This window comes from Trachypithecus francoisi, unplaced genomic scaffold (assembly GCF_009764315.1).
Source record: "Trachypithecus francoisi isolate TF-2019V2 unplaced genomic scaffold, Tfra_2.0 Contig01440, whole genome shotgun sequence".
NCBI lineage: Eukaryota > Metazoa > Chordata > Mammalia > Primates > Cercopithecidae > Trachypithecus > Trachypithecus francoisi.
This window is the reverse complement of record NW_022681431.1, coordinates 213,208-282,500: the sequence shown is the minus strand read 5'-3', so window position 1 is coordinate 282,500 and position 69,293 is coordinate 213,208. Positions and strand designations below refer to the sequence as shown.

General features: G+C 43.8%; 2 long non-coding RNA genes across 3 annotated transcripts; one reads left to right on the top strand and one right to left on the bottom strand.

Moving 5' to 3' along the window:
• Positions 1-22,556: 22,556 nt before the first annotated feature.
• On the bottom strand, positions 22,557-44,124 carry LOC117092367. The gene is made up of 3 exons (XR_004440766.1): positions 44,050-44,124; positions 41,685-41,691; positions 22,557-22,569 (listed from the first exon to the last, which is right to left on the bottom strand). It is a non-coding gene; the product is annotated as an uncharacterized LOC117092367 (long non-coding RNA).
• Positions 37,324-49,606, top strand: LOC117092361. 2 transcript variants are annotated; one of them, XR_004440763.1, is made up of 4 exons: positions 37,324-37,352; positions 37,873-37,958; positions 44,046-44,256; positions 48,610-49,606. It is a non-coding gene; the product is annotated as an uncharacterized LOC117092361 (long non-coding RNA). The 2 variants fall into 2 exon arrangements; XR_004440765.1 differs by having other exon boundaries at positions 44,043-44,256.
• Positions 49,607-69,293: the final 19,687 nt, after the last annotated feature.

The window sequence follows — 69,293 nt, the reverse complement described above, 5'->3', positions numbered from 1 at the left end:
ACCTGAGGTCAGGAGCTCGAGACCAGCCTGGCCAACATGGTGAAACCCTGTCTCTACTAAAGGTACAAAAATTAGCCAGGTGTGGTGGCATGCACCTGTAATCCCAGCTGCTGAGGAGGTCAAGTCACGAAAATCACTTGAACCTGGGAGGCAGAGGTTGCAGTGAGCCAAGATTGTGCCACTGCGCTCCAGCCTGGGAGCCAGAACAAAGACTGTGTCTCAAAAAAAGAAAAAAATATTTTTAGTTTCTTATAATTTCTTAGGCTCCCATTAATTTGCAAGTAAGAAAAATCACCTTATGTTTCTATTAATTTAAAAGTATTCATAATCCCAGCACTGTGGGAGGCCAAGGTGATTGGATCAGGAGTTCAAGACCAGCCTGGATAAAGATGGTGAAACCCCATCTCTACTAAAAATATAAAAATTAGCCAGGCTTGGTGGTGAGTACCTGTAGTCCCAGCTACTCAGGAGGCTGAGGCACGAGAATCGCTTGAACCTGGGAGGTGGAGGTTGCAGGGAACCAAGATTGCGCCACTGCACTCCAGCCTGGGCGACAGAGTGAGACTCATCTCAAAGTAAATAAATATACAAATAAATACAAGTACTCACACTATCTCTGCTAGATAGGCTAAGGAATTATTTATCTTTTGTTCCCTTTGAAAAGGGAGAACTGGCAGGGTGCAATGTTTCATGTCTGTAATCCTAGTGCTTTTGGAGGCTGAGACAGGAGGATTGCTTGAGAAGAGGAGCTGGAGACCACCCTGGGCAACATAGTGAGATCCCTTCTCTACAAAATATTGTTTAAAAGTTAGACAGGAGTGGTGGCATGCAGCTGTAATCCCAGCGACTCAGGAGACTGAGGCAGGAGGATCACTTGAGCCCAGGAGTTTAAGGCTGTACTGAGCTATGACTGCACCACTGCACTTCAGCCTGGGCGACAGAGCAAGATCCCATCTTTTAAGAAATGAAAATAAAATAAAACAAAAGTATTCAGACTATCTCTGCTAGGTAGGCTGAGAAACTCTTTATCCTTTGTCCCCTTTAGGAAGAGAGAGTTATATGAAGTCATTACAAAGGGAATACTGCAGGAGGCAGTCAAGTGATGGGTATAGAGCCAATGGGCCTTAATAAATTAGACAGATGAAAACACAGCTACAGGGTGGTGGTTAGAGAAAGTAGATTTGAGCAACATTTTCTTTATTATTATTATTATTACTATACTTTAAGTTCTAGGGTACATGTGTACAATGTGCAGGTTTGTTACATATGTATACATGTGCCATGTTGGTGTGCTGCACCCATTAACTCATCATTTACATTAGGTATATCTCCTAATGCTATCCCTTCCCCCTGCCCCCTCCCCACAACAGGCCCCGGTGTGTGATGTTCCCCTTCCTGTATCCAAGTGATCTCATTTGAGCAACACTTTCTTAAGTTCAGGAGCTCATATGCAGAATTTTGGAGACAAAGGACATTTGCCAATGGAGAGGGAAATAGCAAAGGTGCCATGAGGAAAGAAAAACACAGAGCATCCAAGTCAGGGAACGCGCCTTCCTTTGGAACAGCAGGGAAAGACAGGGTAAGAAAGCTCTTCCTATGCAAGAGACTTGGGAGCCATGGAATCAGAGAATGTTGACTTGGATGGCACTTTCAAGATGGACAAATCTAAGCATCTAATTTTCTAGAAGTAGAAGCAGGCTCAGAGAGGCTGAGATTTTATTTATCTTTGTTACTTTGTTTTATTGTTTTTAGAGATGGGATCTGGTTATGCTGTCCAGCCTAGAATGCAGTGGTTGTTCACAGGCACAGTCACAACACGCTGCAGCCTAGAGCTCTTAGCCTCAAGCAATCCTCCCACCACAGCCTTCAGAGTAGCCGAGACTACAGGCAGGAGCCACCACACTGCCTTGCCCAAAGAATGTTTTTGGTTTTTTGGTGGGGGGGGATGAAGTCTTGCTCTCTTGCCCAGGCTGGAATGCAGTGGCACAATCCCAGCTCACTGCAACCTCCCCCCGCCAAGTTCAAGCAATTCTCCTGCCTCAGCCTCCTGAGTAGCTGGGATTACAGGCAGGCGCCACCTCGCCTGGCTAATTTTTGTATTTTTAGTAGAGATGGGGTTTCACCCTGTTAGCCAGGCTGGTCTCGAACTCCTGACCTCAGGTGATCCGCCCACCTCAGCCTCCCAAAGTGCTGGGATTGCAGGTGTGAAACACCGCGCCCAGACCCCTTGCCTGAAGGTTTTAAATGACAGCAATAAATAGGCTAGAAGTCAGGTTTGGATGGCAGCAGTTATTCTGGAGGAACTTTAGGTTGGTTCCCCACTGCCCAGCAACATAGTAGATGAGCACTTCCGTTGTAGTCATTTCTTTCAGGGTTTACCTCCACCAAGGTGCCCTGGTCTGACTTTCATTCGAAACTCAGATTCTCCTAGGGCAGGGCCCTAGTTCCTACCAGCCATCGATGTGTCCTCTTTCTCTACTTTTACTCCCCTAAAGCTATGACTATCTATTGGGAGGCATGGATAATGTTCATTTCAGCAGGTGGGTCTGCACAATTCTAATTTTTCCATGCATTATCTTATTTAACCCTCACCACAAAAGAAACAATGAGATTGGAGGTCATATTATTCTGTGTTACAGATGGAGAAAGCAAAGTACAGCTAGGCTAAGTTTTCCAGGGTTCCCTGTGAAATTAATCACATAAAGACTTAGGAACAGCCCCTGGCACACGCTAAGCCCCAGTATCTGTTAGATATTATATTTATTGTTTTACTAGAGGCTATGTCATGTAGCAGGTAGGAGCTCGGACTCTGGAGCCAGATTCTCTGGGGTCAAACCACCATTTATACTAGCTGTGCGCTCTCGAGGAAATAGAGGTAATAACAGTAAAGAAATTAGTACTCAGCCAGGCACGGTGGCTCATCCCTCTAATCCCAGCACTTTGGGAGGCCAAGGTGGGCGGATCACGAGGTCAAGAGATCGAGATCATCTTGGCCAACATGGTGAAACCCTGTCTGTACTTAAAATACAAACAATTAGCTGGGTGTGGTGGCAGGCGCCTGTAGTCCCAGCTACTCCAGAGGCTGAGAATGATTTGAACCCGGGAGGCAGAGATTGCAGTGAGCCAAGATTGCACCACTGCACTCCAGCCTGGCGACAGAGTGAGACCCCATCTCAAAAAAAAAAAAAGAAATTAGTACTCATGGTAACTAACACATAATGATCACGATGTATTATCATTTCTAAATGTGTTTCTTATTCTTTCTTAGTTTAAGCACATGCCTAAAACAAACTATACACACCCATAAGATTCATATGAATCAAGATTATTACCAGTCAAGCTTGCGTGGCTCTCCCTGTGGGTGAGGTGGGAAAGGCCGGACAGCTTCCTCCCCTTATGGAGTCTCTGGAATTTAGCAGCACTGGGTTTCTAGATTTTTTACTGACTTAGTCATTCAACAACAAGTATCTGCTATGAGCCAACAGAGGAAAGCCACAGAAATGTAAGTCAACCCTCCCGACTTGGAGGCGCTGATAGCCTTTCCAAGGAGACAGAGAGAGAAATAATTTCAATGCCATGTGTTTTAGTGGAGACTCCACCCAGTGGCCCAGAGAAAGAGAGGACACCTAAATGAGATGTTGAAGGATGATGGAGGAAGGGGCAGGAGGCATTCCAAGCAGGGGCAAGCTGGGGGCATAGGTAGCCTGAAGGAGTCTAGGCTGGCAACAAAGCAGGGAGGGTCCTGCGTGGCTGGAGGAGGCAGTTCTGGAGGCTCAGGAGGAGAAGCGCCTGCAGAAGTAGGCAGGGGAGATGGGAAGATTGAGAAGAGCCTTGCATACCATTCTAAGGAATTTGATTGTCACGAGCCAGGCAAACAGGAAGCTTTGAGAAGCTTTGAAGGAGGGAAGTATAGAGTTAGAGCTATATTATGAACCCATGACGATTAAAAATTTTAAAATTAAACTGCAAAGAGGGCGGGTACAGTGGCTCACTCCTGTAGTCCCAGCATTTTGGGAGGCCAAGGCGGGAGGATTACCTGAGGTCAGGAGTTCAAGACCAGCCTGGCCAACATAGTGAAACCCCATCTCCACTAAAATACAAAAATTAGCTGAGTGTGGTGGTGGATGCCTGGAATCCCGGCTACTCAAGAGGCTGAGGCAGGAAAATCGCTTAAACCTGGAAGGTGGAGGTTGCAATCAGGCAAGGTGGCGCCACTACACTCCAGCCTGGGCAACAGAGCGAGACTCTATCTCAAAAAACAGGCAGACAAACAAATGAACAAACAACAAAAAAACTGCAATGAAAAAAAGTCAAACAAAAAAATTCACGTTAAAATGAGGTCACACTGGATGGGGTAGGCTCTAAACCCAATCACTGGTCTCCATCTAAGAAGTGACACAGACGCATGGAGTCATAGGTACGTGGAGAAGTCCATGTGATGAGGAAGGAGAGATTCGAAGGATGCGTCTGCAAACCAAGGAGTGCTCACAATTGCCAGCAACAACCAGCAGCTACAAGAGCAACGAAGGATTCTCCCAGAGCCTTTGGAGGGAGAATGCTCAGGTGGCATCTCTTTTTTTGAGACGGGGCCTTGCTCTGGCTCTGTCGTCCAGGCTCAGGGCAGTGGTGCAATCTTGGATCACTGCAGCCTCCACCTCCTGGGTTCAAATCATTCTTTTGCCTCAGCTTCCCAAATAGCTGGGATTACAGGTGACCGTCTCCATGCCTAGCTAATTTTTATATTTTTAGTACAGATGTGGTTTTGCCATGTTGGCCAGGTTGATCTCCAACTCCTCACCTCAAGTGATCCGCCCGCCTTGGCCTCCCAAAGTGCCGGGATTACAGGTGTGAACCACTGAGGCCGGGTGCAATGGCTCACTCCTGTAATCCCAGCCCTTTGGGAGGCCACAGCCCAGCCCCAGATGACATCTTAATTTTGGACTCTAGCCTCTAGACTGTGAGAATAAATTTTTATTGTTTTAAGTCCAACCACAGAGAATTGGATCTGAGTTTTTAAAAGAAAATTCTGGCCAAGTCATGCTTGCAATCCCAGAACTTGGGATGGCTGAGGCGTGCAGATTCTTTGAGGCCAGGAGTTCAAGATCCGGATAGGTAATCCAGTGAGACCCTATCTCTACAAAGAAAATTAGCAAGGAATGATGGCACACACCTGTAAGTCCCAGCTGCTCCAGCTACTCAGGAGGCTGAGGTAGGAAGCAGTTTGATCATGCCACTACACTCCAGCCTGGGCAGCAGAGTAAGATCCTGCCTCTAAAAAAATAAAGAAAATAAAAATAAAAGAAAAGCCTGCAAGGGGTGTGGAGGCTGGATTCACTGGAAAGGATTTAGGCAAGGAGAGCCTTACCTAATACCCACAAAAGATGGTAAGTGCCCAAACCGAGAGAGTGCTGTGGGGAAGAAACAGCAGGAGGCGAGGAACAGAGAGAATGAGGAGGGAGAATCCCTGGCATGCAGCAGCAGCCCTTTTACAATGAGAGATGGGAGGTAAGGATTGCACTCCAGATCATAGTTGAACCCCCCATGTGAAGGGGGATGCTGCTGTCTGAGATAAGCAGTGCAGGAGGAGAAACAGGTTTGAGATGAAGGAAAAAGGTGATGAGTTAAAGTGGGAGTCTACTGAGGCTTCTGCAGGAGGTCTAAGTGGGTTCTGACCCAGGCCATGGAAACAGGGTACAGGAGCTCCTGGGAGCAGATGCCTGGCCAAGGCAAGTGTTTGGAAGAGTAAAGGGTAGCTGGAGCCCTGGACGATGCGGAGATGTCCTGGTCTAGGGGGAGAACAGAGAGGTCACTACCAGGCTACCTGGGATCAGAGTGTTGGCTACCTGCCTGGAAGTCATCTCATAAAAGATTCCAGGGTCACAAGACAGGGACATGAGTTTCTTGGTAATTATCAGGAACCTAAGTTTGCTTGTTTTTTCTTAGCTTGATGTTTTAGGTTCCTGAATTCCCTGGCTTATTGGAGACAATGAATGCCATTTGGATCTCTTCCATGAAGAAGCTGGAGGCATCATGGAGAAGTGGAATGGCTCACGCTTGTAATCCTAGCACTTTGGGAGGCCACGGCCGGAGGATTGCTTGAGCCCAGGAGTTTATGACCAGCCGGGACAACACAGCAAGGCCTTATCTCTATAGAAAATTTAAAAATTAACAGGGTATGGTGGTGCATGCCTGTAGCCCCAGCTACTTGGAAGGCTGAGGTGGGAGGGTCACTTGAGTCCAGGAGTTTGAGCCTGCGGTGAGCTGTGATCACGCCATTGAACTCCAGCCTAGACAACAAAGGGAAACCCTGTCTTCAAAAAAGAAAAGAAAAAGAAAAACAAGAGAACAGAGAATGACTGGTGTCAACCAAATAACTTAATCAAATGGAGTAAGTGTTCTCGCTCATGAATAAAAAGTCACAAATTATCCTAGGCTGTCTAATATTCAGGCACAGACCCTGATAAGTGAAGTTAGAGTCGACCAGCGTGAAAGAGCTGGTTGCTTTCTTCAGTATCTTTAAAATACCAAAAACAAAAACAAGAAAGACAAGAGCAGGCTTGTGCAAATCTTGTCCTAGCACAAAAGGGCTGCGTGCAGTAATTAGAACATTTTGTTGATTTCATAAGGCACCGCATTCTCCCTTGGGTATCCTATAATAGTCAAAAGCTTTGATTGGCAGTTATATGTGTTCTTTATAAACTCTGAGAAAGCAAATTAGGTTGGTTTAGTCAATGCACTTTAATTGACAGACATCAATGTTCAAATCCTGAAGTTTCTAGAGATTAAAATATAAAACAAAATTAAATGTTATCCAGAGAGGTGACAAGTTTGGGACCCCACAACAAGAGCTCAGCCCTTACTCACTGTCCTTGTGAGTGAGTGCAGCATCACCAGAAGCCCCGCCAGCAGCCTCTGTGGTGAGAAAGAGTCCTGCCGGCTGAAACTTCCAAACACTTCTGTCAAAGAGGTGAGTGGAAAAATTGAAACCTCCCTAGCTAATTCCAAGGGACTCTTCAAGTGATGGTTCTTCTAAGAAACCCCCCAGGGTAGGGACTAAGTGTCCTTCCTCTGGGCTCGCTCTGTTTGGCTGCATTATTTTTTATTGTCTGGGTCTGCCTTTTGTTTTGTGTTACTTTGTTTTGGTTTGGGTCTGGGTCTGCTCCTAGACAATAGCCTCTTTGAAGGCAAACATCGCCTTCTTCCTCTCTCTGTCCCCAACACCTAGAATAGTACTTGGCATATTTCCAGGGCTCCAAAATCATATGGACCAGAAGACAATCTGCTTTACAATCAGACGTGCCTCCGAAGACAGAGGATGAAGAGAAAGCAGTGGGGAAGGAGAGGCACCCCATGGTCTGAGGCAACTTGAATAAGGAAACCTCTTTCTTGCCTTGAAGGGCCATCCTGCAGCACCCAGCAAACACAGACACCTACTACCTTCAAGGCTCTAGGGTGACACACGGCCTTTGGTGATTTGAAACCTCCATCTAGTTAGAAAACAAAATCCAGCAACCCATAGAATAAATATTTTTTTATTTCAATAGGTTTTGAGGGAGCAGGTGATGTTCGGTTATGTTCTGTAGTAATTTCTGAGATTCTGATGCACCCATCACCCAACCAGCGTACAGTGTACCCAATCTGTAGTCTTTTATCCCTCACCCTCTTCCCACCCTTTCACCTGATCCCCAAAGTACATTATATCATTCTTACGACTTTGCATCCTCATAGCTTAGCTCCCACTTATGAGTGGGAACAAATAATGTTTGGTTTTCCATTCCTGAGTTACTTCACTTAGAATAATAGTCTCCAGTTCTATCCAGGTTGCTGCAAATGCTATTATTTCATGTTTTTATTTTTTTAATGGCTGAGTAGTATTCCATGATATATATACATCACATTTTCTTTCTTTCTTTTTTTTTTTTTGAGACAGAGTCTCGCTCTGTCGCCCAGACTGGAGTGCAGTGGCACAATCTCGGCTCACTGCAAACTCCACGTCCCGAGTTCACGCCATTCTCCTGCCTCAGCCTCCCAAGTAGCTGGGATTACAGGCGCCCGCCACCATGCCAGGCTAATTTTTGTATTTTTAGTAGAGACGGGGTTTCACCGTGTTAGTCAGGATGGTCTTGATCTCCTGACCTCGTGATCTGCCCGCCTCGACCTCCCAAAGTGCTGGGATTGTAGACGTGAGCCACTGCGCCCGGTCACATTTTCTTTATCCATTCATTCGTTGATGGCCATTTGAGTTGGTTCCATTATTTTTGCAATTGCAAATTGTGCTACTATAAACATGCGTGTGCCACTAACTTTTTCATATAATGATTTCTTTTCCTCTGTGTAGATAGCCAGTAGTGGGATTGCTGGATGAAATGGTAGTTCTACTTTTAGTTCTTTAAGGAACCTCCACACTTTTTTCCATAGTGGTTGCACAAGTTTACATTCCCGCCAGCAGTGTAAAAGTGTTCCCTTTTCACCGCATCCATGTCAACATCTATTATTTTTTGATTTTTTTATTACAGCCATACCATGAGAGTGAATCTTGAGAGGCCAACAAGTTCTTCCTTAATGAGAGATGCAGTAAGTGGAGAAGGAACCGGACTCTGAGTATCTTTCTTCTCCTTTTCTGCTTAGACCCTGTGAGACAATTGATCTAAATACGCATTTTTCTCAGAGCTAAGTCTAGGGGGTCCTGGAGGAAATTTAAATTAGGACAGGTGTGGACAAAAGTGTTTGCTGTCTCTTCTTCTTACTTTTACTTTTTTTCTTTTTCCTCTTGGCAAAGGGCAAGAGGAAGATTCAACTCCAAATGCTCACAAAGTATATTTCTCCTTCATTGTAATTAAGGTTTTAGTCACCCATGCACTAGAACTGTATGTAATTGCATTCCTGGTCTCCTCTTCAAACTACTCCAGCAGTCTTCCTCGGGGACTCTGCTTTAGGTATGTCTTAGTAGGTGCAAGAACTGACTTCTCCAATCATTTATCTACTTACTTGACCAAGCTCTCCTCCTTTAAAAAATAACAAGTAACAGAGTCTTAAGATATTTATTTCACCTAGCGCTAACAGCTCACAAATAGAAATCCAGACTTTGAGGGGGTGATTTCAAAAGGTAACCTTTAATCTGTTTTAACTGTCAGCCATCAGTCGGTAAGAACAGGAAATGTGCTCTATGTAACTGAATCACCACCCTGTTTTCCATCCTCCATTTCTCTTCCCCGATAAAGGGCGTCTCCTCACACTCCCTTATCTTCACCTAATGCCTCACCTCTGAGAGAAGGAGCCAGGAGCAGTGAAGAGAATTAATTTGATTGCAACAATCTGAGGGAGAAAAGCATGCAAATGAGGTTGAAGGCAGGAGGTTTTACTTTCAGAATCCAGTTGCTATTCACACCTCCTTGTGCTTTTGTAAGTGCTTCCAAATGTCAACCTTCAGGGTCAAGGGAGGCAGCTGCATCTGGGTTCAAAAATGTGGTTTCACACTTGGATTCTCCAGTCTACTCCACAGGGGAATCTGGGGTTCCACCAAGCCAGGATGAGACCTCCAGACTTGACAAACCCCTTCAAATGAATCCTGGGCGTGGATGTGCTGACAGTCTACTGTCTGGTCATTTTCAGCCTTATCTTTTAGCATGTGGTTTATCACAGGCGTACCATGCTGCTGAGAAATCTGCAGAGGATTCCTGCGGAGTGTCAGGATGCGAGGGAGAGAGGGGAGGACTGCATTTCTTGGTAGACATACCCAATTCAGTGATTTGTTTTATGACACTCCTCAGGTGAAATCCACATCGTGAGATCAAAGACTAAGTAGGAACCTTAGCTCTCTGGGGTCACCCCAGGCTCTAACCCTCTGCACTGATAGTCACGGCCACACGGCAGAGCTTGAGAGTTTCCATTTCTGTGGAGGCCGAGCTCACAGTTCTGCAGCTTGTGCTTTTTGTAAGGTGGACGGGGAACAGCGTGATACTGCTGTTACCCAGTTAATATTCCACATATGGCTATACTTTTGATATCACTAAGCATGGGGAGTTGAGAGTACCAGGACATGATTAATAGAAACATGAAGTGGAATCAGAATTCTTGGATTCTAGTGCTTCAAACTATCTGAACCTCTGTCTCCATGTCAGGAAAAAGGAAGGACAAATGTCACCTAAACCAAGAGTCAGGTCAGCATAAAAGGCCTTCAGGCACACCAGTCTCCACAAGGGGCTTAGGAGACACATGCCTTTTTGTCCATACAAATGTGGGCATTGATGGAATTTTTTCATGGGGTGGTGGACGCGAGTTTTGAAAATCTTCCAGGATGAAATCACCTCTAGCCCTCTCTGGAGAATAAAGCTCTGACTTGTTCATGGGGTAGGGTGGACCCCAAACTGTTTCCTGAGAAATTCCTGGCTTTGCCTTCAGGTCCTCCCCGCCTTCCAATGCAACATAATAAGGTTTCAAGTCTACAGATCATTCTTCAAATACGGACACAAAATAACGTCTCTCTAAGCCCTTGAACTGATGCCCACCAACTCTTATCCAAAAGCTGCGTGAGAGGAAGTTCCCTCGGAAGGACTATTTAAAAATTATTTAGTTCATTCTCTCTTCTTAGTACTTGAGGATTTTTCTTTGGATACAGCTGGACATCAGTAAAGTAAACACCTAGGTACTTAATACTTAGGTTCTAAGCAAAAACGACAGAGTTACATTTTCATCAGGGAAGCTCCAAGAGCCAGGGTAGAAAGCATGAAGCATTTGGTTTGGACCTGCTTAAGTTGTGGAGCTGGGGCACCTGCACCTCCTGCGTCTATTCTGAGAAACCTCACATTCAAGGTCAGATGCCGTGGCTCATTCTTTGGCCTTTGGGAGGTCAAAGTGGGTGGATCGCTGGAGCCCAGGAATTCGAGACCAGCCTGAGCAACATAATGAGACCATGTCTCAGCATAAAATACAAAAAAAAAAAAAAAAAAATTAGCCGGGCTTGGTGGTGCACACCTGTGGTCCCAGCTACTCAGGAGGCTGAGGTAGGAGAATGACTTGACCCCAGGAGGTGGAGGTTGCAGTGAGCCAAGATCGCACCACTGCACTCCAACTTGGGTGACAGAGTAAGACCCCGTCTCAAAAAAAAAAGAAAGAAAGAAAAGAAAAGAAAAAACTTCTCATCCAAAAAGCCTTTTATTTGTAACAGCTTTAGAAAGCTTTCTCCCCCCTGAGTTTACTCTCATTACCGATTTTATCTTCCCTACCCTACCACCCTGCCCCCACCCTGGGATTTTTTTGAGATGGGAGTCGTAGTATCCAAATAGAAATGCAATAAAATGCCGGGCGCGGTGGCTCAAGCCTGTAATCCCAGCACTTTGGGAGGCCGAGACGGGTGGATCACGAGGTCAGGAGATCGAGACCATCCTGGCTAACACCGTGAAACCCCATCTCTACTAAAAAATACAAAAAACTAGCCGGGCGAGGTGGCGGGCGCCTGTAGTCCCAGCTACTCGGGAGGCTGAGGCAGGAGAATGGCGTAAACCCGGGAGGCGGAGCTTGCAGTGAGCTGAGATCCGGCCACTGCACTCCAGACTGGGCGACAGAGCGACACTCCGTCTCAAAAAAAAAAAAAAAAAAGAAATGCAATAAAATAATTCCATGGCCCCTTGTGTGTCCTGCCTGCTTGTGCCACATTACTTTTCAGACCTTGTTGTCTATCCTGCTTGCCTCCCTCCTGAGTTTTGCTTATGCGTTGGTTTGTCTCAAGTCCTTTTTGAAAATTAAGTCATCACAAGCAAACATTTTTGTATTGGTCTGTTCTCATGCTGCTAATAAAGACATGCCCAAGATTGGGTAATTTATAAAAGAAAGAGGTTTAATTGACTCACAGTTCAGCATGGCTGGGGAGGCCTCAGGAAACTTACAATCATGGTGGATGGGGAAGCAAACGTCCTTCTTCACAGGACAGCAGCAGGGAGAAATGCAGAGTGAAAGGGGGCCGAGGGAAAGCCCCTGATAAAACCATCAGCTCTCCTGAGAACTTACACACTACCAGGAGAACAGCATGGAGGTCCCTCCCATGACACATGGGGATTATGGAAACTATAACACAATTCAAGATGAGATTTGGGTGGGGACACAGCCAAATCATATCATTGTTTAAAATATGTTTAGCAAAACACCTGCTTAAAATAATCAGTTTCACATTGTATACATGTTATAAAATCTCTCATGCACTCCATAAATTTGCACTAATAAAAACTTTTTTAAATTAAAATAATCAGTTCGAGAGACTGATGATCCCAGTAATAAATTGGCCAATCTGTTTTTGTCTTCTTTCCTCCCAACTATCCTTCCTCTAAACAACTTCAGTTCTCAATAACACTGATCAAGTAACAATGTTACGGTTTAAAGTAGTAACTCTGAAAGACTTACAACACTCAGCACAGAGTCATGCCAATTAGAGGGTATTGGATAAATGTTTGTGAATGAACAACAGAAAATCTGCCAAGAGCAGAAACTCGATTTTGCTCTAGAGCTTGAAAATTCTTTCCACGTTAATTACTTGAGTTTCTACCCTACAATTGAAGTGGTTTTGCTTTTCCTTAGGAGCTCCCTCTGGGTTGGACATTGTTCATTACTTCCAGTGCCCGTTTCATTCTCCTTGGAGGTTCGTGACTTCCAGTGCCTGTTTCATTCTCCGTGGAGGAAAGGTTGGACAGACTGGAGAGAGCAGGGGCTGGCAAACTTTTTTTTAAAGGGGCACAAGCAAATACTTTAGACTTTGTGATCTGTATAGTCTCTGCTGCAACTACAGCCAATCCTCATTATTCGTGGATTCTGTATTTCCGAATTCACCTACTCACTAAAATTTATTTGCAACCTCAAAATGAATACTCATGGTGCCTTTGCACTCATTCCTGGAAAAACGTATGTCACCTGACACCCACGTTTCCAGCTGATGCTGAACAGGGCAATGTTATGTCTTTTTGTTTCAACTGTTGCACTGTAAATAAGTAGCGTGTTCAGAATCTACTTAGTCCCATGTGTTTTGCATTTTTGTGCTTTCTGTTAGTGATTTTGCATTTCAGTGACTCCCAAGTATAGTGCTGAGGTCCTGCCTAGAGTTCCTAAGCACAAGAATCTGTGAGGTGCCTCAAGGAGAAAACCCGTGTGTTGGATGAGCTTCATTCAGGCATGAGTTCTAGTGCTGTTTCTGTGAATTTCATATTAACAAGTCAGCAATATATATTAAACAAAGTCCCTTTAAACAGAAGTACATATAAAATATAATTACGTATTGATCAGTAGACAAAAATGTGACCGGAGGCCTACAGGAAACTAACCCTGTATTTCCCCTAGGAGAAATAGTACAGTATTCATTAATGCAGTATTAACGGTGACTTTATGGAACATAAATGCTGCGAATAACAAGAATAGATTGTATTCAATTCCCCAGATGCCGTGTGAAAGCAGCCACAGACAATAGTTAAACAATGGGCCTATGTTCCAATAAAATGTTATTTATGGACACTCAAACTTGAAATTCATGTAACTTGTATATGTAACAAAAGACTGTGCTTCTTTTGAGCTTTCTCCCAACCATTTAAAAATATAAAAGTAGTTTAAACCCACTGGCCATACACAAACTGGTGGTGGGCTGGATTTGACCCATGGGCTTCTGTTTGTCAGCTCCTGTTTTAAAACCTTGTTTTCAATGAATCTCACTGCTTTGGAGTCAGATCATCGTCAATTTGGGAGACCCATGATCTTATTCCCCTGTGATATGGTTTGGCTCTGTGTCCCCACCTAAATCTCATCACAAAGTGTAATCCCCATGTGTTGAGGGAGGTGATTGGATCATGAGTGCCGTTTTCTCCATGCTGTTCTCATGACAGTGAGTGAATTCTCATGAGATCTGATGGTTTTATAAGGGGCTCTTCCCTTTCTCTTGCCTGCCACCATGTAAGATGTGCCTGCTTCGCCTTCTACCATGATTGTGAGTTTCCTGAGGCTATCTAGTCATGTGGAACTGTGAGTTAGTTAAACCTATTTCTCTTATAAATTACCCAGTCTTGAGTATTTCTTTGTAGCAGTGTGAAAACGGACTAATACACTCTGGAAGTCTCTGCCACTTCAGTGTCATCACTCTGATGGGGCCTAAGAACATTCATGATGTTTGGGTCTGTGTAACAGAAGGAAAGGCTACTGAAGTTGGACTCCAGATAGCTGGTTTTGAAAGCCAGGGGTCTCATTCTGTCACCCAGCTGGAGTGCAGTGGCACGATCATAGCTCACTACAGCCTCAGATTCCTGGGGTCAAGGGATCCATCCTCCCACCTCAGCTTTCTGAGTAGCTGGGACTACATGCACAGCTAATTTAAATTTAAACAAACTGATCACACCTGACTAATCTGTTTAAACTTTTTTTTTTTTTTTTTTTTTGGTAGCTACAGGATCTCTCTATGTTGCCTAGGCTAGTCTTGAACCGGCCACAAGTGATCCTCCCACCTCAGCGTTCCAAAATGCTGGGATTACAGGTGTGAGGCACCTTGCAGAGCCAGGTGTCACTTCTTAAATGTTTGACTTGAGACAACTTTACTGAGCCTCCTACAGAAGACAGAAAGAAACCTGCGAATCTCCCAGGGCTATAATGCAGGTTAAACCACACAGCAAGAGTAGGCTTTGCAGATGGGACTCCTGATTGCGCCTTCGCCAGTCCCACCCCTTTCCAGTTAAGAAATTTGACCCCTGAGGTTCCTTGGAAATCATCCAACTCTCATAGAAAGCAAGCAGATACTGACAAATCTCATCCTTTTCTACCCTTCTCAACATTTTCAGGGGTCAGGGATACCATGCAATGTCATCAAAAAAAATGAGCAGGAAGATTTTTCCCTAAAAACTGTAGCCTTCATTTCCATCTATTCCCAACATGCTGTTTAGAGTACCAGGGAGGTGTTCTCAGATTGTCCCTAGCCTTGTTTAGGCTCATGTCAGTCAGATAATTTTCAGGCTTGGGCAGAAACCTGCTGGTGAGAAAATTCTCAAGTGTCACTGCTTACAAAAGAGGGAAGAAAACAGAAAAGTCTGTTTATTTTTCTGACCTGAAAGATAACATTGCTTTGCCCTTTCCTTTTGTTTAAGGTTAGATCTGGAGCATTCCTTGAAAGTCGCCCAAGAAGAGATTCTCTCAGTCATTTTTTTCCTAGCAATTTGTGTTTTGATTCAAAACGGATTACTTTCAGTAATAAGGAGGATCCATAATATAAGAAACAATGCTAATTTCCTCATCCGTGAAATTGAAACAATGACTCAGATCCCTGCCTATCCGATCACTTAAAGTGATCTGTCAACTATAGGAATTTTTTAAATTAATTAATTTATTAATTTATTTATTTTTAGACAGAGTCTTGTCCTGTGGGCCAGGCTGCCATTTAGTGGTGCAATATCAGGGCTTACTGCAGCCTCGATGTCCCAGGCTCAAGCAAGCCTCCAGCGTCAGCCTCCTGAATAACTGGGACTACCTGCCTCAGCTTCCTGAATAGCTGGGACTACAGACGTGTACCATTATGCCCAGCTAAGTTTTTAAATTTTTGCAGAGACGGGGTCTCACTATGTTGCCCGGGCTAGAGTACAGTGATGCAGTCATAGCTCACTGCAGCCTCGAACTCAAGAAGTCTGCCTGCCTCTGTCTCCCAAAATACTGGGACTACAGGCATGAGCCACCAAGCCCAGCCTGAGTATTGCCATTTTATTGGATTACAGAAACTGTGGGCAACAAAAATAACTCATCAGTTCTATCCCAAGTAATTCATGGTACTTTTCAGACATGGTATCATTAATTTTTTTTTTTTTTTTGCAGAGTAGAAATGCAATATTCATAAAGCCATAGCCTCAGACCTGAGAGCTGGAGGGGACCTCAGAGGGTTCATCCAAGTCCTTTGTCTATGATGGGGAACCTGAGGCTCTTAGGTGCTTGAGGGGCACTGGAGGCGGGGGAGTCGCGCTGCCCGGTAGCTGGGCCAATCCAGCCCAGCAGGGGCACATCCCAGGGCAGCAAGGGGCATCACAAGCGGGCAGTTACATAGCCGCAAGTCTCCACAAGCCAGGCCAGGTCATTCTGCTCCACCTAAGGACTGCATGACTCCTGAGGTCAGCATTTTACTACCCAGGTATGACCCAGGTTTCTCATAACCTTTCTAGAAATTGATAGAAAATGGGAATCTGGCACACTTGTATGCGTTACACTTTTCAAAGATAAAGAAATGTCACCGTGAGAGGTAACAGGGCACCCAGAGAGCATGAGTTTCTCTCTTGTTTTGCAGATAAGAAAATAGATTTGGCCAAAATCCAGTGGTCTAGGAGTTCTCCATGACCTTCCCTGCCTCATGGCCCGCCCTGCCCTCTCCTCTTACCCCTCTACCCAGGTTCCAGGTTCTCTACCCTTGCTTCTGCAGTTCCACATTTTTTGTTTGTTTGTTTTGAGACAGCATCTCATTCTGTTGCCCAGGTTGGAGTGCAGTGGCATGATCATGGCTCACTGCAATCTCGAACTCCTGGGTTCAAATGATCCTCCCACCTCAGCCTCACTTCCACTATTTTCATCTTAGTGGATTTTTTAGGACTTTAAACAACCCACCAAAAACGTCAGAGTTGGAAAGCTGACGTCACCTGTTCTGCTAAGTGAGTGTGTGTTTTTAGTGAATTGCTTTATCTCTTGGGACGCAGGGATTGCAGCAGGAGCTGATCTCAAGTGTGCTGCCGGGAAGGGTGACTTGCTGTCATGTGGAAGGCAGCACTGTTCTCTCTTGCTGAGCCTTGACAAGGTTTGAGCCCCCCGCAAAGCCCAAGGTTGGTTTCTACACCCGTTGCAATTCAATCTTTTCCAGAAAACCTACACACTTTTACAGGTTGTAAAAGGGTCCTGCCCTCCTGTGAGAAGAAAGGAGATTCCATTGCTCTTTTTTTTTTTTTTTTTTTTGAGACAGGTTCTCACACTGTTACCCAGGCTGGAGTGTAGGGTACAATTATGGTTCACTGCAGCCTTGATCTCCTGGCATCAAGTGACCCTCCCACTTCAGCCTCCCTAGCTGGGGTTGTAGGCACTAACCGCTATATCAGGCTAATTCTGTTTATTTTATAGAGACAAGGTCTCACTATGTTTCCCCGGCTGGTCTCAAACTTCTGGCTTCAAATGATCCTCCCACCTCAGCCTCCCAAAGTGCTGGCCTTGGTCATTCTATAAGGCAGCAGCTTTCATTGCCAGCAGAGATGGTTTTCAAAATTCCAGCCATGGAGCACGGCCTTCCACGGAAGGACCCACCAGAAGCACAGTGTGTAAGCCAGCTCGTGCTGGGCTGCCCCGTCTCAAACAGGGGTGTGCTGGAGTGGAGATTAGAGTCCAATTGAATCTTCTTCTACACTTTGCCATCATCAGGTGGCCTGGCAGTGGTGAAGCCCTAGGGGACAGTTTGATTGTGACAGGTTGAAATTTAACCTGAATGTTACAAGTTACAATTAAGACTCTTCCAGGAATTTGAGGCTGCAGTGAGCTATGATCACACCATTGCATTCCAGCCTGGATGACAGAGACAGACCCTGTCTCCAAAAAAAAAAAAAAAAAAACCTGAAGCTCTGTCATGTGCCCCTCAATACTCAACACTATTTACAATCTGACCCCAACCATTCCCCACCCTCCACCCCAGCCCATGGTCCACATACATCAGAACGTGCCCCTGTGGGGTTACTGCCTCTCTCCTGTTCCCAGATTCTCCCATCAGGGCTCCGCTCACATGTCACGTCCTCTGTCATTGCTTCCTCGATGCTTTCTCCAGCGTGTTGTGAATATCTGGGAATATAGCATCATTCACTCTGTTGTCTGAGGTCGGTTTCCCCCAGTGGATCATGAATTCCTTCAAAACAGGAACTGGGTCTTACTGTTGGAATGTTTAAGGGATACTTGAAGAATACTTGAGTGCTGGGGGATGGGAATGGAGTTGAAAGAGGAAGCCTGACCCTCATGGAGCTGACATCCTGGAGAGGAGGAAGACAGACAATAAACACGATAAACAAGAATAGGGGGGTAGCTTGTTATAGAATGATCAGTGCTGTGGAGAATAAGCAGAGATAGTGACAGCAAGTGTGTGTTGGGTGGGAGGAGGGCATTTCAGTTGCAACAGGTGGTCAGGGAAGGCCACCCATGATGACCACAGGTATCGGCCTGAAGGTAGCAAGGGGGAGAGCAGTGTAGCTATCTGGGGCGGGGGGCATAGCAAGGTAGATTATAAAGAGTGGTCAGATTCTGGATGTATTTGACCTAGCATTTCCGTTCTAGGAATTTATTCTAAGGAAATAGTTGCACAATTGGCAAAGCTGTAGCTTGCAGCAATGTTCATCGCAGCCTGTTTGTGATATTAGCTTTGTAGAAAATATAAATTTACAAAAATGGCAACCTCATTGAATAAGTTATGCAATCATGAAATAGAACATTATGTGTCCACTAAAATAATAATGCAGAAATATATTCATTGGTGTGAAAACATGGCCACCTGATATTAAAAATGAAAATATAAAATATTCTTAATTTTTATTTTTAATTGTGGTAAAATACACATAATATCAAATTTGCTGTCTAAATCACTTTTAAGTGCAAAGTTCAGTAGCGTCAGGTACATTCAGACTTTTTTTTTTTTTTTTTTTTTTTGAGACGGAGTCTTGCTCTGCCGCCCAGGCTGGAGTGCAGTGGCCGGCTCTCAGCTCACTGCAAGCTCCGCCTCCCGGTTCACGCCATTCTCCTGTCTCAGCCTCCCGAGTAGCTGGGACTACAGGCGCCCGCCTCGTCGCCCGGCTAGTTTTTTGTATTTTTAGTAGAGACGGGGTTTCACCATATTAGCCAGGATGGTCTCGATCTCCTGACCTCGTGATCCGCCCGTCTCGGCCTCCCAAAGTGCTGGGATTACAGGCTTGAGCCACCGCGCCCGGCCTTTTTTTTTTTTTTTTTTTTTTGAGACAGAGTCTTGCTCTTTCGCCCGGGCTGGAGTGCAGTGGCCGGATCTCAGCTCACTGCAAGCTCCGCCTCCCGGGTTGACGCCATTCTCCTGCCTCAGCCTCCGGAGTAGCTGGGACTACAGGCGCCCGCCACCTCGCCCGGCTAGTTTTTTGTATTTTTAGTAGAGACGGGGTTTCACCGTGTTAGCCAGGATGGTCTCGATCTCCTGACCTCGTGATCCACCCGTCTCGGCCTCCCAAAGTGCTGGGATTACAGGCTTGAGCCACCGCGCCCGGCCACATTCAGACTTTTGAGCAACAAGTCTCTAGAACTCTTTTCATCTTGCAAAACTAACAGTCTGTACCTTTTAAAAACTCCCCATTTCTCCCTCCCCACTTCTCTGGGGACCACTATTCTGCTTTTGTCTCTGTAAGTTACTCTACACTAGGTATCTCATATAAAGAGGATTATGCCATATTTGCCTTTTTGTGACTAGCACATTTTACGTAGCATAATGTCCTCAAGGTTCATTTATGTTGTATCATGTGTCTGAAGCTCCTTCCTTTTTAAGACTGAATCCTATTCCATTGTATGGATATACCACATTGTGTTTATCCATTCATCCATTAACAGACATGTAGGTTGTTTCTTCCTTCTAGCTATTGTGAATAATATTTCTGTGAACAGGGGTATACAAATATCTCTTTGCAACTGTTGTTTCAATTCCTTTGGATGCATACCCAAAGGTGGAATTGCTGGATGGTATGGTAATTCTATTTTTAATTTTGTTTTTTAAGACAGAGTCTTGCTCTGTCACCAGGCTGGAGTACAATGGCGCAATCTCAGCTCACTGCAACCTCTGCCTTCCCAGGTTCAAGTGATTCTCCTGCCTCAGCCTCCCGAGTAGTTGGGACTATAGGTGTGCATCACCACGCCCAGCTAGTTTTTGTATTTTTAGTAAAGACGGGGTTTCACCATGTTGGCCAGGATGGTCTCAATCTCTTGACTTCATGATCCACCCGCCTCAGCCTCCCAAAGTGCTGGGATTACAGGTGTAAGCCACCATGCCCAGCCTATCTTTAATTTTTTGATTAACCATCAACCTGTTTTCTAGAAAAGCTGCATTGTTTTACATTGCTATCAGTAGTGCACAAGTGTCCCTGTTTCTCCTCATCATCACCAACACTTGTTATTTTCTGGGTTTTGATAGTAGCCATCCTAATGGGTGTGAGGTGGTATCCCATTGTAGGTTTGATTTGGTAGAAATGCATTTTTATTGTAGAAATTGTTGGCATTCAGTATACGTGGACTGGCTAAAATATTTTACAGAGACATTCCCGAAGATAAATATAATATTCAACGATTCCATTAAAAGTAAGCAAAGGACACAGAGACATTCCTCCAAAGAAGATATTCAAATGGGTGATAAACACAAGAAAAGATGCTTAACATCACTAATTATTAGGTAATGCAAATCAAAACCACAACGAGATACCACTTCATACTCATTAGGATGGCCGTTATAAAAAGTTTTAAAAAAACAAAACAACAAGTGTTTGTGAGGATGTGGAGAAATCAGAACACTTGTGTACTGCTGATGGTAATGTAAAGTGTTGCAGTCGTGGAAAACAGTATGCTGGTTTCTCAAAACATTAAACATAGAATTACCATATGATCCGGCCATTGTACTTCTGGGCATCTAGTCCAAAGAAGTGAAAGCAGAGACTCCAACAGATATTTGTGTACTCAATTTATAACCTCTTTATTCTCAATAACCAAACAACCCAATTGAATTGAACTGAATTACTCTAAATATGAAACAACGTAAATGTCCACTGACAGATGAATGAACAAAAAAAGTGGTATGTACATACAATGGTATATTATTCAGGCTTAGAAATGAATGAAATTCAGACACATGTAACAACATAGATGAATTTTGAAGGCATTATGTTAAATGAAATATGAAGGATGTGAAATGACAAATACTGTATGATTCTGCTTATATGAGCTACCTAGTAGTCAAATTCATAGAGTCAGAAAGTAGAATGGTCGTTGCCAAGGCTAAGGAAAAGGGAGGATGGAGAGTTACTGTTTAATGATTTCAGAGTCGGTTTGGCTTGGGACGTTGAAAAAGTTCTGGAGATAGATCGTGGTGATGGTTGCACAACAATGTAAATGTACTTAATGTCACTGAACTGTATGGTTAAAATGTTACATTATATGTTATGCATATTTTACCACTATTTTAAGAAAATCTGTTTATAAAAGGAACCTCTTCAACTCACCTGAGGAGACCAGAAGTTGCAGCTTCTCTCATATTCTCAAGACAAATTTTGCCCTTGGACTATCAGAGTTAGAATAATAAAGTCTAATATCTACTTTGTTCAGCTGAAGACATAATGACTCAGAAATATATCTGTCTTGGGATATCAAATCACGTCAATTTCTTGAGCACTTACTATGTGTGATGGTTAATTTTATGTGTCAATGTGGCCAGGTTATAGTACACAGTTGTTTGGTCAAACATCAGTCTAGATGTTGCTGTAAAGATATTTTCAAAAAGATATGGTTGGCCGGGCGTGGTGGCTCACGCCTATAATCCCAGCACTTTGGGAGGCCAAGGTAGGTGGATCACAAGGTCAGGAGATTGGGACCATCCTGGGTAAGGCAGTGAAACCCCGTCTCTACTAAAATAACAAAAAAGTAGCCGGGCGTGGTGGCAGGCGCCTGTAGTCCCAGCTACTTGGGAGGATGGGGCAGGAGAATGGCGTGAACCCAGGAGGCAGAGTTTGCAGTGAGCCAAAGCCGAGATTGTGATACTGCATTCCAGTCTGGGCGACAGAGTGAGACTCCATCTCAAAAATAATAATAATAATAAAAAGATATGGTTAACATATAAACCAGTAGGCTTTGAATAAAGCAGACTACGCTTTGTAATGTTTGTGGGCCTTGTTCAATCAGTTGAGGGCTTTAAGAAAAATAACTGAGCTCCCCTAAAGAGAAAGGGATTCTGCCTACAGGCTGCATTCAGACTCAAGACTGCAATAGCAGCTTCTTCTGAAATTTCCATTCTGCTGGCCTGCCTTGCAGATTTTGGACTTGCCAACCCCCACAATCGCATGAGCAGATTCTTCAAAATAAATCTCTTTCATTGACTCTATTTATCTGGAGAGTCTTGACTAATCACCATAGAAAGGGCTGCGTGGGATGTACAAGTGGTTCAGACCTGGCTTTCAGGCTTTTTGACTGGTTTGGCATCCACTTACCAGACTTTAAACCAGAGCAATTGTTTGGTTCATAGCCATGTAATTCATAACATTGCTTGGGATTAAGTGGTTTTCTTGACACATTCAGCTTTTGGAGTGACGATTTTAAAGCACCATAAGCCAAAACCAAAATTAAATGCTTTGAATTTACTATTCTTCCCACTATGCCACACTGTTCCTCTTAGGAAATAGCCTCACGAAACGTAGGCAGTTTATTGCTGATACGTCCCATCTGTTGTCCTCACAGTATGAATGTCATGTGTTTGTCAAGTTCACTGGGATTTCTCCCACACACTCACACTCTGTATTCTGGGAATTAGGCTGAGGAAAGTATCCTCTTCCTCATCAGCAACTGCTAGAGTCAGCTTCCTTTAGTAAACAATGTCAATGCAGTGAATGTTCTCAGTAAAGCCCTCTGGATGCGTTCTTTGCCTGTGTAGAGCCAAAGAAAAATAGCTGAAATGTGCAATCTCAGGATTTTTTCTGTCTTATATTATCAGTGCTTAGTTTCTTCCGTGGAGATCCTGTGTGGATGGCTACAAAACAGGATAAATTTTTTGTCTTAAAAAATGAGCTGATATTACATAATGGAAATTATATATTGGTTAGGATTTCAGCTCCTTTTCCCTTCTCCATGAGCTCCATTATACCAAATCAAACAAAATAAAAAGGAAACATTGAAGGAAAATATTTGAACAATGAAGGTCTGGGACACACACAAAACTGTCATTGAATTCACTTAATGTTGCTTTTAAACCACAACAGCTTTTTGATTACATCTTTCTGATTGCAGTCTTCTTTCCCTCTTCAGTGATGACCACAGGCTCCTGGTTCAGCCATGGGTGATGGAGCCAGTGGCTTAACAGGGTTCTCAAAGGACGAAAGGAGACACTCAAACCACGGGGTTGAAAAGACTCGGTGAGACAAAAAGCGAGCTCTGTTTCAAGTAGCTAAGAGGTGAATCACATTTGTAGAAAGCAAAGAGAACTGGAAGTAGGAATTGAAAAACTGGGACACAAAGCTAGAATTTAGGATGAATCGGATAAAGTGACCAGCTAGAATGCACCCTCATTTTTCTAGCTTTACTTTGCAGTACGTGCATTTACTGTAGGGCTTTTCGAAGAATGAACAAAGGAAAACTATTCTGCTTTCCTCATCTTCTCTGTAATTTCCTGCTAGTGCCCCCACCCTTAGCTACTACCTGCCCCCATACTAATCCAATCAGTAGACTGGCAAGGCTCATTCTTCATGCATTATTTAGAGCGCATGCTGGTGGTGTTAGAACTAGGTTAGGCAGCTGTGAAAACCTAGAGGTTCCCTTGCGATTCTGATTTGCCTTTTTCTGATTCAACTGTGTTGTTCCCTTGTGATATTCCCCAGAGTCCAAAGTGAAGGCTTGGGATGATTCCTGTATTTTTTTTTTTTAAGGTGAAAAATGTCCCTGTGATAGAGATGCAGGACCAACTGTTAAAGTATATGTGAGAGTCTGTTTTTAGGAGACAAAATGTATCCAAGATACATGTAAAAGTTGAAGAGAGAAGACAAAACAACAATGATGAAGGTGTGGAAGACAGAACAAAAGGATATTGAAGCCGGGAAAAATACGATGAAGCCCTTCAGGCTTTTATTCCCAAGATACTTGTGATAAGATCCCATAGAGCTGCTATACGGGTATTATAAATTTGGCTTTAAACACTTTAGGAGCCAAGCTAAAATGGGACCATATAATAAGTTATGTGACTGGGAGAGGGGTGGTTAGAACAGAAGTACTATTAGTCTTGAAATAGAGATTAGAGAAAAATCCATTCTCCCACCACCCTTATCACCCACTCACAACTCTCTCTGGGGACAACATGAAGACCACTGAGGCTGACTGCAGTGGCTTATGCCTACAATCCCAGCACTTTGGGAGGCTGAGGCAGGAGGATTGCTTGAATCCCATTCTGGACAACAGAGGCAAATTATCCAGGGGTGGTGGTGCATGCCTGTAGTCCCAGCTACTTGGAAGGCTGAGGCAGGAGGATCACTTGAGCCCAAGAGGGCTGTGGTCATGCCACTGCACTCCAACCTGGCTAACAGTGCAAGCCTGTCTCTAAAAGTAAAAATAAACAAAAAACAAAACACACACAAAAAAATACAGTGCAGTAGTCTTTCTAATCAAATTTTCTAATGTTCTTATAATGTAAGCACCTTCTCCAAAGGCTGGGACTGTAGGGATGCAAGGAAAAACAACAGCCTTGCCTTCAATAATTTTCTGATTTAATGAGAAGGGGGAGTATCTTATTATCTAATTGATGGAGGAGATTGAATGGATGGCTTTGGGTGCGCATTTCTGCAGCAGGGAGATTTTTCCACATTTGAAGTAGGGTGCACGTGATCGGTCTACAGTGCAGTTCTGCAGAGACCTACAGCCACTCCAGGACATGTCTTCTGGAAAACATGAAATGGCTAAGAGAGAAATGACCTGCGAAAGGGATCAAATGTGCCTCTGTTGGGGTTACAATAATTCATACTTATGAGAAAAGCGTGAAACCCATGAAACCAGATCGTGGTTCCTCAGTGAAGCATGGAGAAGAGCATTAACTCCCAGGGAACAGATCACAGGGAAAGGCGGAGTGAAAGGCTGATAGCCCACGTCCCAGGACTGGGGAGAGCAGCTGCATCACAGAAAAACACCAGAAGCTTGCCTGGGAGATGCTGCCCTACTGCAGAAGACACATTCCTTCAGCATGAACAGCAGCAGCAACTTGCTGGGGTAAAGGAGAGAGGAAAACCAAAATAAAGGAATTAATTCCACCACAACTTTCTCGAGTGAGTAGCATCATATTTGTTTCTTCCATGGCAAAGTGCTTTTCAAATTAGCCACCACACACCTGGTTAATTTTTATTTATTTTATTTTATTTTTTTGAGACAGAGTCTCGCTCTGTCACCCAGGCTGGAGTGCAGTGGCCCACTCTCACCTCGCTGCAACCTCCGCTTCCTAGATTCAAGCAGTTCTCCTGTGTCAGCCTCCTGAGTAGCTGAGATTACAGATATGTGCCACCAGACTGAGCTATTTTTTTTTTTTTTTAAGAGACATAGTTTCATTCACCATATTGGCCAAGCTGGTCTTGAACTCCTGACCTCACGTAATCTGCCCACCTTGGCCTCTCAAAATGCTGGGATTACAGGCATGAGCCACTGCGCCTGGCCTTACCTGGCTAATTTTTAAAATGTTTTTAATAGAGACAAGGTCTCACTATATTTCCCAGGCTGGTCTCGAACTCCTGGCGTTAAGCGATCTTCCTGCCTTGGTCTCCTAAAGTGCTGGGATTACAGGCGTGAGCCACCATGCCCAGACTATTTTTTATTGTCATGTGTCTGGTTTTGCCCTAGATACCTGGGTTAGGTGAATACTGGTACAGATGAAAAGTATTAGTATGTTCTAGAAGCAGCTCTAGAATGCCCCAAAGTGGAAATAGTAGCCAGTTTCTGAGTATCAGTGTAAGTTGGGTATTTCCATCAGGGTAATGGAAACTTCACATTACAGACAGCCCCAGTTCCATCCTTGCCCCCTTCTGCCACCATCCTCAGACAGAACAAGTGGCAGCTAGGGACATCAGCATCCCATGTTGGCCCCCAGCAGGACAGAGTGGCTTCTTGTCCTGGCCTCAGTTTTTCTTAAGTGACTTTCTCTCAGTAACTTGCTATTCCCCCTGGAGACTGGCCAGGCTACATTCTACCCTGAGCCCTTTTTTCTTTTCTATTCTTTTCTTTTGTTTTCTTTTCTTTTCTTTCTTTCTTTTCTTTCTTTTCTTTCTTTCCTTTCTTTTCCTTTCCTTTCCTTTCCCTTCCTTCCTTCCTTTCTTTCTTTCTTTTTTCTCTTTCTTTCCCTTCCTTCCTTCCTTCCTTCCTTCCTTCCTTCCTTTCTTTCTTTTTTTCTTTCTTTCTTTCTTTCCCTTTCTTTCTTTCTTTCCTTCTTTTCTTCTTTCCTTCTTTCCTTCCTTCCTTCCTTCCTTCCTTCTTTCCTTCTCTCTCTCTCTCTCTCTCTCTCTCTCTTTTTTTTGATGGAATTTCTCACTGTTGCCCAGGCTGGAGTACAATGACACCGTCTCGGCTCACTGCAACCTCTGCCTCCTGGGTTCGAGCAATTCTCCTGCCTCAGCCTCCTGAGTAGCTGGGATTACAGGCATCTGCCACCATGCCTGGCTAATTTTTGTATTTTTAGTAGAGACAGGGTTTCACCATGTTGGCCAGGCTGGCCTCAAACTCCTGACCTCAAGTGATCCTCCCGCCTCAGCCTCCCAAAGTGCTGGGATTACAGGCATGAGCCACTGTGCCTGGCCAGGAGCACCACTTTCAAATACAAGCAACCCTGCTTTCTGTCCTCTTCCTCTTCCCCAGCTTTCCAGGGCTATTGCAATTCTATTGTAGCCAGATTCTCACTGGAATCTTCAGTCACCCCACTTTTGATGTACTGTTATGCATGCCGGATGCAGAAACATGACACCTGTTGGGTTGGGGCCGCCTGGCTACTGGCTCACCCCATCATGCTCGGTCGCATCGGTTTATTTTTATGGCTATCACAGCACTCAACATTGTTGGAAGTTATCAATTACCTTGTATGTTAATTCACTTACAAGTTTACTGTCTATTTTCTCCCTCTAGAATAGAAAGTCCACAAGACCAGTGACCTTGCTTATCTCGTTGACTTCTGTATTTTCAATGCTTTGAACAGTGTTTGGCACATATTAGGTATTCAATAAATTTTTTATTGTTGTGAATAGAGGATATAGTACATTCTGTTTTATTTTTTATTCACTTATTTATTTTTGAGACAAGATCTCACTCTGTCACCTAGACTGGAGTGCAGTGGCGCAATCATGGCTCACTTCGGCCTCCATCTCCTCGGCTCAGGTGATTCTCCCATCTCCCCGCCTGAGTTGCTGGGACGACAGTCTCACATCACCATGCCCGGCTATTTCTCATTTTTGTTTCTGTTTTGTAGAGACAGGGTCTTGCTATGTTTTCCAGGCTGGTCTCAAACTCCTGAGCTCATGCGATCCTCCCACCTCCGCCTTCCAAAGTGCTGGGATTACAGGTGTGAGCCACCACACCCTGCCAGGATATAGTACATTTTAAATCAGAGAACTTAAAGCAATACAACACTACTGAATGTTTCACTAGGGAAACTTTGAGTAGCCAAAGATCACCAGGAGCTGAACACTGAGTAAAGAGGCATGCAAAGGTATAAAAGGGAGCTGAGAGCAGTGGTTTTCAAACTGTGCCTCGGCTGACTATGAGGTGGTATCCCTGAGACCATTCCAGGGAGTTTGTAAGGTCAAAACTACTTTCATAATAATATTAGGATACTATTTGCCTTTTTCACTCTCTTTACATCTCCACGGATGGTGCAGAAGCAAAGACTGTACTTTTGGGGTAATTTCTGTAGTTCATTAATATAGTTTTCTGAGCATGTAGAGCATCAAAAAAAATAAAAATATACATATTTTACAAAGCAAAAAGGGGTAAAACTGCTGTCATTTTAGCATGGCACCAAATTATTACCACATACTTACAGTAAAATGAATGTCAGTTCCACTTAAGAATGTCCTTGACACATCAGTACAAATTAATTTCATTAAGCCCTGACCTTTATGTTCATATCCATGTAATATTCTGTGTGACCACAGGGGAAGGGCACAAAAGCACTTCTGCTGAACAGTGAAGTATGTTAGTTTTCTTGAGAAAAAAACACTTGGTAATTGAATTGTGAATTAACCTAACCATTTCTTTTTTCTTGGAACACTGTTTTTACTTTAAATTATGTAAGACAAACTATGGTTATTTTAGACTTAGATATTTCAAAAATTCTTTCTCAAAAATGAATAAAGTGAGATTGTCACCTCAAGTAAAATAACAAAGAGTATTTGTTGCCAAAGATAAAATCTGAACTCAAAAGAAAATAAGAACTATAGAAAACTTACGTCTATCACAGTGAGCTTGACAGTTTCCTTATAGAGACTATTCTCATGAGATTGGTGGTAATATTGTTAAAAAATGATTTTTGATGTTGTATAATAAAATTTGTTGAAATTGGAAGATCTATATAACTCAGTAAACCAATATCTTCCAAATGTTACAAAATCATACATAGATAAAATGTATTCAAAGTGCAAAATAAATCAGTGGAATTCCTGTAACAGAGGAAAAACTCCATTGTTAAAAGTTGCAGAAAACTCCATTGTTAAGGTTGCAGATTCAACACTGAAATTAACTTCTAAAAAACTAGTACTTACTGAACTTAGGTGTAGTATCATACCATAAGCACCAATACCTGGAAAAGCTGTTAAAATATTTCTCCCCTACATAGAGGCTGATTTTTCTTCACGAACTTCCACTAAAACAAGTTATTACAACAGGCTGAGTGTAGAAGCGGAGTTGGATATGAGAATCCAGCTGTTTTCTATTAAGCTAGACATTAAAGAGATCTGTAAACTATAAATGACATCACTATCCTCACTACCTTTTTGTTTTGTTTTGTAAAATACATTTTTCATCAACTGTGTTATTTATATTAACATGTAATATATTACATTTACTTTTATATGAATATTTAAGACTTCCTCAGTATTATTTTATTTATTTTATTTTGAGATTGAGTCTCACTCTGTCACCCAGGCTAGAGTGCGGTGGCACGATCTCAGCTCACTGCAACCTCACCTCCCAGATTCAAGCGATTCTCCTGCCTCAGCCTCCCAACTAGGTGGGATTACAAGCGTGCACCACCATGCCCAGCTAATTTTTTTATTTTTAGTAGAGATGGAGTTTCTCCATGTTGGCCAGGCTGGTCTTGAACTCCTGACCTCAAGTGATCTGCCCACCTCGGCTTCCCATAGTGCTGGGATTACAGGTGTGAGCTACCGTGCCCAACCCTGAGTATTATTTGTGAATATAGTAAATATCAATAACCCACACTTAAAAAGCCATTTGGAATCCTCAATTTTTAAGAAAGTAGGTGGGTACTGAGACCAAAATATCTGAGAACTTCAGATGTAGATTAGGCCTAAGAGAACTCGCCAGTGGCTCCACTGTATACGAGGTATTTTCTTCTCACTTTTCTCTTTGAGGCCCAAGTCCACAGAAATTAAACAAAATAGAAAAATTAAATGGGGCCTGCCCCGGTGGCTCATCCGTGTAATCCCAACACTTTGGGAGACCGAGACAGGTGGATCGTTCGACTCCAGGAGTTCAAGATCAGCCTGGGCAACATGGTGAAACCTCGTCTCTACAAAGAATACAAAAATTAGCTGTGTGTGGTGGCACACCTGTAGTCCCAGCTACTTGAGAGGCTAAGGTGGGAGGATCACCTGAGCCCAGGGAGGTTGAGACTCCTGTGAGTCAGGATTCTGCCACCGCATTCCAGCCAGGGTGACAGAAGGAGACCCTGTCTCAGGAAAAAAAAAAAATGTATATATATGTATGTATATATAAACACTTAAATATATATGTAATATTTACTATATAAAATTTTTATATAATTATACATAATACTATATATAATTTAATATATAAATATATATTAAATATATATTTAATATTTACTAAATATATATTTATTACTAAATGTGTATATATACATCTGAAAGAAATGGCTAATATTTCCTGGTGTGTCTTCGTGCCGTAGAACATTGACTCTCATTTTTGCCTCAGCACTATTCTGGAAGGCAATAGTTGATCAATCTCATTTTGGTAGAGGAAGGAAGAGGCTCAGAACAGTTAAGTAAGTTGCCCAAGGTTACAGAGCTAGTAAGTGGATAATAGCCCCATAGGTTTTCTCAGCATTTCCCATGAGACCAGGATGCATCTGATGATTATCGGAAATATTTAGGTCCAAAATACTTTTGCCTATAGTATAAGCACAATTGAGGTGAAATATGGCTTTGATTTGTTTGAATTATCCCCATAACTGCCTTGGTATGGCTACTTTCCTGGGCCGGGGAAGACAATGGAATCACAGAGGTCCCCAAATTTCCTGCAAAATTCTATAAACCAGCTGGGCCTATCTTTAAACTTCTTGGTATAAATCCTCTTCCAAAGGAAAAGGATGGTTGGAGTTATTTTTTTTCTTTTCCTTCTGTTTTTGTTCTGGCATTCTTTTGTGAGTATGGAACTGATTACTAAATAGGGTCAAACAGCTTGAGTCGGGCTTCCTGTGTGAATGTGAACAGTGCTGCTTTCTAGCCTTGCATTTGATATGTTATCTGTGGCGGCTGTGCCCGACGTTGAAGTTTCAGATGGCTTCCTTCAATTTCCTGTATTGTTATAATTGTGGCTGTGTGTGCACATGTGCACGTGTGGGCAGAGAAAGCAGTGAAGACAGAAGAGAGGATGTTTCTCTGTGTTTACTTGGATTTTGTGAAAGGTTTTTAGTTAGATATTGAGAGGACCACATGTTTCAATGGAAAGAGCCCTGGTTAGCAAAAAAGAAGGTCCTGTCTTTTCTGCCACTAATTGCCTGTGTGGTTTTGGCAAATATTTAATCCTCGGGCCCAATTCTGCTTCCTTATAAGGCCCCTTCCAGCTCTGAAATTTTGTAACTCTGGTTTCTACTCAGAGCTTCACTTTCCAACTCCCCACACTTGGCTGTTGTAAAACGTTTGTTTTTCCTCCTGATTTTACTTTCCATGCCTTTTTTGTTCTCCTCCACTTCTCATTACTATCCCATAGCCTTTTGGATTTAAGTTCTTCTAGAAAGGTTCCTCCTTTCTCAGCAATTATTTTTCAGCTTCCGTTGTCTCTGAAAAAGAATATTGTAAAAGGTCGACTTTATCTTGGAAAGAAGATCCAGAATGTGTTGGCTTCCTGTTTTGTTGGTGAGATGTCTAGAGCTTGGAGATTGGACTGTGGGTCAGGATTCCCCGCTAAGCCTTACATGAGATAGCTCAGAGCTGCTGGGCTGCCAGCCATTTCTCTCTCCCTGCTCTGTTTTTATTAAACTCAATTAACTTTAAATATGCAGGATAAGCCAGGCGCGGTGGCTCACGCCTGTAATCCCAGCACTTTGGGAGGCCAAGGCGGGTGGATCACGAGCTCAGGAGTTGGAGACTAGCCTGACCAACACGGTAAAACCCCGTCTCTACTAAAAATACAAAATTTAGCCGGATATGGTGGTGCGCGCCTGTAATCCCAGCCACTCAGGAGGCTGAGGCAGGAGAATCGATTGAACCCGGAGACGGAGGTTGTAGTGAGTTGAGATCCCGCCAGTGCACTCCAGCCTGGGTGACAGAGTGAGACTCCGTCTCTCTCTCTCTTTCTCTCTCTCTCTCTATGTGTATATATATAATAAAATATAAATATATATATGCAGGATAATGGCATATCTAATTCATCTGCTTTTATGGCCCAGGATGAACGTTTAAATGGAACCCGGAAATGAAACTTCTCATTTTTCATCAGCTTCTAGTCCCAAGCTGATGGCGCCCCCAGAGCCTCCACAAGTGGGTCTGGCGCCATCTGGTTGTGGGATGCGCTGATGCTTTGCTGCCTGATGGACAGAAAACATAGTGCTTAATGAAGAAAACCTGTTGACTGAAATACACGCAGAGACTTAAATAAAGGACTGGTGACATTTGCAGTACATGACTCAGTAGCCCAAAAGTTCAAATTTGTTATTACACATGCAAATTTGTGAAAGTTACAGAATCTTTGGGACCATGCAAAGTGAAGATTGATAGGTGTGTGCGTTTTAGGCATGAGGCATGTTCAGTTTTTAACTTTGTGGTGAGATGTTTGTTCTTAGTATGGAATCCAGATGTTGTCTGCTGGTAATTTATACTCCTGTGCAAAATGTGGGCAAATTGATTAATTTTTGTCAGTCTCATTTCATCTTGTTCTCATCTGTAAAAGATCATGTCTAAGGACCCTTACACGCTTTAAAAACTTTCAAGGAACCCCAAACATTGCAGTATTCTGATTTCCTCTAGTGATTGTATGTGCTTCACATCCACGCTTTCTTCCATCCTCCAAGAGTTTAATGTTAACAGGAGGTGTGGAAGTAATACTAAGAATTGTCATTTATTGGATGCTGCTATGTTTTTTATATTATCTTAGGTAGTTTAACATTTTAAAAATTCTGGCTTACAAAAGTCTGTAACATAAGTATCACTGTGCTCATTTTACAGATAAGGCATGTAAAGCTTACCGCACTCTGCTTTCCATGTTTACAAACTAAAAGATAAATGAGAAACAAGGAAGAAATATGCTAATTGTCTTTATAATTCAGCACAACACCATTTACAGTGCATTTACAGCTCAGTGCAATTTGCCACTTTGCAACAATACAAAATGTCAACTATCCAAGCCACATCATCGCTCTATCTTCACATACTGATAAAGCTGCTGCCATACCGCAATTGTAGGAAGAGGTTTAAAAATGCATTTTCCAGGGTGCCAGGGGGAAACAAATATTTGCCAAGACCAGAGCTGGTATTTCACAAATCTCTTTTCTGTGAGCTGAGGAGTGAGGAGAGGTGGAGTGACAAGCCGTCAAGTGTAATTTCCATGTCCCAGATGCTGATGCAAGGATGGCGAGTGGCAGAGGACTATTGGCAGGTGTCTCAGGCATGGCAGCACAGCAGCACTCCGTTTCTGTTGACCGGTTTGTTTGGGTCTTCCTTTTAAAAGTTGGGCATCCTTTTCCAAAGAGTGCTCTGTAAGGCGTTCATACATTTTATATGGAAAATAAAGCTTTTGAATGAAATATTATGAGAAACAAGTGGCTGAATACAGTTAAATGGGTTTCTTTGCTCTAGTATAGGATTTCTTGAAACCTTTCATGTGTCAATGTGTACTTTTAACATAATTTATAAATTAAATGTATTTTATTATATAAATTAAATACAGGTGATAGGGTTTGGCTGTGTCCCCACCCAAATCTCATCTTGAATTGTAGTTCTCATAATCCCCATGTGAGTCGGGAGGAACCTGGTGGGAGGAATTGAATCATGGGGGTGGTTAACCCTGTGCTATTCTCATGATAGTGAGTTCTCATGAGATCTGATGGTTTTATAAGGGGCTTTCCCCTTCTCTCAGCTTACATTCTTCTCCTTGCTGCTGCCATGTGAAGAAGGACATGTTTGCTTCCCCTTCCACCATAATTGTAAGTTTCCTGAGGCCTCCCCAGCCATACAGAACTGTGAGTCAATGAAACCTCTTTCCTTTATAAATTACTCAGTCTCAGGTATGTATTTATTAGTAGTGGGAGAATGGACTAATACAACAGGTCAAGGTTAAATAATTCAAATAACCCCAATAGCTGGGGAGCTGGGGATAAGGCAGAAAATGTAACTTTTCTCCCAGAGCTAGGAATCCTTCAACCTAACTACTTTAGCAGACTTGTGTGTAAATTTCCAAAAAATACCCTAGTAGCATCACCTCGCTTATGTGGCATAGTGCATTAAATCTGATGAATGTTGAAATAATGCTCTGTAGACGTCAAACTGAAACCCTGGTCCACACTTACATAGGGCAACAATGAACCCAGTAGCAGCTTCTCTTTTGAGGAGGGCTTGTGCTCTCTAGGTGGTACACCCTCCTGCCGTTGCACCCTTAGGTCACCCACCTTGCTCCTCGAGACATCAGGGTTTGTTTCCAATGGCTGAAATGAATGATCAAACCCACACTGACTCAATATCCAGACAGATTTTCCTATGTCATAGGTATTAGTCATCAACATTTTAGGGCATAAATTATGTTTCAGAAGTCTATTGAGAATTCCTAGGCTGCTAAACACTTGGGAAAATCCCAGACCGTGATGCATTGCATCTTACCATTTGCTTTGTTTTGTTTTTTTGTTTTTTGAGATGGAGTCTCACTCTGTCGCCCAGGCTGGAGTGCAGTGGTGTGATCTTGGCTCACTGCAACCTCTGCCTCCTGGGTTCAAACAATCCTCCTGTCCCAGCCTCCCGAGCAGTGCCCACCATCATACCCGGCTAATTTTTAGTAGAGATGGGATTTCACCATCTTGGCCAGGCTTATCTTGAACTCCTGACCTTGTGATCCACCCGCCTCAGCCTCCCAAAGTGCTGGGATTGCAGGCATGAGCCACTGCGCCCAGCCACATCTTACCATTTTAATAGCAACATCATTACTTTGTGCCTGGAACTTTACATGCAGGAACTTGATGAATCCTCCCAGCAGCCCTATAAAGGTAGAGGCATGTAACATCTTTGGTGTATAGAAGATGAATGAGTCAGAGAGTAGTTAAGCAACTTTCATCCCTACACAACTTCCAGAATCTCTTAGTGACTCCTACTGTTTTCCCTAGTTAGCCTTTGATTCTCTCCATGAGATCTGCTCTCAGAACTTCAGCTGATCCTGATGCAGCCTTGCTGACCTATGGAATTTCCCCTCCTTTTCCAGTGCTTACCTCTCATTAGGACCCATGGGTCATTCCTCTGAGCTTGACACACTGGGCCAAGAGTCTGTGTCAAACTCTGTTAGAAGTTTCTATACTAAGATATAAAGAGAAAGAAGCAAAAAGCAAACTTTTATGTACACTCTGACTTCAGTTATGAGAAATGCATGGAAAAGAAGGCTGGAAGGAAACACGGTGATGACATTGCATTAGAGTTGTAGGACAATGGATGTTTTTCTTCTATTTTCTTAGTTTTATGAAATATGGTATATCAGTTATTAAATGAGAGAGGTTTACCTTCTTACTAATTTAAATATTTCTTTCCAAAAACTGAAATACATCTATCAACTCAGATGGTTACCAGGCAATATCACAAAATATGCAATTTTTTTTTTTTTTTTGAGATGGAGTCTTGATCTGTTGCCCAGGCTGGAGTGCAGTGGTGCGATCTCGACTCATTGCAAGCTCCATCTCCAGGGTTCATGCCATTCTCCTGCCTCAGCCTCCCGAGTAGCTGGGACTACAGGTGCGTGCCACCACACCTGGCTAATTTTTTGTATTTTTAGTAGAGATGGGGTTTCACTGTCTTGGCCAGGATGATCTCAATCTCCTGACCTTGTGATCTGCCCATCTCAGCCTCCCAAAGTGCTGGGATTACAGGCATGAGCCACCGTGCCTGGCCAATATGCAATATTCTTTAAAATAGTTACCATTTATCAATTGCTTAATAATTGTATCTTACATATGTAATCTTGAACCCCTGTAAGAACTGACCAAAGCAGCTATTATTATTATTATTGTTATTATTTTTGAGATGGAGTCTCACTCTGTCACCTAGGCTGGAGTGCAATGGCACGATCTTGGTTCATGGCAACTTCTGCCTCCTGGGTTCAAGTGATTCTTTTGCCTCAGCCTCCTGAGTAGCTGGGACTACAGGTGCAAACCATCACATCTGGCTAATTTTTGTATTTTTAGTAGAGACAGGTTTCACCATATTGGCCAGGCTGGTCTGGAACTCCTGACCTTGTGCTCTGCCCTCCTCAGCCTCCCGAAGTGCTGGGATTACAGGCATGAGCCATTGCGCCCGGCCCAAAGCAGCTATTATTATACAATTTTTGAAGCTGAGGAAAGCAAGGCCTAGAGAAGGGCAGTGATTTTTTTTTTTTCAAGAACACATTGCTGAATTTACATGCCCAGGCTCATGTTACTTCAAAGTGATCATCATCACCTAATCATTCACCTGGTAGAAACTTATTATTTCCATTTTCAGGGTACTCAGAAATTTTGTTACTGTATCAAGATCACAGGAAGAGTGTTTGAGACATCACCAGAATCTACAGCCTCTGATGGTGCTCCTGGGTTCAGCTTCTAGCATTACAGGTGTGCTAGCTTGTCTCCAAGATGGCACCCATGAGCCCTAAATTCCTGGATTGATGCTCTTGCCTAGTCCTCTATTGTGTCATATCAGGGCTGTTCTGAGTAACCAATAGAATACAGCAGAGGTGATGGCATGTCACAAAGTTAGGTCATAAAGGCATCATGGCTTCCATGTTGCTGGCTTCCTCTTGGATCACTTCCACTGGAGGAAACCAACTGTGTGTTGTGAGATTTAAGCCATCCAGGGCGAGATCTACATGGTAATGAACGGAGGCCACCAGCCGACAACCATGCCGGTGAGGGATTTTTAGAGGCAGACCCTCCAGCCCCAATCAGGCCTTCAGATTACTGCATCCCACATTGACTACAACATTGTGAAATGACACTGAGTCAGACTCATCCAGCAAAACCACTGAACTCCTGACCCACAGACACTGAGATAAATGTTGGTTTAAATCACAGAGTTTTGGGGGTAATTAGTCACACAGTGATAGATAATTGATAGACATTGCAGATAACTTGTCTCTTTAGTCCGCAAGACTTTAGACAGAGAGGAAGTCTACTTGAAGATCTATTATTAAAGAACTACACCTGGTCAGGCACAGTGGCTTATGCCTGTAATCCCAACATTTTGATAGGCCAAGGCAGGATGATTGCTTGAGCCCAAAAGTTTGAGAACAGCCTGGGAAACATGGTGAAACCCCATCACCACAAGAAACTTTTAAACAATTAGCCAGTCATTGTGGTGTGTGCCTGTCATCCCAGCTACTTGGGACGCTGAAGCAGGAGGATTACTTGAGTCCAGGGATCAAGGTTAAAAGTGAGCTGAGATTGCACCACTGCACTGCAGACTGGGCAACAGAGTGAGACTCTGTCTCAATTTAAAAAAAAAAAAAAAAGAACTACACCTGAGAAGACTTCTCTGTATTGAGATCTGATTTAAATAATTACATCCTGGACCTCAAACCTGGACATCCTGTACAAGTTTGAGACTTTTGGGAGGAGTTGAGAGGAATGAGAGTATTTTACATGTGAGAGAAATAGAAATAATTTGTGGCCAGATGGTGGACTGTGATGATTTAAAATACATCCAGATTATTTAATATTCCTTTCAAAAGATGGAACATAATTCCCCTACACCTGAACGTGGGCCAGTCTTAGTGACTTGTTTGTAGTGAATAGAATGTAGAAGTGATTGTGTGTGATGTCAGAGACTAGGTCATAAAAGTGATGGTGTTTTCCGGCTTGCTCTTACTCTTGGATGATCTGCTCTGGGGAGAGTTGTGAGTAGACCTCCACCCACAGTCATGTGAGTGAGCCTCTTGAAGAGTGGATCTTCCAGGCCCAGTCAAGCCTTCAGGTGACTGCAGCCCCAGCCAACATCTTGGGAGACCCTGAGTCAGAACCCCTGCTAAGTCACTTCCAGATCCCTAAGCTTCAGAAACTGTGAAGAAAAAAAAATGTATGTGGTTTTAAGCCCTAAGTTTGGGGCGTAATTTATTATGTAGCAATAGATAATATGTGTGATATGGCTTAACTGTGTCCCCACCCAAATCTCACCTTGAATGGTCGCTCCCATAATTCCTTCATGTTGTGGGAGGGACCCGGTGGGAGATAGTTGAATCATAGGGTGGTTTCCCCCGAAATATTCTCATGGTAGTGAATCAGTCTCACAATATCTGATGGTTTTATCAGGGGAAACCCCTTTTTGCTTGGTTCTCATTCTCTTCTCTTGTTTGCTGCCATGTGAGACGTGCCTTTCACCTTCCACCATGATTGTGAGGCCTCCCCAGCCATGTAGAACTGTGAATCCATTAAACCTCTTTTTTTTTTTTTTTTTTTGGCAAATGGTCATGTCTTGGATATGCTTTTATCAGCAGCATGAAAATGGACTAATACAATATTTTCATATTTGGATGAGAAAAAAGATTTTGGATAAATCGAAGCAAACTCTTTTCATCCTAAGGTAACAGAAACAGAGTAATTTGCCTCTATTCTTGCTCCTATTTTGTCCAATATAAGCCCAGAAATGCCTTTTGTCTTTATTGTCTAATTTTTTTATTGTAGACATGTATTCAATCACTATATTTAGTTTAGAGAACTTTGCTGTAAACAGAACATTCAAAATTTTTTAAAATATATATTTTCTGAATAGCTACTTTATGATGTACACTGGGCATCCAGAGGCTATAAAGATGAATGAGGTGCAGTTCTTGTCTTCATGGAATTTAACCTACTCATGGACTATTAAATAATTTAAAAACAACAATATATATTAAAGTACCAAATGACATATATCCATATATTCTAAATTGTCTATTACCCTTTTACTCCTGTCTTTTCAACTTAGCCCTTGCAACTGAAGTCTTTCCTAAATTTTAAGTACGTTTTATTTTTAAAAATCTTTTAGAGACGGAGTCTCACTCTGTCACCCAAACTGATCTGGAACTCTTTGCCTCAAGCAATCCTCCAGCCTCAGCCTTTCAAAGTCCTGGGATTACAGGTGTGAGCCACCACACCCAGCCAATTCATTTATTTAAAGCTGAATATACCACCAGGTGTGGCGGTGTATGCCTATAGTCCCAGCTAATCCAGCTACTCAGAAGGCTGTGGCAGGAGAATCCCTTGAGCCTAGGAGTTCTGGACTGCATTACAGACTGGAAGACAGAGCAAGACCCCATCTCTTAAATATATATGTATTTATATTTTTTATATTTATATATACTTACATATTTATATATATTTATATATAATACAAAGTTAAAAACTCACATATCAAAGTGTGTACTCCTGAATTCACACAGTGACACACCCATGTATCCACAATTAGATTTGGGAGCAGAACATTACCCAGCCCATATCCTGAGGAGCTGTTATTTTGCCTTCCATCGCCATACAAAAATTTTGCCAGTTTTTGAAATTTGTGAATGGAATGATATATGTGATTTTTGGTTTGGCTTCTTTCACTTAAGTTACGCTTGTGAGATTTACTTTTGCTGTTCAGGGTAGCAGTAAATTCCCATAGCTCTATTACATTAAATTATATGAATACACTTATATAAATACACTTGTCCATTCTACTCTTGATGGATAATTCGATGATTTCCAGATTTGGGCTATAATGAAAAGTACTGCTAAGAACATACGCGTACATATCTTTTGGTATCATCGAACTCTTTGTATGTGGTCTACACTGGCAGTGGAATTGCTGGGTCGTAGTGCACTGTCTTAGATCGGACTTTTAGCTCAGCTCTGTCTCCCTCTCTGTGTCCTTGCTGTCTGGCTTTTCAGTATCTCCCATTAGTGGAGTTTCAAGTTTTTCCACATCTTTTTCCACATCTGCAACAACATTTGATATTATAACTCTTTTTTTCATTTGAGATGTTCTTGAGTGTTTTATTATTTATTTTTTACCTAGGTTTTCTCCTGTGCTTGATAAGTCTGAAGGAATTAGAGAGACAGAGACTGTGTAAAATATAAACTGCTCCTGAGTCTGAAATAGGATGCATTAGAAGATGTAACAACTTGTTTGACAGACCCTTGTTCTCCCTGAACAACCAGATTTGTCCGAATTCCCACCTGGTTACTAAGTCGTTAGTTACCAGTTGTTTGTTGTTGACTAGTTAGTACCAACTCAGCATTGGTCGGTTCTGTATGGATGTATACGTATATATATAAGATATATATTTAAATATATATAAGGATGTATATTTAAACGTGCTGATGGCTGGGTATGATAGCTCACACCTGTAATCCCAGCACATTGGGAGGCCAAGTTGGGAGGATCGCTTGAAGCCAGGAGTTTGAAACCAGCCTGGGCGACATAGTGAGACCTCCTATCTACAAACAAGCAAAATAGCTTGGTGTATTGGCACACACATGTAGTCCCAGCTACTCAGGAGGCTGAGGCAGGAGGATCGCTTGAGCCCGGGAGATCGAGGTTACAGTGAGCTATGATTGCATCATTGCACTCCAGCCTGGACAGCAAGACCCTGTCTGTGAAAATAATAATAATAATATAATAATAATAATAATAATAGTAATAATAATAATAATAAATTGTCCTGGGCAGATGAGGACTTTGATTCAGCATCCAGCTTTCATTCTCCAGAAGAGGGCAGCCTCGTTCCACGTTTTGTCTGTAGGCCTCCCTGCAGACACCTCCTCCCTCCTCTATTTGTTAAAGGGCAGGCTTTATTTGTTAAGCCCATTACAGCCTCCTGGGCAGCCAGGTGGGAACTTGGGAGGTATTTTTTCTCTTTGTTCTTTCTGGCTCTCTAACCAGATTCTAGTTAATTCCACCTGAGGTCTGGACGTGTCCTAGTTTCATTTCTAAACCTGCTGTCCCAGCTCCCCACTGTGTCTCCCAACCTCCTGCTGCAGACCCCTCAAATCTCAGACCCTCCTCTCCCCTCCCTCACCTTCTCTCTTTTCCAGAGGATTTTTCCAAAGCACGTGCTCAAAAACGTTCCAAGGCTCTCTAGCATTTGAAGAAATAAATACGTGTGATTAGGTTAAAGTCTAAATCCCCCGGTGGCATTCTTGGCCCACTAAGAATCAAACTGCAATCCACTTCTCCACTTTCCTCTACTTGTACTCCCCTCAAAAAACCCACATTTCCATGGAGTAAGCAGAACTAGGGTTTGAACAACTCTAGGTCCAAGTCCAAATGCAAAGCTCAATGTCTTTACTTTCCATCCATAAGACCGTGGCAAGAAACTTAACCTCTATGAACCCTGGTTTTCATATCACTAGATGGGGCTCAGTGGTACCTACCCCTCATGGTTGGTGTAACAAATAAATGATGCTACGAATGTAAGAGTTCCTGGCATAAAGTGACCACATGATAAATGGTACTATCATTGTCATCATCATCATCATCAATTTACTTAATTTACTCTGAGCTTCACTTCTTCTCTGCCATTGTCCAAATTCCCTGCTCTCCTGCCCTACTGAGATTTCATCTTGTGAGGTCCAGCCTTGTGTCACCTCCTTTATGATAACCCTCTTCCTCCCCCAGCGTCCCAGCGTTCACTGCTACTTCTGAGCACCCTCATTCAGAGTCAGGTAAAAATTCATTCACCCAAGTTTACCGGGCACCCCCAACAGCGCCAGCACTATGCAGGTACCACAGTGAAAGAGGCAGACAAATCCCTGCCATGGTGACAGGTATACTCTCGCAGAGAAATGTGCTTAAATAAATACATAAATAAATATGTGTGATGAATTTCAAAAGGAAATTCACATAACTCCGGGACCACAGAGCAGGAAAATAACTTAGTGTCTCTTCTGTATCAGGGGCAGGGGCCTCAAAGGCTTACCTCGGAAAGGCACGTCGAAGCTGAGATGGAAGCGTGATTAAGTCAGGCCAACTGAGGAGTGGAACGACATTCTAGAAAGAGAGAACTGTGCCCCCTTCTCTGTCCTGCCAATTTTAAATTCTCCAAGATTAGACACTGAACTTTTTTCCCATAAAATCTCCAGCAGAGCCTGGAAAGGCCCTTGCCTATAGGAATTCTTCAGAAATTGATGAACAAAAAAATGCAAAGAAATGGCAGTTTTTAAAATTGAAGTCTTCAAAATGATAGGGAAACAAGCTCTTTCTGTTCCTGTGTTTTCTGTCCCTTTCTCGGGGTGGTTACATATTTTGAGTCCCAAGATGATACGGTAGTGAAAAACTCTAGTTCTTCACAGACCACCTCTTTTGAGGGCCGAGAGCTCACAAGATGGCATGGGTGAGGGTTGCTTCAGGACAGCTTCTTACCCCCGAAGCAGGAGAGTTCTACCTGTGTGGGGTGTGCAGGTCACTTTATCCATCACACCGAAGTTCCTTCCTTAGCCAAAGAAAGGAGTATAGGGTTGAGTTAGACACCCTAACAATCAACGTCTCCTGGAGTCATCTTATTTCCTGGAACTTTGGGGCTCAACTACGTTTCTTTTAATGAGAAGCTTTTAGATGCCTCTGGGGTGGGGACAGTGCTCTCCCATGGAGGAAGAACCAGGCCTCTGGAAGTGGCCCCCCTATGCAATTTGAAGGTGGCAGCTCCACTCACTCTATGCCAGGCATGGACACAGGAATCGTCGCCAAGCTTCCCAGGCAGGCAGGCCAGGGCGCAGGCTCAGCGCTACATCCGGGGCTATTCCAAGTCAGGTTTCTTCCACTCCTGGGCAGCATCTTGGGGTCTCAAGTTCACTGCTGTGAACAGCTGCTGGCGAGTGGGGCTGTTCCCACCCTCCCCTCAATGCAGAGTCTCCCTGGGTAAACCCTTTGAGGGCCCTGGCCTCTCAAAGATGGGTAGGGTTCACTTCAAAGTGGCTGCAGAGTTCTCTTCTGCAGCAAGAGAGCTCTAACAGAGGCCTGCCTACCCTGATTTTTCAGGGGTGGAGTGTTGGGAAGGAAGGGATATCTCTATCTCAACTTACCACTCCCTTCATTTTCAGTTATTGTGAGCTGTTTCATTGCAAGAGAAAGAAAAACTTGTAACTGATGGTCAAATATCATTCACTGGTGGTTTTCGTTTTTACACTTGGACGATTAACCCCGAGGACCAAGTCCACATGATTAGTTTTCATCAGTATTCAAACAAACATCTAGCAAATAAATAAAAATGTATTCTTCACACCTGAGGTCTCAGAGAAGGTGGAGAGAGGGCACTTGGTCCTAAGGGCCTGAGAGGAGAGGTTATCTCCTAAGAGGAGACTTACGATGCAGGAAGTCAATGAAGCTGGGACATTACCCTCTATTGCCAGCTGATCCCAGGAGCTGAGCTCCATCAGCCAGGGCAGGGACTCTTCCTCCTCACAATGCTGAAGGCAGGCAGGGAGTCAGTGGTGGGCGGGAGAGCTCCCCTGTTGCTCATTTAGAGTAGGTCCTTTAAAATGGCAAATGATTGTTTATTTCTGGAGGTCAGGGCAGGGGGTGACATGAAGGATAAAAATACTGTGGTCCCTTGATATCCATGGGGAGTCGGTTCCAGGACACCCTCGGATACCAAATCCGTGGATGCTCAAGTCCCTGACATAGAAATGATGCATAGCATTTGCATATTACTGACACACATCCTCCCTTAGACATTAAATCATCTTCAGGTTCCTTATAATACATCACACAGTGTAAGTAGTTGGTATACTCTATTGTTTAAGGAATAATAACAAGAGAAAATATCTGTACATGTTAGCACAGACGCAATCTCCTTTCTTCAAATATTGCTTGAATCTACAGAGGTGGAACCCAGGGATCTGGAGGGATGACTGTGCTAGGTAGAAAAGTGACTGGAGCTGGAATGGCCTTAGTCAACTATCCCCCTTAACAAAAAATTGGTGGAGACATAAGAGAAAACTTGTGGCTGATGCAGAATGGTTTTTAACTCCTAAATTGTAAAGGTGTAAAACGAGTAGTGCTGTAAAATACCCTAAATGCAAAGGGCTGTAGATGGTGAAAGGGGAGAAGATCAACATGGAGCTGTGGGATCAGGGGCATTTCTTTGAAGATGGGACCTGAGTGGGCTGCAGTGTGACAAAGATCTGGATGGATGCATAGGACAGCTCCCTGGAGGAATGCAAACGCAGGGGTGTGTGGAGAAATGCAGAAAGAAGCATATGGATCTGGTTCTTGGCTTTGGAAGTCACTCCTTCTCGGAGTCAGTGGCTCCCAAGGTTTCTGGTATCCCAAGCATCTGCTGCTTTTCCTTGCACACACATGCACTTGCATGGGGATTATCTTCTGTGCCCTGCATCCGGGATGAGGTGGGGAGTGAAGTGTACTGACGTTGACAGTTTCCTTCTGATTTCACCCATTGAGAAAACTGTAAAACCCACTATACATCTGTTAAATATATAATTTTAAAGCTGGATATATGCTTAGATATTTCAAAAATAGAAAAGGAGCACAAAGATGGAAGAAGGGATGGCTTCTAAAGACAATAACTAGCAATGTTTTTAAACTGGGAGGTTTCTGGCAGAGTACAAAGCACAGGACTGAGGTCTCACTAATTCTTGCAAAAGGTCAGCACAGAGTGTATTTTATTTGTCATGATTTTTATCTTTCAAGCAGCCACCTGAGGGCCAAGCTGATGCTTGGGGAGATGGAGTAGCTTCTTCCATCACAGGTGAGGAGCCGTCAAGCTGTGCCATGGCAGGGCACCATCTGCTGCAAGATTGCATCCCCTCTGAGTGGCATGAGAGCCACAGTAGGGCCAGCACAAATCCTCCCTCGCTTCACACCCCCATGCTGGTAATGAGCTGACAAGCTGCAGATGGAGCAGGTCAGGAAAGAGAACAAACTTGCCTATCTCCCAAGCAACATACAAAAATGACATCCTTTCTAGATTAGTGCATGCATCCACTTTTGGATAGTCTAATACATCTTTATTAATCTCAAAATGTCTTTTTGGTCAATTACATTCTTTTAATAACCATTAAAGATAATCTATTATTAAATGGTTAATTTTGCTTCCCTTAGATAAAGATGACAGAATTCAAATACGAACTTGCCCCATTCGGTTGAAGTGTAGTGAGAGCTGACTGTGTGAACTGAATAATGCTTGTCCTGTACAGAATGGAGAAGAAAAGCAAAGTTTTGTTCACCTGGGAGCCCATTTTTTAAAAATGCATTGATACCTAACTTAAATAATTGAATACATATCATAAACATACAAATTACACCATTTAAAATATACTTACTACCAAAAGATCCTGAACATATTTGGTTAATGCAAATAAAATTTCTTCACATTATTATAAGAGTCAAAATATTTGAAATCAATTTGTGCTTTTAAAACTATTGCTAGCTTCCCCTGGGAAAAGCCAAAATAACTGTATATTATAGAAAAAAGTTTTTGCACTTTTGACCCAAATACACATATCAACACAAGAAGAGGCACAATAACATCTAATAATTGTTTTAAATTTCCCTGAAACAGACAAACAAATGAAACCTAGTTATTCAATGAAATACATTTCTATGGTAATTGCTAATTTGATGTTTTCACACGTGCACAAAAGAACCACTTTTTCTTGGTCACTAACGACAGCAAACCCTAGATGTCTAGGAATATATATATATGTGTCATATATATATTTACATACATACATATTTAAGAGAGCATATGAAGAAAATAGGACAGTTTGCACATACATATTCAAAGCCCCTCAGAAATTCCACTTAGGTCCACATTAGTGAGCCTTAGTGTATTGCCAGTGTTCTGTGTAAATAACCAGGGAAGTAAAACAAACTTTAGTAGTGGAGTCCCTCCTTGTACTTTAATAGAAAATCTAGTTAGAAGTGGTATGATTAGCTCATAAGAGGTCAGGAGTTCAAGACCAGCCTGGCCAATATGTTGAAAGCTCGTCTTAACAAAAAATACAAAAATTAGCCAGGAGTAGTGGCATGTTCCTGTAATCCCAGCTATTTGGGAGGCTGAGGCACGAGAATTGCTTGAACCTGGGAGGCAGAGGTTGCAGTGAGCTGAGATTGTACTACCGTACTCCAGCCTGGGTGACAGACACACGGTCTCAAAGAAAAAAGAAAAAAGAAAGAAAAGAGAAAAATGCTTATCACTTAACCAAATTCTTGCTAAGGGAATGTAATATAACTGTACCTTCTTCAGGGAATTCAACTCAGGGTACACTGGCTTAACTGCAGTGACTCACTCGTTTTTCAATGCGGAGGTAATATTCATAGAAAAATCAATATTCCATGTGGAGAAAATGTATTTTTCCTGTGGATGAATTAATGATTAATTGGGTTGGAGTAAACTTTACTCTCTGCAGCTCTAGTATTTATTTGTCAAATGAAGATCCAATTTGGCAATCAGCTCTTACAAATGGTCCGTCAGATTGGTCATATAGATTATTCTATAGCTCCAATCCCTCCCAGCTAAAGTCATTGATTATCTGTATATACTCAATTGGGGAAGACCCGCATCACGAGAGGACAGAGAATGTGATGTAACAGAAACGATTCACACCGCTGTTAATGTGTCATAGACTGTGGGATCCCTGGGGAATTCAAAATAGGACAATTCAGCTAGAATTTTCTCTTTGATCAACTCTCTTCAGTTTCTGATTGTGCTCTCATGCTCAGCCCTTTCTATTTGCATTACAATTTCAACCCTTGGTTGGTGAGAGTTCTTTTTAAATGTTTGCACTTCAGTTTTGTAGATAACTGAGGTTACAGATATGGAGTTTATACTGTCAAAACAATCATCAAATAATCAAAATAATCATAATTTTGAGTTAAGATTGGAACAAGAGAAGTTAAGCATTATGGTTGTTTGAGCGTCTGTTAATGCTTCTCTGATTCCCTTCCACTTCCGTGGTTTTCCCATCTGCTGGAAGGGTGTATAATAACACCTCATATGCCTCTTGATGGAATGAAGCCTGTATCGTGCATTTTTCTTTGGAGAAAGATTACAATTATGGCATTTGAAATCCAAGTATATATCTAGGGAATGTGGGAATTATTTGTTATTATGTAATTTCTTATGAAAGCTTTGTCTAAAATAGCAGATTGCAGAACAGAAAAAATCGGGTGCAATTGCAGGAAATGAGACTGAAAAATAATTCAGAGTTAGTTTATGAAGGGCCTGAACGCCAGCCAAAGGAGTCTGCATTTATTCTGTATTTTTCTGAAATATATCCCACAGAACACTTGTGCTACCGGATGTTAATATGTCTAGGGCAAGCTAGATTAAGTCTAAGTTTTAGGGTAGTCCTTAAATATGCTCATATGCATCTTTGATTCTCTAAGGGAGCGTTGTTTTTTTTTCCTCAAACTAAACAATATAACTTGGTAATAGGCACACAGGGAATATGAAGAATGTTCCAGCTTGGCACCTTCAGGTAAGTTAAGTCCAATATTCTGGGTACCTTCAAGATGCCAGATAGTCATTACTTTGTATCATATGTATCCAGCACACAGCAGATTGTGTATCCAGCACACAGCAGGGCTTAGTAAACAAATGGAGTGAATGAAATATCTGAATAGTCCTCAGTTGCCTTACTTATAAAATGGGAAAACAATAATATAATTGTTGAAAGGTTGAAGAGTTGGAGAAACGTGGTCCCAGAATATTTTGCAAACAAGTACTATTTTTTAATTCAAATCAAATTAAAACAGATTTACAAATGAAAAAAATAAAAGGGAAAATACGTAAGAGACTACTATTGAATTACTGTCTAGCTGTGTAATCTTTGCTTAACTTTTCCAAAGCTCATTTGTAAAGGAGATAATCACACTTACGTTGAAAGGCTCTAATACTCTGCCAAGCACATGAGCCGGGCCCAGGGGTGGGAGTATATGGTGTTGTGGTTAAGAGCAGAAGCTAGGAGCCAGACCTGAGTTTGAATCCCAGCTCTGCCTCTGACTAAATGTGTGATACCTACTATGTGTGTAACCTTAAGCAATTTAATTTCTTTCTGCCTCAGTTTTCCTCATCTGCAAAATGGGAACAATAAGTGTACTTATCTCAGAGGGCTGTGGTGAGGACTGCATATAAACTAATGAATGTTGTATATTAAGAAAAGTTCACAGCTATTCTTATTTCAGATTTTCTATGTAATCAGAAAGAGATGCTGAGGCCTGCCCTAATTTGTTCTTCTTAGACTGCAGCTGCTTGACTGGCAGTTGGTTCCCATTTCCTCCTTCCTCCCAAAGTGGGTGCTCACAGCTCACATTTAACCTGTGCCCTCCCCCACCAAGTCCAACTCCTGAGTTAGACCTTCTGTTCTCCTCCAACCCCTATATAAGTACATATATATGTATTAATTTAATTTAAAAATTCACCAGTGCTTTTTTTTTTTTATTTTTTTGGCCATTAATATTCAGGGGCATTCATGTTCCTAGCTGGTTTATATTTGGATTGTTTTTTCTCTGGATTACTCCAAATTTTTGCCTATTGAATTGATGGCCACTTAAAAGACAGAGGAATTCTTGGCATGTAGAATTTGGAAGGAAATAGAAAGGCAAACAAGAAATAAGGATGAGCACTATTCTGCATGGAAATCTGTGATGAGAAAAGAGAACCAAATCAAATTCCAAGATGTTTGTGTAGCTAATTTGTTATTTACTTTGATATGCTGGTGTCATATCATCACTATGCTGGCAATTGGAAACAATTTAAATAGGTGCTTGAATTATTCCCACTATAATATTATTTTGATTCCATCCTTTGTCCACGTTAATGCACTTTCCCCCAAATCCTTTGAAGATTCCGTGGAATTCCTCAAACAGACAGTGAGGTATCAGGAAGCCAACAAAGTTTTGTTTTGTTTTGTTTGAGGTGGAGTTTCACTCTTGTTGCCCAGGCTGGAGTGCAATGGCACAATCTCGGCTCACTGCAATCTCTGCCTCCCAGGTTCAAGAGATTCTCCTGCCTCAGCCTCCCAAGTAGCTGAGATCACAGGCATGCACCACCAACCCGGCTAATTTTTTGTATTTCATAAAGACGGGGTTTCACCATGTTGGTCAGGCTGGTCTCAAACTCCTGACCACAGTTGATCCACCCACCTCGGCCTCCTGAAGTGCTGGGATTACAGGCATGAGCCATTGTGCCCAATTGCCAACCAAGTTTTTAAGAATCCTCCAATAATCCCCCAAACTCTCCCTTCTATTTCAGATAGTGGGACTCTGTGCTCATGCCAGTAAGTAAAGAAGAAGGAATAAGAAAGACACTGTGTGATCTAGTGTTAATAAGGAAGTAAGTGATCAAATTACTCCAGCTAGATCGGTAGAATCTATTATCAAGCACGTTGAGGCCGACAGCATTCACAAATCAACTGTCTACGTTTATACTCACTGATGACTTGTGTTTCCGTTCGAGGACAAGTAAACTTTTTAAATGATCAAGACATTTACATTAGTTTGGCTCTTCAATGGCTTTTCTTAAAAAAAATCCAAAGGCAGAAGTTAAATTTAAAAGAGCTTTCCATGTGACTACCCCAAAGAGAGATTATCAATCACCAAGTTAAATATTTGTATGCAAAATAATATCTGGATGCATAGATTCTTACGTTCATCAGATGAAGAGTGAAAGACTTATTAGTCACCATGCTTTATTTACACCCCTGTCAAAATTACATGAAAATATTTCTCTCCAAAGAACCATTCTAGAGAACCCTTTCATACAAAGTGGTGTGTGTACATCTAAGAGGTCGCTCAGTTTAGCTCAAAGGCTAAAGAGTCTAATAAACTGAGTTCCACCACGTTGTAACTTTTAAGTGGTAGGTTACTACCAGAAAGAGACGACTTCAAGCACAGATTTCTAGCAGCAAGGCCAGGATTAAAAACCCATGTGACAACAGGGTTCAGAGAGAGGAACAATCCATTCCTAATTCAGAGGCCATCAAGCCGGGGTTTGTAAGAACATTTTTGACTCTGAGAACCTTCTCTTTTCACCAAGAAACTCTCTTACAGTCATGGTTTAACATCCTAAATTAAGAAATAGAAGAAACCAAATTAATTTTTAATTTATACTCCACGTTTTTGTGTTTTCAATCGTCCACTACTGCAAGATGTACACTGAACGGTACAAGTCATGCGCATCATTTTCATCAGACAACCTCATCTACCAAAATGGTGATAACACAATCTTATTTTGAAGACAAAAGAGAGTTATAAACATCAATCATTTTCAGATATGCTTTAAAAACGTTCAAAAGTAACATCATTATTTTAAGTTATAGCGCAATCATTAAAGGAAAAAAGAGCCCAAGAACAAATGAAATTCGTTATTATTTTAGTTACTTTTAGTGGAAAAAATAAAACAAGATTGGGATTTTCAGCCAGGATAAAGTAAAAAGACTCTTGTCAGATGTCCATTTTCTCATTAATGAACTACTTGAGACTGTACTCCTGGGTCAGCTTATTTCTGCTTCTCCTGTCTCTAGACCTGTCTTAATTGTATTTGTGTCTCAGGATCCATGACATAGATTTAAACAAACCCAGGGGCAAATCTAAACACTGAGTACACAGTGTCCAGTCTATTCATTTCTCTACAAAGTGACAGAAATTCAGCCTTTAATCAGAAGCTGATTCTACCTAAATTCCTAATAAAACTAATAAAATGAAGTCACCTGGCCGGGCGCAGTGGCTCACGCCTATAATCCCAGCACTTTGGGAGGCCGAGGCGGGCGGATCACGAGGTCAGGTGATCGAGACCATCCTGGCGAACATGGTGAAACCCCGTCTTTACTGAAAATACAAAAAAATTAGCCGGGTGTGGCGGCGGGTGCCTGTAGTTCCAGCTTCTAGGGAGGCTGAGGCAGGAGAATGGCGTGAACCCGGTAGGCGGTGGAGCTTGCAGTGAGCGGAGATCGCGCCACTGCACTCCAGCTTGTGTGACAGAGCAAGACTTGGTCTCAAAAAAAAAAAAAGTAGTCACCTTCAATAAAATAAATGCCCAGATACTATTTTAAGGGATACAGCAAATCCTAGTCATACCTCTACCAAGGCTAACTATGCTGTACTTTAATCTGTTTGTTCTCAGAACCAAAATCAGTGTTTCTCCTAGATTCTCCTCTGCTAAAGAGTCCGTCAACTCAAAAGAAATGCCTAGCTCTTGATGTAGACTCATCATTAGTCAATCCTGGTCTTGGATATTCATGCTTCTAATAAGCATGATTGATAACAATCTTGCTAATAAGCAATAGTAATATCAATCTTGAATATTCATGCTTCTAATAAGATTGGAAGAATACCACTTGGATACTTGCATATAACTACTAGTACCTACATACTCCACTCCTTACAAGCTAACAATGCCTCTATTATTATTATATTATTATTATTACTATTTTGAGACAGACACTTGTTATACTGCCCAGGGTGCAGTGCAGTGGTGCAATCATAGCTCACTGCAGCCTTGAACTCTTGGACTCACGTGATCCTCCTGCCTCAGTCTCTTGAGTAGCATGGATGACAGGCATGCACCACCACACCTGGCTAACTTTTCATAGAGATGGAGTCTTGCCATGTTGCCCAGGCTACTCTTGAACTCCTGGGTTCAAGTGTTCCTTCTGCCTTGGCCTCCCAAAGTGCTGGGATTACAGGCATGAGCCACCATGCTCAGCCTAACAGTGCCTTTAAAAACCTCCTGAGTTACATTGAAAACCTTATTATCACGTGTCAACTTATTTTGAAGCAAGTTTGCTTACAATTTAGAAAAGTCCTTGTAACACTTCTTGGTGAGGCACCCCCCACGATATGGGGAGTAATAGCCACCTCCTCTCCCCCACTGGCTATTACGATCCACATCGCAGGGGGGTGAGGCACACCCCACGATGTGGGGAGTAAGAGCAACCCCCTCACCCCCCTGGCTATTACGATCCATGGTGGACTCAGCCTGTTTACAATATTGTGAGTAATATCATCTCTCCCTCTGGAAATTATGAACTCTTTCACAGATGGCAGTACACCCTCAGTGTATACACCCGTCTGTATTGGGAGTAATTTCATCCTCTTCCTCCCTGAATATTAAGAACAGTATCCCAGGAGTGTTTCTACTCCATGCAATATTGGGTGTCATATCCTCCTCTCCCACGTGGAAATTAGAAACAATGTCACTGGGGGCGTGTACACCTTCTGTGACATTTAAAGTAATATCATCCCCTTCCCTCCAGGATCATGGGAACAATATCCCTGGGGGGTGTACACATTCTGTCTCACGTGTAATAATATCATCCCCTCCGCCTTGGAACGTTATGAAGAACCATCTCACACGGGGGTGTACAACGCTTGCTGCGATACTGGGATGTGATTATCCTCTTTCCCCACTGCATATTTGGAAAAATATCAGAGTGAGTGTACCCCTCCTGCGATATGAGGATTAATATCCTCTTTTTCCTTTCTGGATATAAGAAAGAATATCATATGGGGATTTTCACTTTCTTCAATATCTGGAGTCGTGTCATCCTCTCCTGTTTTGAATGGCAAGAACAATATCTCAGGGGGGATGTAAACCCCCTGCCATATTGAGAGTAATATTACGCTCTCCCCTACTTGATGTTAGGAACAAAACTCCAGCGTGGGTGTACAGCTCCTACTCTATGGAAAGTCATAACGTCCTCTCCCTTCCTGGATTTTAGGAACAATATCACAGGCTGGGTGTACACAGCCTGCGATTTTGAAAGTAATATCATCCTCTCCCCCTCCGGATATTAGGAACAATATCACAGAAGGGTTGTTCACTCTCTGTGATATTGGGAGTAATATCATTTTCGCCTTCCCTGAATATTAGGAGCAGTATCCCTGGGTGGATGTACACCCACTCTTCTATTGGGAATAATGTCATACTCTATCCCCTGGATATTAGGAGCAGTATCACAAAGTGGGTGTACATCCCCTGGGGGGGGGGGGACACTCCCTGCACTATTGGGAGTAATATCATTCTCTCTTATTCTGGATAGTAGGAAAAATATCACAGGCAGGATGGACAACCCATGTGATATTGAGAGTAATATCATCCTCTCCCAAAGTGGATGTTAAGAACCATATCGCAGGGGGCATGTTCACTTCTTCGACATTGGTAGCGATATCATCCTCTCCTCCCTGGGTATAAGAAAGAATGTGACAGGTGGAATGGACACTCCCTGCGACTTGGGGAGTAATATCCCTTCCTGGATATTAGGATCCACAGTGGACACACAGCGTGTTTACGATTTTGTGAGTAATATCATCTCCCCCTCTAGACATTACGAACAGTATCAAAGACAGGTGTACACCCTCTGCAATATAGGGAGGAATATCATCCTCTCCCCGCCTGGATATTAGGAACAATACCAAGGGAGTGTTTATAACCCCTGCGATATTCTGAGTAATATCATCTTCTCCCAGGTGGAAATTAGGAACAGTATCACCGGGGGCGTGTACACCCCCTGCGATATTGAAAGTAATATCATCCTCTTCCCTCTTGGATCATAGGAACAACATCACTGAGGGATGTACACTTTCTGCGATATTCGGAGTAACGTCTTCTGTGCCTTGGAATATTAAGGACAATATCATGGGGGGGCGTGTACATCTTCTGCAATATTGGGAATAATATTATCCTCTTTCCCCCTGCCTATTAGGAAAGATATCACAGAGTGGGTGTTCACCTCCTGCGATATGGGGATTAATACCATCTTCTCCCCTTCCGGATATCAGGAAGAGTATCACACGGGGTTGTACAGTGTCTGCGATACTGGGAGTAATATCAACCTCTCGGCCTTGGAATATTAAGTAGAATATTACAGGGTGGATGTCCACCCCTGCCCTATTGGGAGTAATATCAGCCTCTCCCCTCCATGGATATTAGGAACCATATCCCAGGCTGGGTGTACGCCTCCTGCTCTATGGGGAGTCATATCATCCTCTCCCTTCCACGGTACTCATAACAATATCACAGGGCGGGTGAACACAGCCTGCAATACTGGAATTATTATCATCCTCTCCCCCTCCGGATACTAGGAACAATATCACAGAAGAGCTGTACCCTCCCTGTGATATTGGAAGTAATATCATACGCTTCTTCCGTGAATATCAGGGGCAATATCACCGGGTGGCTGTCCATTCGTTGCTATGTTGGGAGTCATGACATACTCTACCCCCCTGGATATTAGGATCAGTGTCACAGGGTTAGTGTACACCTACTGTGATATTAACACTAAAATCATGCTCTCCGTCCCTGGACATTAGGAACGACATCACAGGTAGGTGTACACCCCCTGCAGTATTAGGAGTCATAATGTGATTAATTATTAAACATCAATGATCGATTTTAATAATTATCAATGACTCTATTAATTAATAGGATACCATTATTAATTATGGATAATTATTTTACTTATATGATTATGCACACTTAAAATTAATTATTAATATTAATGTCATTTAACAATACAAGTTCTTAATATTAATTATTTTATTACCAATGTCAATATTGATTTAAGTAACATTAATTGCTGATATCATTATTTTATTATTAATAGTGATATTAGTATTAATTAGTAATACTAATCGTTAACATTTTTAACCAGTATTAAGTTTTACTATCTTTATTGTGATTATTAATATCGATGACTACTATTAATTTTTATTATATTTATTAATATTAATAATTAATAGACTTGTTCCTGATATCTGGTGGGGAGAGGATGATATTACTTCCAATATCGAAGAAAGTGTACACCCCTCTATGATGTTATTCCTAATAGCCACGGGGTAGAGGATGACATTATTGAAACTATCGCAGTGGGTGTACATCCCTTCAGTCATCTTGTTCCTTCTATCCTGGGTGGGAGAGGATGATATGACTCCTAATACCTCAGGGGTCGTAGACCTCTCCCGTGATATTGTCCCTAACATTCAAAGGTGGAGAGGATGATATTTCTTCCGATTTCACAGGGCGTGTACACCACCCCTGTGATATGGTTGCTAACATCCAGGGGGTGAGAGGATGATATCAGTCTCGATATTGCAGGAGGTGTACACTCCCTAGTGATATTGTTCCTAATATCCAGGGACAGAGAGGACAATATCACTCCCAATAGAGCAGGGGGTGTACAACCCTTCTGTGACATTGTTCTTAATATCCAGCAGGGGAGAGGAAGATATTACCCCCAATATCACAGGGGGTGTACACCCCCTTGTGATGTTGTTCCCTAGATCCTAGGAGGGAGACGATGATACTAGTGGCAATATCACAGGGGGTGTACACACCCACTGTGATATTGTTCCGAATATCCAGAGGGAGAGAAAATGATATGACTCCCAATATCACAGGGGGTGTACATCCTCCTGTGATATTGTTTCTTATATTCAGGGGTAGAGGATGATATGACTCCCAATATCTCAGGGGTTGTACACACCTCTTGCAATATTGTTCCTAACATCCGGAAGGGGAGAGCATAATGATACTCTCAATATCGCAGAAGTGTACACCTCCTTTGTAATATTGTTCTTAATATCCATGATGGGAGAGGATGATATGACTCCCAGTATCACAAGAAGTGTACAGCCACCTGTGATATAGTTCCTAACATCTAGGTGGGGAGAAGATGATATTACTGCCCATATTGCACGAGTTGTAAAACCTCTTCGATATTTTGCCTACAATCCTGATGGGAGAGGATGATATTGCTCCCAATATCGAAGAAGGCGTACACTCCCCTGTGACACTATGCCCAGTATCCACGTTGGGAGATGATGACATTATGCCCAATATCACAGGGGATGTGCACCCACCCTGGGATATTGTTCCTTATATCGAGAGGGGGAGAAGACGTTATTGCTCCCAATAACGCAGGGGTTGTGGTTGTACACCCCTCCTGTGATACTGTTCTTAATATCCTAGGGAAGAGAGGATGATACTACACCCAATATCGCAGGGGGTGTACATCCACCCAGTGATATTGTTCTTAACGTACTCCACCTCCTACCACCAGTGATATCATTCCTAATACCCAGGGGAAGAGAGGATAACATTATGCCCAATATTGCAGGGAAGTGTACACACCCTCTGTGATGTTGTTCCTAGTATCCAAAGGTAGAGATGATGATATTACTGGCCATATCATAGGGGGTGTACACCCTTCTGTGATATTGTTTTTGACATTCAGTGGGGGAGAGGATAACATGAATCCCAATATCGCTGAAGGTGTACAGATCCCTGTAATGTAGTTCCTAATGTACAGGGAAAAGAGAATAATATTCCTCTCAATATCACAGGGATTGTAACCACCCTGCCCCCCGTATATTGTTCCTAATATGCAGCGGGGTGGAGGCTGATGGCACTCCAAATATCCCAGAAGGTGCACACACACCTGTGATATAGTTCCTAATATCCAGCGGGAGAAAGGCTGATTTTACTTTTGATATCACAGTGGGTGTACACCTCCCCCAACCCCGTTGTATCTTTCCCAATATCCAGGCGGGAAGAAGATGACATGGCTGACAATATCGAAGGCTGAGAACACCTCTTCAGTGATATGGTTCCTCTTACCCAGGGGGAGAATGGATGATATTACTCCCAATAAAGTAGGAACCGTACAGCCACCTTGGGATTTTGTCCTTAATAACCACAGGGGAGAGGTGATATTACTACCAACATTGCAAGGGGTGTAAACCCCTCCTGTGATATTGCTTCTTATATCCAGGAAAGGAAAACATGGTATTAGTACCAATATTGAAGGGATGGACAGCCCCCATGGGATATTGTTCTAAAGATACAGGTTGAAAGAGGATGAGATGCCATCCAATATAACAAGGGGTGTACACCCTGCCTGTGATATGAATCGTAAAACCTAGAAGAAGAGAGAATGACATTGCTTCCAAAAATACACGGGTTGTACACCCACCCTGTGACATTGTTCATGCCATCTGAAGGAAGAGATGATGATACTACTCCCACTACCAGAGAAGGTATACATCCCCCTGTGATATTGTTCCTCATAACTTGTGAGGGAGAGCATGCTATTACTTCCACTTTGACAGTGGCTTGACACCCAGTCTGTGATATTGCTCCTAATTTCCAGTAGCTAAAGTATGATGTACCTGCCAAGAGAGTAGTGGGTGTACAGCCGCCCTGTGATATGTCTCCGAATATTCAGGGAAACACAGGAAGACATTACACCAAATCTCACGAAAAGCGTACACCCATTGTGTGATATGGTTGCTAATATCCGGAGGTGCAGAGGATGGTATTCGCTCTCTGATCGCAGGCTGTGTACACGCAACCTGTGAAATTGTTCCTAATATCCTGAATAAAAGAGACTGCTAATAATGGACACACATTGCAGGGGGGAGTAATTGGCTATTACGATCCACATCGCAGGGGGTGAGGCACTTCCCATGATATGAGGAGTAATAGCAACCCCCCTCCCCCCTGGCTATTAGGATCCACATCGCAGGGCAGTTCAGGACACCAGCCCTGCCCCAACCTTGACTGAGACAGTGGGTGTCATGGGACCACCTCAGGAAGGGTGGCTGCTCAGCTTGAAGGTATCCCTGCTGCCAAAGACCAACTGTTCCTGCTAGTTTGAATCTGGCCACAGGGTCTCTGTTGATGAGACAGGTGACCATGAGGCAGACACCCTGAAATCTAGCACAACAGAGCTCAATGCCCCCATGAGAGACCCTATAGCATGCAGACTTTGCAGACATACTAGCGAAGGCCACAGCAGGCCCTGAGTGAGGAATAAGCTGACCAAGATCCTGGGGTCCTGCCACACAGCCGTTAAACCCGGGACTGGAAACTGTTTCCCTAAAGGGCCAAGAATCAGTATTTTCAGCTTTGCCAACTGATCTTTGCCTCAAGAATGCAACTCTTCCATGGCTGCATGACAGCAGCCTTCTGCAGGTGGCCTGTGAAGAGATGGGCATGACTGCAGCCCCATCAAACTTTACTTATGGACATAGAAGCTTCTCAGTGTCATGAAGTGTTATTTTTTTATTTGTTCAGCCATTTGGAAACGTAAAATCCATTCTTGATTCACAGGCGACAAGAGCAGGCAGATATGGGCTGCCCCTGGCTGACCTCTGGAATGAGCTTAGAGAAGGAAATGATAGGCTGGGCCAGCGCAGCCTCGTCACAGTGGGTTCACTGCAGGAGGGTCCTTTGTAGCAACCACTTCTCATCCTTCATCTTGGCTTCAAGTGCAGTTCAGGTGGAGAAAGAGAGAACAGAACCGGCCTCAGCAACAAGAAGGAAGGAGATGCAGGGTCAAGCAGCCATGTGGATCCATCACACTCAACAGTCACACCAAGCAGAGCACAGGCAGGACCAGCCCGGGGGAGGGGAGCGAAGTGGAGGCTCTCTGGGGTGGGGGTCCTCTGGGTGGGCAAGATTCTCTACCTAAAATTCAAATAAAAGATCTACACAGTAGTAGTTACAGAAAACACACACTAAGAAAAAGGCCAAAATAAAAATAGGACACCAAGTTTGGCCAACAGGGTCTCACAAGCCAGTAGGTAAGAAAGCCCAGGAGGGCCCACCAGAGGAGCTGGGGGTGGGTTCCTGTCTGCAGGGGGCCTGGGACGCTCCATTACCACAGACAAGGACCCAAGCTTTGGGGAGAAAGCTGTCAGAGTCACCAGGGAGCTGTTCAGAGCTGGAGCCACAGAGCAGGGGAGGAGCCCTGGCCACATCCCCGTGCAGGCTGAGAAGCTGGCGTGGGGGCACACCCCCAGGGGCTGATGCAAACAGTGGACTGCGGGCCCTCCTCCTGCCCAGAGGATGCTCAGCTCCCAAGGGACCACCAAAGTCTGGAACCCAGGGACACACCACCTGACCCTCATGCCCAGGCCTCCTGGACCAGGCAATGTCCAGTACAGGCAGGCAGTCTGAGCTTGGGGCCAGGACAGGGGTGGATGGTCCTGCTAGGCAGGCCTCCTTCTCCCTACCAGCTGGGCTGGTTGCACTGTAGTTTTGTTCTGGCAACATATTGCTGCCCACTTTGGCCACACCAGTCCCCGGCTCCCTGGCTAGGCCCAGTGCTGTCCAACCCACATATACAGGCCCCACACACCCAGTGCCCACCAGGCTCCCATCAGCCAGGAGGACCCATGTTCACCCCCTGAAGTATCCATGGGAACCTGCATCCCACAGGGACCCACAGCTCAGGGCCAACCTCCTGGGGCCTCTTGGTTGTGGTGGTAGAGGTGTGGGGGAGTTGACCTCCAGCCTTCCCATCCTGGCCACTGTGCTTTGTGGGGATCATTCAGTCCTGGGAGCTTCCTAGGGACCCCAGAAGGAAGAGAATGGGGTGATCATGGCAGCCTGAAATTACAGGTCTACTTTCTTTCCTCGGCTGGCGCTCAGATGGACAGGTGCGCTGGTGCTCAGATGGGCAGGTGCTGGAGCAGCCCTGCTGGAAGCGATGCAGCCTTCAGGAAGCTGGAGGCGGGGGCGGAGAGGGACCTGTGCTTTCCAGGCTGCCTTTTATCCTGCCTCTGGACCCCTGACGGGAAACGGACTCTATCCTAATCAACTTAATCCAATTACATGACCTGTAAAGGTCTGTTTGCCCAGCCCACTCTAAGACGATATTCACTATGGACAGACATTCTAAAACCTACGTGTACAGCTGCAAGCTTTGAAGAATAGATGTTTCCCGTCAGGTATGTAGCACTGGTGCATGTACCCCTGTCTTGTTTTACATCTTTTTTTTTTTTTTTTCCAAATAAGGTGCTAAAATAGACACAGTGTAATTGGACCATATTTAGTCTATTTCAAGGTAGGCCACAGTGCCATCAAGGAGGTTCACCTTGACATGCAATCTCAGCCGTTATCCGTCTTCAGAGCTTCTCCTTCTTCCCCACGGTAAGTGTGTCAGCAGAAAACCCTGACCACACTTTCACGGGTTTTCTCCTCCAGGAGGCCCTTGGAAACCACCGTGAATTGGACTGCACTGGGAAACCCAGATGAAGAGAGTCAACACCGCTTTGTCCTTCGGTGCCTGGCTCCTTTTTCAGCTCGTCCTGCGGCTCCAGGCATTATGCCTGAAGAGTCTCCAGGACACCGGTGGGGCTCTATTTCCTTGGGTCCCCTTGCCATTTCTCTGGATTTGCGAAGATCCAGCGGACTTTCTGTGCAACTCTCTTGTCGGGGAACTTTGGTGCCACGTTCCCTCATTCTGCCCTTCCTCATCTGCACCTGCACAAGTTAGGGTCCATGTTCCTTGCACGGGAAGAGATAGGCAGGAGTCGGAATGCTGAACCAGCACATTGGGGGCATTTTCTCACGTGGTCCAAGTGACCCCACGGTCTTCTAGAGCTTTGGAACCAGTCGCGTCCCACTTGACACTACACCCGACTCTCAGTCGCTGAATCTTGTTGGCCCTCCGGCGATCTCCCGTTGGATGAGTTGCACCTGCTGAAACTCGATTCCCCTTGGATTTGCGCCTCATTAATTATTCATGATCCCGGTGGGAACGCCTGCTTACATCACTCTGCGACTGTTCTCTGAGCTTTCTGGTCACATGGTTTCCTGCCACGCTCTTTGGTTCATTTTGGTTATGCTCTTTTTGCTGTCAGAGGAGCAGAGAGTTGATCTTGTTGACCCTGGATACTGATACTTTCTAGGTGATCTGGATAATCAAGGTAATGACCCTCAACGGCGGCCGAAAGGGAGCAGCCATTTGGCGTTGCTCAGAAATTCCTACTCAGTTCTGAGTTCCGAGGCCTCCTAGATGTGGAATCCTGGTCAGAGTTGTTCCCAGGTCAGAGAACGGAGATAGCCTGTGCATGATGGGATATCTTTGCCTGGAGTTTTCAGTGAGTCTCGACCTCAGCTACTCTTAGGATCAGGGGAAGAAGCATGGAAAGGCCTGGTGCTCAGGCATCCGGAAAGAAGACGGGATGAATATTCCACCTCTGAAGTGCATCCCAAATCTGGGAGTTTACTTCAGCTTTACTGGGTTCTACTTGGTGAATGAAACTGTGCCTCATTCATATGCACATCTGGAAACCACTTCATGGGGACCGTCACAGTTTGAACCCCATGCGTGGCATTGTGGTGAGCCAAATGGGGACCCGTGGTGCAAGCAAAGCTCCCCAAGTGTTAGCGTGCATGAGATTCACTTGGCGGAATATGACTAGGTTCGTGTTGGTAGAGTAGGGCTGAGGTTCTCTTGTGCCTGTGGAAGTTTAAGAAGTCGAAGGTCCTGCCAAGTCCTGCGGTCCCCTCAATCAACTCTGTTTTGGAGACATAATGACTTGGATTGGTAACAAGTCAAGAAATTTTTAAGCCCTTGGAAAATCAGTTCCACACAAACACGGAATGAAAGTCAAAAGAGAGTACGTCATCTTTTTGAGAATTTTATTCACTTCAAAACCAATTAAACACACCTATTGCCAATGGCATTCCAGAGCCCAATTTTCAAGTCTGTGGAAACACCCCAAGAACGCTTTGCCCAGAATGCTTCACAGCGTCCAAAAAAAAAAAACACTGCTGTCAGGACGGGGCACAGCTGAAGGCCTGCATCTCTTAGGGTTCCCTAACTGTTCCTTGATTCAGTCATCTAGAGAGCAAACACACAGTAATTCCCCAGTTTCCTGCTGACATCACAGCGGAACTCTGACTCCTGCATGTCACCATCACCCAGTTTCTGAGGCAATGAATCACTGGCACAGAAGCTTCTCGTGGTGGGTTTCTGGAAAGCCCTGCAAACTACAATGTCCCTCACCAGAATTCAATGAGGCAGAGTCTCTGCATGTGGTCCCTGCCTGGGCTGGGCTCCAACATCCACAGAAGCACCAGAGCTGGGGAGCTTGGGAGTCACCACACACAATCTGCTCTCTGCTTTGTGTTCCTCAGTTCTGCAGTCCCCTCCAAGCCACGGGAGCTGGAAGCCACGGGGCCCCTGCCACTTGCAGTCTGACTCTACGTCATTATCGCTGTCCTCTGAGGAGGAGGAAACCTGAAGGTCCTCATAGAGGACACTCAGGGGGACAGGACCACAGAGAGCCTCAGACTTCACTGTGACATGAGGGCTGTGAGTGAGGAAGGCTCCCGGCTTCTCAGGAGAGGGGAACGAGGGAGCTGTCAGTGAAGCCAAGATGGATATCGTGTCAAACATTTTGGTAGCTGAGCCATCAGTGAGGGCAGGGTCTACGCGTGGCCTCTTATTGCTTGTGGGGACCAGCATTGGCCTGGTTGCAACCTGAAAGAAAGGAGACCACGAACGTTAGAAGTTCCTCAGCATCGAGCCAACATGGAAATCAACCACATCCGAAGACAGCTGGAAATTCTTAACACGGTATGGACAGGCGGTCCTTGGAAGTAGGGAGAGATCCTCAACGTGAGTATTGATCAGGACAAGACCCATGAAAAATGCACTCTTGCACTATGATCTAATAATAACATTTTTCTAAAGACTGTGTCTTGGGCATTAACTGGATCAAAGCACCTCCACTCAGCCTTCCATGAAGTGGGACGGACTAATGCCCTTCTGATGGCAGGTTGGTGGCTGAAGGGTTCCCAGGACGTGTTTTCTGAAAACATGCATGTTCCTGGGGTTAGCCTCCTCTATGTTTGGGGCCTCTGAGGGACTAATTTCCTCAGGCCGCTAGGAAGATGTTGTTGGCATGCTTGCCATCATTGCACAGAAAGAAAGCAACAGAAAATATGGCATCTTTAGATGCCTTCACCTGAAATCAAATGGACCTGGAAGGATCGTGAAGTCCCTGACCCCACTAAGGCGGGGAAGAGGGGTTCCCCGATCCCCTCACACACACGGGAACCTGAAAGGAAATCAACCAGGGTGACCTACAGGAGAAAAAGACCAGGGTCCCAGGGTGACACTCACCCTCAGATAATCACCAGATTCCATGGATTCTTTTCGATTTGGCAGCGGCTGCTCCAGAGGTTTCCCGGAAAAGATCTGGAGGAGAGCCTTCCTCTGCGGGTCTTGTTGCCTGTAGAAGAGAAAAAGTTCAGGCCCTGCTCCCCGGTTCTCCGCAGGAGACAGGGAGAACCCTGTCTGGGGCCCAGTCCCGTTCTGTGTTTTGTGATACATAAATGGAACTTTTGTGCCCTTTCCTCCTCTGTACCTTCCCTCATGTACCAACCTTCCCATCCTCCCGGTGGCCCTCTAGGCTTCCCAAGTAAGGACTGTCATTTGGATTCCGTTGCTTTTTCCCCTGTCATGGGAAACCTGCACGAAGCACCCCCAGCTCTCCCCCATCCCTGAGTGTCCCAGAGCCAAAGGAGCTCCTGGGTGGGGAACCAGGCAGGACATGGAGCTCTGGTCTCTTTTTCTGCAGTGTTCTTTCCCTGACTCGGAGACGGAAAAGCACACGGTGTGTGGGTGCAGAGACACCATGTCGTTAGGTGGCAGTACCCTGAGGGTGGTGAAAACCCCTCCCACTGCTCACCTTGGTCTCTCTTCCTTCTCTCCCTTTTCCTTGTTCAAGGGCCCCGGGTTCCCTTGAACCTGGGGCTTCAGTGGTTTCAGGTTTTCCTTCCCTTCCTTCTTCCCAAAGGTCTGGGGAATCAGGGCTTCTTTCCAGCACTTCATGGGGCACATGGTATTTCTGTCCGTGTGGCCAAAGGCCAAGCAGTTTTTGCACTTGACCTGTGGGTGGAAAGGAAGTGATCTCAGTGAATGAGCTGAAGCCACAGGCAGCGATCCAATGTCAACATTGAGACGGATTGTGAATTCAGAACTGAATGAGGATTCCAAAGAGGGGACACCTGCATGGGGGCCCTTAAGTGGTGGGAGGGCTCCGTTACGATGTTCCCTCCCAAAGCCCATGTGACGGAGGCACTCTCAAAGGAAGGACTCAGGGTTCTAGCAGGGCCGATCGTGAACCCGATGTCAACAACACAGTCCAACCTGGCTACACAGGATTCTGAGTGGAAAGGGAGGTTGCTCCCAAGAGTCTCTCAAGGGACCTATCGGGCCAGGAAGGAGGTCCCAAGCCAGGCTCACCTTGGATGGGAAAAGCAACCCGGGTGGTGGTGGCAGAACTCTTTGGAATCCAACCCAGTCTCTGAGGACCGTGTGACACCCACCCCCTCCTCCCCCCTCGATACCCAAAAGATTCCAGGGCTAGACATACCCTTGGCCCAACTGGGGCCCTCTGCTGCTTCTGGAGGGTCTGGGCTCTCACGAGTCTGTTTGCCCCACTTTTGGGGTCACGACGTGCCATCATCTTCGTCTCCTGGGCGTTTTATGGCCGCCTTTTTCAGGGGTTGATGGTTGGGTCACCTGAATCACACACAAACACACACAAAGCGATGGTTAAGCACATTGGATATTCACACACCCACTAGAAACCTTCAGCTACTTCCTTGATGGTGTGGTCGTGAGAAGACCTCACCACTCGTCGGTCAAATCTATGGATTACAATGTGGTGTGTGCATCCTCAGATATTGTATGTTCCTCTGCCATGACTACCTGCTACAAGAGTAAACCTCGCCTGCCACATGGCCCACGGCCTAGGTATGTGGAGTTGAGATTTCAACCCCAACCAAACAACTGATTCTGGAGACTGCACTTAGGTCTATCACCATTCACTCCAGTAGAAGACACAATGATTCTCTCTCCCCTGAGGGACAAAAGAATCGAAGCTACAGGGCACGGCCTATGTCACCCCTCGGCAGATCTGCTTGAAGTCAGGGATAAGGGATGCTTCCTATCACAACTTGAATCACTACTCTTGCCGTTTCACTAGGCAACTTCTAAACACAAATTCATCGAGAGAAGTTATCTCCCTCTCTATCACACTAGCAGGTGATGGTCTTTCCTGCTCTGTCTTTTTGGCTTTAGCTCCAGCCCCTCTTTATTTATTTTTCTGGTATTTTACACATGCCATACGAATTCATCTAAACAAACGCTAAACAAGTGGCATAGGAATTTCTTACATGGCTAAAGGGCAAACCACCCCTTTTCCAGAGTTCTTTTTCCATTTACCCACCCATTCAGCATGCTGGAGTAAATTTCTTTTTGCATTTCCATCTGGCTCTTATCCTAGCCACGGAGATGGAAATGTTTTCTCGCTTCCTGTTTCAAGAATTACCAGTAAGGAGAACACATCGTACCCCATCACCGAGCCCCAGTGTGATCTGTTTCTTTCAGTCTCCTTTGTCTCTTTCCCCCCGATCCCTCAGGGATTACATGAAACAAACAGTCGATCAGGGAAACTAACCTGAAATTACAGGTCTACTTTCTTTCCTCGGCTGGCGCTCAGATGGACAGGTGCGCTGGCGCTCAGATGGGCAGGTGCTGGAGCAGCCCTGCTGGAAGCGGTGCAGCCTTCAGGAAGCCGGAGGCGGGGGCGGAGAGGGACCTTTGCTTTCCAGGCTGCCTTTTATCCTGCCTCTGGACCTCTGACGGGAAACGGACCCTATCCTAATCAACTTAATCCAATTACATGACCCGGAAAGGTCTATTTGCCCAGCCCACTCTAAGACAATGTTCGCTATGGACAGATGTAGAGGACTGCTTGTGCTCGCAAACCAGATGTTTCCGATAAGGCCTGCTCTTGAAACAAAGCACGACATTCTTTCTCTGCAAACAGGAAGGACAAAGGAGCCAGCTGTAAAGAGTGGGCTCTAGGAACTGGTCAATGTTTACTGATCTTGCGAGTCAAGGAAAGGTCAGAGAAGCAACACATGTCCTGTGACTTGGCAACATTCCACAAACGGCTGGATAAAATAGAGTGTGCCGTTCGGGGCGGCCGCCATGTATGTCTTGTCCTGTGTTGTCTTGTGTGTTCATTCCTTTGTTTAGGAAACACGCATACCCCAACAGACAGACATTCTAAAACCTACGTGTACAGCTGCAAGCTTTGAAGAATAGATGCTTCCCGTCAGGTATGTAGCACTGGTGCATGTACCCCTCTCTTGTTTTACATCTTTTTCTTTTTTTAAATAAGGTGCTAAAATAGACACAGTGTAATTGGACCATATTTACCCTATTTCAACGTAGGCCTCAGTGTCATCAAGGAGGTTCACCTTGACGTGCAATCTCGGCTGTTATCCATCTTCAGAGCTTCTCCTTCTTCCCCACGGTAAGTGTGTCAGCAGAAAACCCTGACCACACTCTCACGGGTTTTCTCCTCCAGGAGGCCCTTGGAAACCACCGTGAATTGGACTGCACTGGGAAACCCAGATGAAGAGAGTCAACACCGCTTTGTCCTTCGGTGCCTGGCTCCTTTTTCAGCTCGTCCTGCGGCTCCAGGCATTATGCCTGAAGAGTCTCCAGGACACCGGTGGGGCTCTATTTCCTTGGGTCCCATTGCCATTTCTCTGGATTTGCGAAGATCCAGCGGACTTTCTGTGCAACTCTCTTGTCGGGGAACTTTGGTGCCACATTCCCTCATTCTGCTCTTCGTCATCTGCACCTGCACAAGTTAGGGTCCACGTTCCTTGGACGGGAAGAGATAGGCAGGAGTCGGAATGCTGAACCAGCACAATTGGGGGCATTTTCTCATGTGGTCCAAGTGGCCACATGCTACCACACCCGGCTACTTTTTATATTTTTAGTAGAGATAGGATCTCACCATGTTGGCCAGGCTGGTCTCAAACTCCTGACCTCCTGATTCACCCGCCTCAGCCTCCCAAAGTGCTGAGATTACAAGTGTGAGCCACTGTGCCCAGTCTATTGTCATGGGTTCTATTTTGATTAATAAAGATGTGTTGCAGCCTAATTATAAAAATTTAAAATTCACAGTCCAAAACCACAATTACTTTGGCACCAACCTAATAATAGAAGAATTAAAAGAGGCCTTTATACTAGAGAGCCCATGGATGATAAATAATAAAGAATATTACAATCTCCATAAGCCGTAAACTTGGTAACTTAGACCAACTGGATGAATTAAAAGACACAATCTATTAATACTAAAACATAGGAGAAATAGGTAATCTAAATACATTGATATCTATTTTAAAAATGAAGTCAATACCTAATAACCTTACAGAAAACATATATATTCCAAAAATCTGACATTCTGTCATGTTATTCTAACTGGTGGGATTCGGGGATTTCCATTTTGATAAGAACATAGGTGAGTCTCACACACTTACTTTTAGTGCTCATTGGTCTGGAAACCTATGTCCACTATAGGATACTGCAGAGCGATGCATTTTGGAGAATGTAGGCAAGATAATATTATTTTCAGATGTAAAGGAAGACAACATGTTTTATGTACAGTAATTCCTCATAATATCGCAGGAGATACCATATTTAAACTTTGGGGTATCCCTAGATACTATTCTTATTTGAGCCACATGTGAATTTCAGACACGGAGGCTGCCGAACTTTGGTGGCTTTCAACAGATGTGGAAGGTAATTCACAACCTACTTTGTGAAGGCATAAAATTCAATGAGCCCTCATTTAGCATTTTATTTTAAATATTATTTTTGTAAACTTTGCATTTCCAATTAGGTGAAACTTTAAACCTGTTTCAGTTCTTATCCACTTTTTTTTTTTTTTTCCCTGAGACGGAGTCTTGCCCTATCACCCAGGCTGGAGTGCAGTGGCATGGTCTTGACTCACTTCAACATTTGCCTCCCAGGTTCAAGCAATTCTCCTGCATCAGCCTCCCAAGTGGCTGGGATTACAGGTGCCCACCACCATGCCCGGCTAATTTTTGTAGTTTTAGTAGAAATGTGGCTTCCCCATGTTGGTCAGGCTGGTCTTGAACCCCTGACCTTGTGATCTGCCTACCTCGGCTTCCCAGAGTGCTCGGATTACAGGCCTGAGCCACCGTGCCTGGCCTCTCCATTCTTTTTAGGCAGAGGGGAGTAAGGATTGCTTTAAGTTAGGAGGGACTCCCGTATGCCCAACCCATTTGTGTAAATTTCTTCCTTCAGAGTTCTTCAAATCAGCATCACCATTGCTAAAGGCCTCTCACATGGTAATAATTGTGCTACAGGGTTTTACGCACATGAAGTTTATGTTTGGCTGAATTAACCTCCTTGCTGTGGCACAAGGGGGCCTAGGTGTTTTCACCAATTATGAAGCGGGTTCACTGTGCAATGGCTACCAACTTTTCTGAGTACAATGAGACCAAACACATTCATACATAAATTCCATGAAGTGAATTTATTACTTACAAATAGCAAACAAAAGACAACAGAAGTCTAGGATTCAATATGAACTGCTACCACAAGATCAGGAAGGCTACCCAGAGCAGATGGATGGAGTTCTGACTGTAAACGCTTCACTTGCACTACAACTGAGGGACCCCAGAAAGCAGCCCATGATGTGGTTTGCTAGACACAAGCGTTAAAGGCCATTCTGTTTCAAGCAGGGACTATAACAGATCCTGGGCTGTTCTGACCAATGTCGCCTGATTATCAGGATATTGCCTTCCTAGCATATCATACAGTTATCTTGAGAACTACCAGTAAGAAAGGGAGGAAAATGGCCCTGCACCCTTAAAATTGAAGGATCAAGATATTTGTTGTGACAGAAGCACAGACAGTAGCGGCAGAGTGTTCTTGTGAGCCATCTACTAGTTCTCTTGAACGGAGCATGGCACCTAACTGCCTTTCCCTTTCCTTTCAATGGAAACTGTTTCAGAATATTTTGAATATTTTGAGTTTCTTCTACATCTACAGAGTTGAGGCACACGATCACTGGCAGTGTAGACTCTCTGCATGGTTACAGGAAAGCATTCAGGAGCCCATCAAGCTACATTAGAGGAGACCACCTAATCCTCCAGAGACTGTCACTCCATCTTCCTGGGGTTAGCTCTATCTGTAGTAAGGGCATTATGTATAAGGCTGGCAAGACTTGCAGTCCAAAGATTTGACTTTTGGCATGCTGATAAGCAGCAGTGATAAGAAAAGCCCACACACTCGCTAGGAATTTTTCAATGAAAGCAGCTGAGACTCTTCTTCATATGCTTTGATGGGGGCTAATATCAAACTCTTTCTTCCCATTTTCTTTACTCATCCGTGACTGAACCATGAGGCACCATAGATGTACACCTCATCAGAAGGGTGTAGGGGACAGCGGCACGGGGAGTAGCAGCACAAGAAACAAACAAAGCCACTACTTCTGCCTACATAATAACTATTGTCTTGGAGTGTACAATAATTAATAATGTTCACATGGCTGCCCTAAGCATACAGAGATGGTGACCAGAGTAGATGCAGGGACTACAGAGATACAGCCTGATCCTTGCTAATTAGGACTTAAATGTCGGCTTATGTGCTGTGCTTTTGTGCATTAATAAGCCAGGGTCTCAAAACTGCCTGCTAAGCACAGGCCAAATGTCATGCTGGGGTGCAAGTAAACATTCACGTCTAGGAGATGAGAGCAGTTTAGTGTGGGAGAAGATGACAACACCTGAAGACCACAAAATGTTGTGTAGACCAAAAGGAAGGCCCATCGTCAGCTCACAGTTCTGACTCAGGCGGCTGCTAATGTGTTACGGAACTGTCAGCCAACAGCAGGTAGGTCAAGTTGAGCAGGTGTCCTTCATGAGGGCTGGTCCATTCCATTTGTGTTGCCAATTATTTCAATAGTGTCTCATGCACCCCACTGGTGAGGAAGGAATGAGCACCCTACATTTACTGGCACCGTTAAACACATGACATCAATTACTAAACAGATTTAAGTCAGACATCAGTTATTAATTACATATAGGAGGATGGTGTAAGCTCCCACAGGCCCAAACAGGGATTAATTTAGGAGCAGAGAGTGGTATAGCTTTAAAAAGGTGAGGATGTTCCTTTTTTTTTTTTTTTTTTTTTGAGACAGAATCTCACTCACCCTTCCCGGAGCACAATGGTGTGATTTTGGCTCACTGCAAGCTCCGTCTCCTGGGTTTACACCATTCTCCTGCCTCAGCCTTTCTAGAAGCTG